General features: G+C 38.7%; 1 protein-coding gene across 4 annotated transcripts; it reads left to right on the top strand.

Annotated features, from left to right (window-relative positions):
- The first annotated feature begins 38495 nt into the window (after positions 1 to 38495).
- On the top strand, positions 38496 to 43897 carry LOC147279877 (uncharacterized). 4 transcript variants are annotated; one of them, XM_086249647.1, is made up of 13 exons: positions 38496 to 38866; positions 39670 to 39742; positions 39915 to 40130; positions 40231 to 40297; positions 40483 to 40511; positions 40608 to 40816; positions 40984 to 41102; positions 41550 to 41645; positions 41724 to 41799; positions 41974 to 42112; positions 42967 to 43140; positions 43313 to 43393; positions 43566 to 43897. In XM_086249647.1, the coding sequence occupies exons 3-11, from the start codon at positions 39951 to 39953 to the stop codon at positions 43138 to 43140; spliced, it is 1089 nt and encodes a 362-aa protein (XP_086105773.1). In that variant the 5' UTR covers positions 38496 to 38866; positions 39670 to 39742; positions 39915 to 39950; the 3' UTR covers positions 43313 to 43393; positions 43566 to 43897. The 4 variants fall into 4 exon arrangements, with proteins under 4 accessions (XP_086105773.1, XP_086105775.1, XP_086105772.1 ...); XM_086249649.1 differs by having other exon boundaries at positions 39904 to 40130; positions 43586 to 43897; XM_086249646.1 differs by having other exon boundaries at positions 39904 to 40130.
- The last annotated feature ends 28192 nt before the right edge of the window (positions 43898 to 72089 follow it).

Below are 72089 nucleotides of genomic sequence, written 5' to 3'. Positions count from 1 at the left end.
ATGGCGGCGGAGAGCCGAGCCGAGCCGATACGAGCACATGTTCTTATGCGTAGACATAAAGTCCATGTGTGATCGGATCGGGCATGGGATTCAAGACCGAGCCGATCCAGTAGACTGGGGTCCTTCCGAGCCCTAACTGGTCGACGCCAGAACTCGAAAAAGGACCGTGCCCTGTGCCGAGCCGAGCCGAACCGGAATGACCGTGGTGAGATGGACACTCGATCCATTGAAAGATCATCGGTTCGGCTCGGACCGAACATGGTGGGCCCGGCGTGGAAATTCGGTCTGAGCTGGCAGAGGAAATGCTGACCAGTGATGATGTGGAGGTCAAAGTTTGACCATAGAAAGTCAACTCCGAGGTGGGTGTTGACCAGCCACGTGTCGAGCTGTGATTGGCTATTCGGATCGATGTGGATTTTCCCACAAACAGGAGTCCCCCAGCTTCCGAGCCGAACGGACAGTGGTGGATTGGAAGCTGAAGTGTAAGGACAATCCCAAAGGTAGCATGTTGCTTGATCCGAGCCGAACCCTACGAGCCTGCGTCCCCGAAGATCCGAACAGGTGTGACTTGTAATTGACCAAAATATCTCAGGGGCAGGTGAAGGGACGTTTGATTTCTGCATGGGGGAACGTAAGGGTCACCTCATTATGGGTATTTTTGAACGCTTGACAGGTGTCAAGATCTGGCATGTGAAGCGCCAGAAATGAAGGGCTGAGATCAGATTTGCATGGGATATAAAAGGTCCCTTTCTCTCTCTGCCTCTTCACTTTCATCTTCAGTTTCTTCCTTTCTCTGCGAAACCTCCCTCTCTCGCCGCGAATTTCAATCTCTCACCGCCGTCCGAGAGGTTGTCCGATCCCGATTTTGACCAGACACGGTCGTGGGCGAGGTGGTTCCTAGTGTGTTAGGGGCGGAGACTTTGGGCGGAGGAAAACCAGTAAGTGATTCTCCTCCTTTTTGAGTTTTCTGCATTTTCGGGTTTTGGGTGTGTGTTCTTGAGAGTTCTTGAGAAAAACCACTTTTTGATTCAAAAAGCAAGAGAGAGAAAGGTGAGAAGGTGTTTGTAATGTCTGAGACTGACTCGAGTGGCCGGCTCGGCTCGGGAGAAGCCTTTGAAGGAGATAGTGAGGCTGAGATGAGCCGAAGCCCGTCTGCGGGTGAGGCCGAGCCGAGCCGAAGCCCACCTGCGGGTGAGGCGAGTTGGGACGGTTTGTCCGAAGAGTTGGACGAGGCCGGCTCGGCATTGAATCGTAACCCAGGTGGTGAGCGCCGAGCCCGAGGAGACCAAGAGAATCCCGAGATACTGAGTTCCGATCGGGAACAAGGGACGGCCGAAGGAGGCGACGAAGAGCCTCTTGACGTCGAGCCGATCGCTACCATCCCCAGCAGACTCACCTCAGGCTCGGATGAAAGAGACAGGGGTCATGAGGCGTCGACCTCGGCCCAGGGGGTGACGGGGAGTCCGATCGACCCGGACTTCTACGAGGAATTGGCGTGGAAGGCCGATCAGATCCCCAATGAGATGACCGAGTACCATCTCCGGGACTTGAGGGACAGGTACTCAGTTCCCGACTCCGTGTTGATGAGGTTGCCGGCCGAGGGGGAGAAGCCGAGCCGACCCCCGATAGGATGGGTGACCATGTACCCGGAGATGTTTGAGAATGGGGTTCGGCTTCCCCTTCACGCCTTCCTGCAGGATTGGCTCGCGACGATCGGCGCGGCGCCACACCAGCTGAACCCGAACGTATACAGGATCATCCTGTCTATGCATATCTTGTGGCACAAAGTGCACAAGTGTGTGCCACACAAGGACATCCTGTTCTGTAATTACGCGCTGAGGTCGAAGCAGAGCGAGCTCGGATTCTACAACCTTCAGGCGTACTCGGGGCCACTCTTCGGTGGGAATCCCTCTTCCCAGAAGACATGGAAGAAAAGATACTTCTTTGTCTCTGGGGATTGGGAGTTCGCCGATCCGAACAGAATGACTTCGGCTCGGGTTCCCAGAGCCTTTAGGATTCCAGGTGGGCATTGGGAGTTTGGGGCCGATCCGAGGACGATTTGCTTACGTCCTGTAATAATTGCATTTTTTTTTTTTTTTTGTCTAACTCTTTTTGGCTTCGTCTTTGCAGTCAGCTGGGGCAAGTATAAACTCCGAGGTGAGCTCAAGGATCAGATCGCCGCGATCAGGGACTCACCAGCAGAGTACTTGTCAACCAAGTTTCTGCTCGGGGAAACCCAGATCAGACAGAGCGGGATCTCCTGGTTTGTACCCAGGTGGAATCCTAGGGCAGAAAGGGGAATGGCGCCCACCGAACTGGAGGCTCGCCTGAGGAGGAAGGCTGCTCGGAGCGTCCAGAGGAGGGCCGCGGGGCGGGCCCCTTCCGAGCCGGTCCAGGCTCCTGCCCCAGCGGCAGCTCAGCCTAGATCTCCTGCGCCGAGACCGACTCGGCAGGCAGAGAAGAGGAAAGCTCCCCAGGCCGAGGCCCCGGTGGAGAAGAGAGCTCGGGCCGGGCCCAGCGGTTCTGGTGCCGAGGCGTCCGGATCGGGGCCCCTGAAGGCGGTGGAGGTAGACCCTTGCCTCGAGCCGTTCGTCACGGGCTTTAAGTGTGTGATGACGCCGAAGGCGCTGGAGGGGCTGTGGACCGGTCATGGCGAGCCGGGCTTCAGCCACCAGGCTTTGATCACATCCCGCCAGGCTATGATGGTAAGTCTTTTTTACTTCGGATTTTGTCTATCCGCTTGGTTCGGATTAGTAACAGATATGTTTTTCTTGCAGCTCGCCATGAGGCAGTTCGAAGCTGCTAAGGCCGCCGTCGATGCCGAGGCGAAACTGGAGAGGTTTCGGGCACGGGTCGTAGAGCTGAAAGAGAAGTTGGCCGAGGCCGAGCGGACGGTCAATGCCGAGCGCGAACGGTCGGAGGGTCTGCAGTCCAGGCTGGCCAGGAAGGAGGAGGAGGTCGCTCGGCTCGGCAAGGAGCTTGCGTCCTCGGAGCAAAATGTGGCTGACTTGAGGCACTATGTCGGCGATCTCCAGCGAGACGTCGAGGCGGCCGAACGGAGGGTCGAAAATGCCGAGCTCCGACGTCGAGCTGAAATGCCGAGCGCCCAGGCACTTGCCGATGCCCACTTCGAAGGGTATAAGGAGCTTCTGGACGAGATCAAGTCGAAGAGGCCGGACTGGGATGTCTCATTCCTTGGCGAGTCCGATGACGAGGGGGAGGATACCCAGGGGAGTCACCAGGACGAGCTTCCTCCTCCCGATCGCCAAGTCCCCGCTGAAGCCGAGCCGACTCCGGAAGATCCTCCACTGCCCGCGTACGAGCCGACCCCGATCCCCCCGGTCCCCGAATCCGATCCCAACGCTGAGATGCAGATCGGCGGGGTTGAGGTGGTGCAGCTCGGTGAGGAGACGCCCGAGGAGTCGATCGAGCCGATCCTGGAGGGCCCTGCCGAATGATCTGCATGAGCTGCATATTGTTTTTTATGTTATCTTGTTTTTGTTTTTTGTTCCCGAGCCGAAGAGTGGCTCGGGTTTAATTGTTTTTGGAACAATTTATATTTGGTTTTATGTTATTTATTTTATCAGTATTTTCTTTATGAGTTAAGTTATTATCAGTTCAGCTCGGAAATTAAGCTAAAGACATAACCAATAACACATGAAAGTGATAAAAGTGACAATAATAAAAACCAAGACATTCTGGGATCGGCCCGACATGCCGATCGCAATGAAAATGAATGGTAATGATAAATTAGAACTTGTCTTAGGGTTAGCCTGATAAGCATAACCAAGATAAGTAAAAAGTCACCTCGGACGGGCTCGGCATACCCATTGAGATATTTAGGAATGCAGTTTTTTGAGAAAAATATTCAAACCTACTTTCAGATCGGCTCGGCATGCACGATGAAAGTTTCGATTGGAGTGTATATTTTTCTTTTAGAAATATCCTGTTGAACGTTAGGACTGTAGGAAGTCACTTCGGCTCAGACAGGGATTTTTATAGACCTGATAAGTCTGTACCATGCCGAGCATTGGGCCGGAAATGGCGCGCCCGCTCGACACGGGAGTTTATAGACCTGATGAGTCTGTAATATGCCGAGCATCGGGCCGGAAATGGCGCGCCCGCTCGACACATGAGTTTATAGACCTGATGAGTCTGTAATATGCCGAGCATCGGGCCGGAAATGGCGCGCCCGCTCGACACATGAGTTTATAGACCTGATGAGTCTGTAATGTACCGAGCGTCGGGCCGAAAATGGCACTTCGGCTCGGCACATGGGTTTGTTATTTTTTCGGAGGGAACACTTAGATCTTTCCTCTTTGTTGAAAGTGTATAGGAGTAGAGTCCCCAGTGTTCGCTTCGAAAAATAAGAAGAAATGAGTCAAAATGTGTTCATCTCTTCATTGATTGGAATGGGTGTTAGGTCGGACAGCCCCCGATCCTAACTACATTTTACTGGTAATAAGTCTTCAAGTGTTCAGCGTTCCAGCTATGCTTGAGAGGCTTCCCAGCCAGAGTGGCTAAGTTGTAAGTGCCAGGCTTGACTATGCCTGTGATTCTGTATGGTCCGGTCCAGTTTGGATCGAACGAACTCTCCTTGATGGCAAGGGGATTCTTCTTCATGACGAGACTGCCCAATCTGAAGCTTCTGGGTCTGACCCTCTGATTGTAATATTTGGCTACCCTCTGCTGGTAAGCGGCTCGGCAGAGATTTGCGTCGGTTCGCCTCTCCTCGATCATGTCCAGGCCGAGCCGAAGTCCGGCGTCATTGGTCTCGGGATTGTATGTACCGGTTCGGAATGAGGGAGTCCCCATTTCGACTGGGACAACAGCATCAGTCCCGAATGCCAATGCGTAAGGTGTTTCCTTCGTAGAATTGCGATAGGAAGTTCGGTAAGACCAAAGCACCTCTGGCAAGAGTTCAGGCCAATTCCCCTTAGCATTATCAAGCTTAGTCTTGAGGGTCTTCTTGATGATCTTGTTGATGGCCTCGACCTGTCCGTTCGACTGCGGATGGTAAGGCGCGGTGAAGCGCAAGTTGATGTTCAGACGTGAACAAAAACTCCTGAATTTCTTGCAGTCGAACTGCTTGCCATTGTCCGCAATGATGGTGTGCGGCATGCCGAACCGGCATATGATGTTCTTCCAGACGAAGGTCTCCATCCGTTCGGCTATGGTTGTGGCTAGGGGCTCGGCCTCGGCCCATTTGGTGAAGTAGTCGACTGCTACTACGGCCATAGTGACTTGCCCTTTCGCCTTCGGCATAGGACCGATCAGATCGAGTCCCCATTGCGCGAACGGCCAAGGATTGGATATGGAGGTCAGAACCTGGGGAGGTTGATGGGGGACCGCGGCAAATTGCTGGCATCTGAGACAAGTGCGAGAGAGATGATCTGCGTCTTTGTTCAGCGTTGGCCAGAAGTAACCCTGTCTGATCGTCTTGTAGGCGAGGGCTCTTCCTCCAGAGTGGTTTCCGCATATCCCCTCGTGGATTTCTCTCAGCACATCCTGACCTTCTTGGGGAGTGACGCACCGCAAGTAGGGCAGGGAGAAACTCCTTTTGTAGAGCTGACCGTTGATCATGCTGAACCGAGCCGACCTCATCTTGATAAGACGTGCCTTGTCCCTCTCTGGGGGAAGGATCCCGGAGACCAAGTAGTTGATGATCGGCGTCATCCAGTTCGGCTCGGCTTCGGTCTGCATGACGGTGACTTCGTTTTCGGCGGTGCTAGGTCTGTCCAGGATTTCAACTGGAACGTGCCTAGCTGATCCGGTGTCCGTGGCCGAAGCCAGGCGTGCCAAGGCGTTGGCTCTGCAGTTCTCTGCCCTTGGGATTTGGGATATTTTGTACTCATGGAAGTTCCCAAGCAGCAGACGAGTCTTCTCGAGATAGGCAGTCATGCTAGGTTCTCGAGTCTCATACTCTCCCAATATCTGATTGACGATGAGTTGGGAGTCGCTGAAGATGTTCAGTTTGGTTGCGCCGAGCTCCTTTGCCAGTCTGAGTCCGGCGATGAGAGCCTCATATTCTGCTTCATTGTTGGATGCTTGAAATCTGAAGCGAAGAGCATACTCCATCACAACTTGTTCTGGGGAGATCAGAACAAGCCCGGCTCCGCTTCCCATGGCGTTGGAAGATCCGTCCACATAGAGGGTCCAGGTGAGGAGGTCAACCTGGCTGTGATCGTCGTTTGTGTTCGGATCAGACGCCGCTGGCATAGCGTCGGTGCGCGGTGGATCTTCCGTCGAGGTGGTCGACTCACAGATGAAGTCCGACATGGCCTGACCTTTTATGGCCGTCCTGGGACGGTAGATGATGTCAAACTCGCCGAGCTCGACTGACCATTTGATGAGCCGACCCGAGGTCTCGGGTTTTGCCAGGATTTGTCTGAGCGGTTGATCCGTTAAGACGACGATTGAATGAGCCTGGAAGTAGGGTCTCAATTTCCGAGCCGAGCTGACCAGGGCGAGAGCCATCTTCTCGAACTTAGGATATCTGGTCTCGGCATCGGCGAAGGCTCGGCTCGTATAGAAGACGGGGTGTTGTACACCGCCGACCTCTCTCACTAGAACTGAGCTAAGAGCTGAGTCAGAGACAGAAAGGTAGAGGAAAAGTTCTTCACCTTCCTCTGATTTGGATAAGATGGGCGGTTCCCCCATGTGCCTTTTCAGATCTTGAAAGGCCTGCTCGCATTGGGGGGTCCATTCTATGCTCTTCCCTGCTCCCCTTAAGGCCTTGAAGAAGGGGAGACACCGGTCAGTGGATTTTGAGATGAACCGGTTCAGGGCGGCAACTCTTCCAGTCAGACTCTGGATTTCCTTACGTGTCCTTGGGGACTTCATGTTGATCAAGGCCTGGATCTTCTCTAGATTGGCCTCGATCCCCCGTTGGCTGACCAGGTAGCCAAGGAACTTTCCTGACCGAACCCCAAAGACACATTTGGCTGGGTTCAGCCGCATCTGATACTCCTTCAGGACTCCGAACATGTCTGAGAGGTCCCTGACGTGATCGTCCGCCTTGATGCTTTTGACCAACATGTCATCCACGTAAACCTCTACGGATTTGCCGATGGAAGATCTGAACATGTGGTTGACCAGCCTTTGGTAGGTGGCTCCGGCGTTTTTGAGGCCGAAGGGCATGACCTTGTAACAGTACATGCCGCGATCCGTTATGAAAGATGTGCCTTCCTGATCGGACTTATGCATCAGGATCTGGTTGTATCCAGAGTAGGCGTCCATGAAGCTGAGGAGCTGATGTCCTGCCGTTGCATCGACGAGCTGATCTATTATGGGCAAGGGAAAACTATCCTTGGGACAAGCCCTGTTCAGATCGGTGAAGTCCACGCACATCCTCCACTTTCCGTTGTTCTTCTTCACCATGACCACGTTGGCAAGCCAGTCGGGATAAATGACCTCCCGGATGAACCCGTTGTTTTGCAACTTGGTTACCTCTTCAGCCATGGCGGCGTATCGGACCGGATCGTATGACCTCCTCTTCTGACGGACCGGTTTGCATCCCGGATCGGTGTTCAGCCTGTGGGTGATCACGTCAGACGATATGCCTGGCATGTCATCGTAAGACCAGGCGAACACTTCCGCATTGGCACGGAGGAAGTCAATGATGGCAGAACGTTGCTCGGGGCTGATCTGAGTCCCCACTCGGACGAGCCGATCCGGTGCCTCGGCCGAGATCGGCACTTCCTCCCAGGCCTCGGCGGGAAGGGGCCGAGATTCTGGGTTCGGCTCGGAAGTGAAATCGAATGTCTCCGCTCTCGGCCACCTGCCCGAATCAGCGATGGAGTCGAGTTCCTGTGAGTTCGGCAGCTGACCCTTCTGCTTGATCGAAGCGGCGTAGCAAGACCGAGCCGAGCACTGGTCTCCCTGAATGACGATGCAGTCGTCGCCCACCGGACATTTGATGAGGAGGTTGGCGTAATGGACGATGCAGTCAAGGTCGACCAGAGCCAGTCTGCCCAGAATGATGTTGTAGGCTGACGGCCGCTTGACGACAATGAAGTACGTCATGCAGGTCTTCTTGATCGGTCCCTTCCCGAGCGAAAGGGGAAGGTAGATGTGTCCGAGGGGCTGAACCACTTCTCCCCCGAACCCGACCAAGGCAGGTGTATCGGTCTCCAGCTTATCCTCGCCGATGCCCATCTGCGCGAACGCAGAGTGGTAGAGGATGTTGACTGAACTCCCTCCATCGACGAAGGAGCGCGCGATGGTTGTTCCGGCCACCTCAGCCACTATGACGACCGGATCATAGTGGGGGAAGATGATCTCATTTGCTTCGTTCGGCTCAAAGGTGACCGGTGCCCAGTCCTTCCGCTGTCTTTTGGAAGTGCTGGGCTGACCTGCCTGGATCGACAGGGACTCGTGAGCTTGAGCCGCCTGTCTGACATACTTCTTCTGGGATCGGTTCGAGCTCCCCACGAAGGTTGGTCCCCCGCCGATTGATCCGATGGCAGCATCCTGGACCTCGATGGTGTTGGTGGGCTTCTTCAGCGCGGCCTTGGGTACCCTAGGCCCGCCGGCCAGGAATTGGTTGATCTTACCCGCCCGGGCAAGAGTCTCAATTCCGTCGCGGAGGGCGTAGCAATCACCCGTGACGTGGCCGTGATTGGAGTGGTACTTGCAGAAGACGCCCTCCTTGATTTTGTCTGGGGGTGGTCCCTTGATCTCCCTGGCAGCCGGGAGTTGGTCTTTAATCTTGGAATAGATTGTCTCCAGACCGGCATTGAGGGGAGTGTACTCCGTGTACTGGACAAACTTGGGTCCCTTACCCAGAAGTTGGCGTGGCTCCTCGGTCTTGGTCTTCTTGGATTGGACCTGGGGTTTGGGACTTGCAACCTCTCCCTCCTTTCTCTTGGTCGAGGTCGGCCTGGGATTCAGGGCCTCCACCTGAGCATCCCATTCCTCAGCCCGCGCCCACTTAGTGGCTTCGGCAGAAAGCTCATCGTAAGTGGAGGGAGGATTCCTCATTAGGTGGGAGCGGAGTCCCCCGGCATGCAGACCTTGCATTAGGGCATTCTTTGCTGACCTATCGTCGCAATCGTCGCACTTCGTATACTCGATGTTGAAGCGGATCAGATAGGCCTTGAGGCTCTCCCCTTCCTGCTGCTTAACGAGCGACATATCGTTCAAGTTGTAGAGTCGTTCGGATACAACCCGATATCTCGCCAGGAAGGCCCTTCGGAGGTCGGAGAAGGAGTCGATGGAGTTCGGTTGGAGAGTTCGGAACCAACCCCGAGCCGAGCCCTTCAAGGTCGAAGGGAAGATTCTGCACTTCGTGGCTTCAGATGCCTGGCGGGCCTCCATGGCGTATCTGAAGCTGTCAAGATGGTCGTAGGGATCCTTGGTCCCATCGTACTGATCCATCTTGGGGGGTTTGGTGTCGCGGGAGACCTCAGCATCCAGGATTCTGCTGGTGTACGGGAGGGGGAGTTCCTCTCCGTGGTCGGCCCTACCGGTGTATCCCCTGGAGACCTCGACGTGGCCGAGCCGATCGTGGACGCTCCGGATTTGGTCCTGGACCAGAGTCCGGACAAGATTTTCCACGTCGGGCGGGGTCGGCTCGGCCGCATTTTCCCCCGAGCATTCGGCCTGGTTACCGAGTCTCTCACTCACCGGCTGGCGAGTGATCCTCTCGCTCACCGGTCGTCGATCCGACATGATCATAGTCGATCCCAGTCGGTCGCTCACCGATCGCCTCCCTGAGTGAGCTCCTGATGGGGAAGGATCCTGGCTGATGATGGGGCCGAGCCTATCCCCAATCGGGACCCTGGTTTCGGCCGAACCGGCTGGACTGTTGGCCCCCAACCTTGATTGGGCCGGGGGTCGTCGGTTTGTATTCGGGTCGGCACGGTCTCCGCTCGAATTCCTGGGGACACGTTTCCCGAAAGCCGCCTGTTTTCGTTGAAGAAGACGGTGGGCGTTCAGGCACTCGGCCTGTTCGGCCGGGGGCATGTCCTCGAAGCCCGGGAAGACGTGATCCGAGTCCTGCCAATCGGTCTGGTCGTTCGGCTCGGCAGAAGTGCTTTGCCGAGAAGGAGATGGTGAAAGGACCTCCTGCTCGGTTCGGGTTCGGCGCGATTGGAAACCCGATCCCCCACTATTCTCGAGCCGAGCACGATGGCGTGCAAGTTCGCCGGCCAGCTCGGCCTGCTTCGCAAGCAGCTCATTATTCTGCTTGAGAAGTGCATTCTCAGCGGCCAGGTGCCGCTGGCTCTCCTTGAGGAGTTTGTGAGCAGCTCGGATTTTGGAGGGACCTTTGGACTTGGATGTCCTGGGGAGTTGTGCTCCTCTCCGTGGTCGGCCCTACCGGTGTATCCCCTGGAGACCTCGACGTGGCCGAGCCGATCGTGGACGCTCCGGATTTGGTCCTGGACCAGAGTCCGGACAAGATTTTCCACGTCGGGCGGGGTCGGCTCGGCCGCATTTTCCCCCGAGCATTCGGCCTGGTTACCGAGTCTCTCACTCACCGGCTGGCGAGTGATCCTCTCGCTCACCGGTTGTCGATCCGACATGATCATAGTCGATCCCAGTCGGTCGCTCACCGATCGCCTCCCTGAGTGAGCTCCTGATGGGGAAGGATCCTGGCTGATGATGGGGCCGAGCCTATCCCCAATCGGGACCCTGGTTTCGGCCGAACCGGCTGGACTGTTGGCCCCCAACCTTGATTGGGCCGGGGGTCGTCAGTTTGTATTCGGGTCGGCACGGTCTCCGCTCGAATTCCTGGGGACACGTTTCCCGAAAACTGCCTGTTTTCGTTGAAGAAGACGGTGGGCGTTCAGGCACTCGGCCTGTTCGGCCGGGGGCATGTCCTCGAAGCCCGGGAAGACGTGATCCGAGTCCTGCCGATCGGTCTGGTCGTTCGGCTCGGCAGGAGTGCTTTGCCGAGAAGGAGATGGTGAAAGGACCTCCTGCTCGGTTCGGGTTCGGCGCGATTGGAAACCCGATCCCCCACTATTCTCGAGCCGAGCACGATGGCGTGCAAGTTCGCCGGCCAGCTCGGCCTGCTTCGCAAGCAGCTCATTATTCTGCTTGAGAAGTGCATTCTCAGCGGCCAGGTGCCGCTGGCTCTCCTTGAGGAGTTTGTGAGCAGCTCGGATTTTGGAGGGACCTTTGGACTTGGATGTCCTGGGGAGTTGTGCTCCCCTTGTTTTTTCAGGTGTCTCAGGCTGATGTTGTTCATCATTCTGAGATGCTCCTGAGGAAGAGCTGGTGTCCCGAAAGATGGTAGCCATGATGACTTATGTGAAGGAAGGGCTTAGCACTTGCAGTGATGAACACAACGGCTGAAGTCGTTTCCCACAGACGGCGCCAATCTGTTGATGCAAATTCTCGTAAGGTAGATGCAACAACTTAGATAAGCTGATCTGGCTGATCAGGTGCTTCGCTGGATGGTGAAGTGGATGCTGGTTGGGATCTTCCTGCAAGAGAAACAAGATCAAGGGAGATGGACCGGTGTGGTACCAGCCAAACACGCTCCGATGATGAAGTCAGTGATGGTGTTTGATGGTGGATGAGGAAGAACAGAAGATGAACTTGGGAGAATAGGAAGAACAAGGCAAATGTTCTGGGTTATTCTCAGCAAGTTGGGTAAGCTCTTTGGTGAGTGGAAATTTTGTGTAAGTGTTTTGCGTGTAGATGCGTAGCCTTAGTTTTTGCACATATGACTTGATATATATAAGCAAAGGAAACCTTAATGAGTAAGATACCTGCATGTGAATGAATGGTTGCCAGAGACCCACGCACCTGGTCAGACCTAGTTGCATGTTCAGCTGCCTGCTTCTTCAGCATTCAATGCTGCATTGAATGCTCCATTAAATGCAAGGCTGGAAGGTTCAGGCAGACTGCTCCAGTAGTCATGAATGCAAGCCTGATATCCCCTCTGTCAGAAGATTTGTGTCAGGTGCATTTAAGTGTGGCGGTTCGTCCCAGCGTGATCTTCCCGGGAATGGCGGCGGAGAGCCGAGCCGAGCCGATACGAGCACATGTTCTTATGCGTAGACATAAAGTCTATGTGTGATCGGATCGGGCATGGGATTCAAGACCGAGCCGATCCAGTAGACTGGGGTCCTTCCGAGCCCTAACTGGTCGACGCCAGAACTCGAAAAAGGACCGTGCCCTGTGCCGAGCCGAGCCGAACCGGAATGACCGTGGTGAGATGGACACTCGATCCATTGAAAGATCATCGGTTCGGCTCGGACCGAACATGGTGGGCCCGGCGTGGAAATTCGGTCTGAGCTGGCAGAGGAAATGCTGACCAGTGATGATGTGGAGGTCAAAGTTTGACCATAGAAAGTCAACTCCGAGGTGGGTGTTGACCAGCCACGTGTCGAGCTGTGATTGGCTATTCGGATCGATGTGGATTTTCCCACAAACATAGATGGAGTGGAGGCGGCTGTCAAATGCATACACAAATATATATATATATATGTATATATATAAAATAATGCATGTGCAAAGTTGGACAAAAATGAGGGAATATATTTGGGATCCAAGTTGTACGTTATGTCAGGAACTTAAAAGAATTATAATTGGAACTTTTTATCACCAATAGTCCCTCTATTTTTACTCAAATATCAAATTAGTCTCTAAAGTGTATTTTCAATCAATTTCATCCATTATCATTGTCATCGAACATCAATTTGGTCCCTAGACACACTTTGAAATTCGCTAAAAATAGCTTGGGATACGAAAAAATTCTCCAAAAATTCCTACGGACTCATCATAACGTACTACTACAATTTTTATATGAGGTCAAATTATCAAATTGATTTTCCAGAAAATTTAGAATTCTCAAACTAATTACCCAAATTTTGTGGAAAATACTAAATGTCAATTTGATAATTTGACCCTATATAAAAATAGTAGTAGTCAAGACGAGTCCGTTAAAATTTTCGGAGAATTTTTTATATTCCGAGCTATTTTTGGCGAATTTTTAAAGTTTGTCTAGGGACCAAATTGATGTTTGATGGCAAAAATGAGGGATGACATTAAGTAAAAATACACTTTAGGGACCAAATTGATGTTTTGGTAAAAGTTAAGGGACTATTTGTGATAAAAACCCTTATAATTGGATCACAACTCAACTTTCAAAATTCTCACATCCCAACACTGTAAATGATACTTTCATTTTTTGATCTTTGGATGGATTTATGAGTACATTATTTTTTAGACTTTTTTGCACTAATGCCACCTAGACTTTAGGGAGTGTGCACAAATACCACAAAAAAAAAAAAAAAAAAAATTTTACTAATTGCCACCCAAACTTATCTAAATGTGACAATGTACCACCTACATCCATTTTTCTGTTAAATAATTCACAAACTTCCTATTTTGCCCTTCAATACATTATTTTTAAAAAAAATAAGTGAAAAATAATTTTTTTAAATAATATTACACCTCAATTAATTCAAACTAAAACTTAAAAACTTAAAAAAAAAAAAAAAAAAGTCAACCAAACCCCATCCCCAACCATCCCTATCCTCTTTTCGGCGGCGGCAGGTCCGATTCCACCACCACGACAAGTGCCCTCTTTCCCCATCTTCGTCCATCTACTCTCAATAATTGTCTGAAACCCCAACCCAGCTTTATACTCTCAATGTTCTCCTCTTTCCCCTTTGTACAGATACCATTTATATAGCAAACATATCCAAATTAATCCAAGCTAGGGTCCATTACATTTTAGCATAGTACGTAGTAGTAGTCATACATTGCCATATATATATGCTCTCCCTCCCTCAAAAGTACCAAAATGAATAAACATGGATGAGTGAATCTCTGGTCTCATCCTCTCGCTCCGACTCATTCAATATTATTTTATCATTAAGTTGCTCTCTTGTTGTTAACTTCCAAATCAAAAAGTTGATGTCGTTATTTCACTTTTGATGTCGTTATTTTACTTTTGAATATTGATATATACCTCTTTTTTGGTCTGTTCTTATTGTCTTCACTCTTCACTGAATCTCACTATATATGTAGTGCAAAAATTCAAAGTTTAGTTTGGGACACTTACTTTAATTTATAATTAAATTTTATTAGGACTTTTGGAAAAGTTTAGCAAACCTGAAGAAAATATGTTTGGGATCTTAGTCAAATCTTGTAATTATTTATTTAGATAATTTTAATTAGATTTTAATTTATTTTTGGTGCTCAAGTTTTCTAAGCCCTATAAATTACTTTTCATAAAATATAAAATAATTTTTCTTACCATTTTCACAAAAAAAAAAATATTGTAAAATATTTTTTCATATAATATTAAATAAGGATATTCAATGTTTTTTTTTTGGCCAACACTACACCATTATCCTCTTAAATCCACTAATGGTTTATGTTATCTATTGATGCATTTGCAACTAAAGATTGGTTTGAATGATCAATAGCCACCCTGCAGTCACTCTTAGGCTGTTTGGTGCAGAGAAAGGGGTGGCAATATGGCTACCCAAACTAAATTTTTGGAATGGTGGAGTTTGGAGACAAGAATTCTCCAACATTGCTGACAGTTTTTGCCTCCACCAATGTTGCAGGTAGTTGCAAATAGAGACTCACCATTGTTGCAATAGCTGCTTTATTGGTGAAGAGCAACTTGAATTAAAAGAATGCCTCCATGGACTTTGGTTAGGGGTGGGCGCGGTGCGGTTCGATCCTGTTCTCCCCTGGAACCGGGCGCTACGCCGGACATTCATACGCGGTGCGGTGCGGTTCGGTGCTTAAAACCGTGAAGGGAGTAAAAAAATCAAACCAAACCAGACTATTCAAGGTGCGGTGCGGTTCTGGTCTTTTTATTACATTTACATATGTTTTAAATTTTTTTATGTTTTATAATTTATATAAAACATATGTATTGGGGTTTGGCCATGTTGGGGTTTCGTCTTTTTATTACATTTACATATGTTTTAATGTTTTATAATTTATATAAAACATATGTTTTGGGGTTTGAGCAATTGAGTTTGGTTTAGGATTTGGGGTTTGGTTGGGCAAACTAGTTTATGTAACTAGACTATATAGAGTATATAGAATATATAAAATTTTAAACCTTAGGGTTTAGGGTTTAGAAAATGAGAGATGAGTTGCAACCAAACCCTATACCATAAGTTTTAAATCCTTATACTATAAACCCTAATATCCTATAGAACCTATACCATATCCTAAACCTTATACCATAAATTTTAAATCCTATACCTTATATGGCATATACCCTACACACTTATATAGTATATAACTATATATTATACCCTAGAACTATCAACAATTAAAAAATTTAGTATATAGAGTATAAACTATAAATAATATAGTAATTTTTTTTATATAGAATATAAAGAATATACTAATTTTATTATATATGGTAATGGGTATAACTAAAATTACATACTAAAACATTATTAATTTATTATTATATTATATATCTAGAAAATAGGTCATAGGGTTATATAAAATATAGCTAGGTTAATATTACTTTTAATATTTTATTAGGGTTTAGGGTTTAGGGTCTAAAGTGTATTAAAATGTGTACAAAAAGTGTATAAAAATTATATAAAAATGATATAAAAATGTATAAAAAATATATAAAATGGTATATATATATGTATAAAAATATAAAAATATATATTTTTTGCAATTATGTGATGTGGTTCAGTGCGGTGTGGTTAAATGAGGTGTAGAAGCGAAACCGGAACTGCAGAGAATTGGTGCAGTTTGGTTTTTTTGGCGGTGTTGACTTTTTTTAGTCAACGCGATTTTTTACAATTTTTTGGCGGTGTGGTTCTGCCGGTTTTGGCGGTGCACGGTTAAAATGCCTAACTTTGGTGACTAATTAATTAGGATTCAAAATGCATTTTCCCACCAAAATAAAATTGCAGCTATTTGAATTGCATTTTTTCAGTTCTGGGCTATTTGCAGATCGACCCTTTTCCAATCCTATTATTTTCAAATGGTGCTTGCTGAAACTTGCATTGCAACAAGAATTATGCAAAAAATCAGACCACAGAACAATATGTCAATTGAATCTTACATTACAACTCATTCCATGCAGGAATTCATAAGTTTTCTTTACATCAATTACAAAGGAATACAACCAAAAGAGTAAAACTACCACCATGTGACCCTCATAAATAGAGCACCCCCATATTGCCAAAATTATAAAGATCTAATGTATACAGAGAAAAAAAAATAATCTAATGTACACTAGAACTATCACCAACTCACTGACATTTGCATTTGTTGTTATTTAGAGCACTAGATCTGGCTGCCTTCATAACAGCCTTCCAAAATTTAATCCTACAATTCATAGAGAAAAAAAAGAGAGAAAAAGATCATAGAGTGAAGGAAATTGTAACAACTTCATTCACCCAATAAGTTATATAAAATGTCTTCATCCTTACCAATAACAGTAAGTAAATGGTTATTATCAGTCTTATAGAATAATATTGCAAGATATGATAAGAACTTCAATAGGCATGACATTCACTACTACAAAATTAGTCATAGATGACACAATTTACACGTCATCTTTGACACAATTATCAAACTAAGCATTGACAATAGAGAACACAGAGGAACCGTACAAATCATATTATAAACGCTTTGCTAGCTCAAAAGGTTAATTGATGGCAGGGCAATAAAGATGTCCCCTCATGCAATGATGCACCTTTGTAGCAAATTTGCAACTACTCTCAGTTACACCAACAAACTGCCTTTGCATGTATGTAGGATTACAGTCTTCCAAGAAAAAATAAGATAATAAAGAAACCTTAGTTCCAAATGATTAACCTGAGTTAGACTATAACAAATGGTTAACTTCTAACATGTTACGAATGGGAACTCTATCATTGGCAAGCATTAGAAATGAGCAATCAATAAGCAAAGTGGTAGAGAAAAAGATAAGGGGTTAGTCCCAACTTGATGACTAAAAATTATCAAATTAGTGTCATATCAAGATATAGTCTCATTGCATTATATTGATAACATTATAAATAAAGAATAGTCAAAAATGAAAATACAGTTATCGATCAATAAACTTATCCAACTATATCTCAAAGAACCTCTTCTTTGCTGCCTCAGTATTGAAGCCCTTTACTCGGCCCCTTAACAGAAGCAACACCTCTTAAGAAATTTGCTTCACCTAGTACATTGATGAAAACTGGGCAACATTAGAAAAATTAAAAAGAATATTGTTCATAACAAACTTTACACCAAGTAGATCAGAATATTGGTCCATCACATATACTATTCTCACATTATAGTTTTCATAAATTGTGTATCAATTTCACCAGGCAGAGTCATTGATAGAAGAAAACTGAAATCACAGACAAACTAGCCACTGAGTACTAGCTATTTAAAAGTCAAAACATAGAGATTGTTACATTGGAGCAACATGATATCCAATATATATGACCTAAGAGATTAGCAGTCGCTACCTATAATTTAAATGTTCTATTGCACACATAGCTGCTTCCTAAATTTCTTTTTCTAGTTCGCAAGTTTTAATAATGAAGAACCAGCCTAATAACTTTTAATAATTTTCATAAAAAATGAAGAACCAGCCTAAGGACTTTTAATAATGGTGGTTGAGCTGAGAACATACCTGAAAGAATGAGGCAAAGTCGGTTAGAATAACAACCCCAAAATCTAAGACACAAAATTAGAGCAAATTAACATCAAAATCACTAAATCGGATACAACTCAAGAAATAAATAACACATTAACGAATTATGGATTTATAAGAGATAAAATAAATGGAAAGAAAATAGAATGGAGATAAAACCCAATCTGAAATCGCCGCCATCCTTCGCCGGACTCGCCGAAAATCGGCACTGAAAAGTCACGATTTCTAGAGTTTCGATCGGCCGGCTACGGTGATTGGGTGAATGATCGGAGGTCATCAGGTTAATCACCATGACGAGGAGAAGAAGATGGTGGTGGTATGACATCACACCGTCGTCGAAATCGGCAGATCGTCACGATCGGATCTGTTGAAATTCAACCATCTTCTTTTGTTGTATTTTTTGAAAATCAAACACCACCAAGTCGAAGAAGAGAAGGAGACGATCAGTTTGAGGGTGGTGTCGCTGGCAAAGTCGCCAGACGACATTCTGCTCGGACCAGTTCGATCGAGAGAGAGAGAGAGAGAGAGAGATAAAATAAGAAAAATATCTGAAGTCTTGAAGTTGAAAGTAACCCTAGGATGAAAGTTACTAAATTACCCTTAAAACCTTGGTACAGTTGAGCTGGAAAATGTCTCTCAAGGTAGCTGGTGGCGTTTTCCAATCACCATTCTAAAATTAGTTTTAAACCTTAAGTGGCAAAGGATAATTAAGTCTCTTACAAAAAAAAAAAAGGATAATTAAGACAACTTTTTAATCCCACATTTGCCTCTTTCAGTTGAAATTGTTGTGGGAAAGGAATAAATCTCCCACCAATTTTCCAGTTTGGTTACTATTCTTGTGTAGTTACTTATTAGTCAACTATTGTACATATTAGTGGATCATAAAGCAACTATTAACTCCACTAAAATTTTTAAAAACAACTAAAATATTAATTGGTGACTCAAAAAAATGTCATTTATCACTAATTTCAATCTAGTTTCAATTTAAGGTGGCTTTAACTTTAAGCCATATTTGTTGTAGTGCAGGAAGGATATTCAATGTTAAACACAAATAATTTAGCGTTTTCACTAATAAGTTATATGATTGGTTTTATGGCCGACTTTGTTGACAAAACTCCGTTTGGGCCATCAGGCTAGGGTTGCCAGGTTGGGGTTGAAAGGAGATGCCAATGACGCGACTAGGACCTGGGAAGACCAATATTCCCTAAATTTGTTTTCCCGGAGATGCCAATGACACGACTAGGACCTGGGAAGACCAATATTCCCTAAATTTGTTTTCCCTTTATGTATATATATGTGATTTGTTGTTGAGTGTTATCTGTGGTAGGGTTTGTTGAAAAGTCCAACGAAACTATTGAGTGTGAGATTTGATCTCCAAACACTTGAATGTTAATTAGTATTGCATCACCTAATCTTATGAGTATAGATAGTCGTCAAAGCTAGGGCCGGGCTGGGACCTACAGAATCTTGACCAATGTACCAATTAAATGATTAATACCTTTTGAACACAATCATCATTATCAATCGAAAAGGAAAGATTCATGATTCATGAGGAGGATAATCGATCGTACGTTAGAATGATAAAGTAGATCTAATGAGGCGGCTGTCAAAACGAAGAGTGGGACAAAACAATGACTATGAGTGAATATATTATATATATGATTGGGATGGGAGAGTAGTCACTAGTCGATCTTAGTCATGCTCCGATCCACCATTTGGTGCGAATAGACTGAACGGCCTAAAAAATTATATTTTATAGATCGAAACGAATGAACTCGTAACAATTATATTAATTCATATGTACCATATATACAAACGTCCACATTATAGAAAAATCCCACAGCTCTAAAAAGCCATCACTACTCGATCTCTTGCCTCATCCTCTACTATTTGCGAACATTCTTTTTCAACTCAGTCATTATTTTATCAGGAAGTAGTTGTATTGTCGTTTACTTCCAAATGAAAAGAAAACAAAGAAAAAAGTTGATGTTGTTCTTTCATATTGTACGTACAATTTGTGCTCTTCGATCTCTTATTGTTTTGAGTGTCTTTTGACTGAATGTTCTTTATTTTCTCACTCATGTCAGAACTAACATGAATCTATAAAATCAGGAGGTAGGTAGCTACAAACCTACAAAAAGATGTCTACCACATTTTCTTCTAATATATTCTAACAGTATAGTATTTTTTGTCACATCATTATTACTTAAGTAATTAAGGAATTTTCTGAAGTGCCATTGCCAATTTAGCAATTGAATTCAATAGTAAAGCTTTTCTAATATATAGTTCTATCATGAGCCATAAGGCTTGAATCTTTGTCCTAAAAGTTCTAATCAGAAAGGTACAACACAATTAGTGGTGGTGGGTTCACCAAGTAGAATTTTCAAGACAATGACTGGTCATACCCTCTCTTTTTCTTTCGGTAGATCATCTCACATTTTTTAATTATTTTGAAACTCTACTTTTGCATGTGCAACCAGTACGTCCTTATTCAGCCCAGAAAGCCAATGCTAGTATTCATGATCATTCTCAAATGATATATTAAATCCACGTAAGAATAATATATATTATAAATAAATTAAATAATAAATAATTAAGTTCATTCTCCACCCTTTAATATTAGATCACTCACCTTATTTACGTTTTAGAATGTTAAAACGGCTTGTCCATTGATAAATAAGTCCATATATATTTTTAAAATATGTGTTGGAAATGACAAAAAAAAGAAAGAAAGAAAGAGGCGCTTAGTAAGGAGGAGGCACTATGGGCCGATAGTTATTGTTTGACAGTAACCGTGACAAACACAAACTACGATTGTTACTGTTAAATTTAGGGTGGATTTGACTAAATAAGCTAGAATTTTTGTATTTATGTTGGTTTATGATTTTTTGATATGTTTATAAAAGAAAAAATACAAAGTACATCTATAAGTATAATTTTTATCCATTTTTATGCATTGAGTATAATGCAAAACATGGAAAAAAAAAAAAAAAACTTTGAGTACGTTGAGCTGAGCTGTCACTTAAAAGTGGACAAGGCCTATCAGCGTGTTTTTGAAGGTGAGACGTTCTATCAGCCTAATATTGATTTTGGGCTAAAAAAAAAAAAATCTTATATTATATATATATAATGGCCAAAAAAGAAAGATATCATTACAAGAAAAAAGGGTTTGGGAGAGGAACGAAATTCGTCGCCCAAAGTAGAATTTCGTCGCCCAAACGTTTGGGCGACGAAATGGGTTCGTCGAGCGTTTGGACGTCCAAAATGTGACGCCCAAGAGTTTGGGCGACGAACTAATAAATTTCGTCGCCCAAAGACACCTGGGGCAACGGATTTATTTCGTCTCCTAACACATAAAATTCGTCGCCCAAAGAGGATTTGGGCGACTAACACCATTATTCATGCTTTGGGCGACGAAATTATCCGTCGCCTAAACAAGATTTGGGAGAGGAATACCTAATTTCCTCGCTGGAACGTGCTTTGGGCGACGAACACCCTTATTCCTCGCCCAAAGAAGATTTAAGTGACGAACAATTTCGTCGCCCAAACAGTCTTTGGGCGAGGAATAATGGTGTTCGTCGCCCAAACCCTCTTTGGGCGACGGTTAGTTTCGTCGCTCAACCATATTTTGGGCGAGGAACAAGGTGATTCGTCGCCCAAACCTTCTTTGGGCGACGAACTTGAATATATTTTATTTAAAATTTTTTTTTATTTAAATTATATATATGAATTTAATATTTAAAGAAAAATCTTTATTAAAAAAAAAAACTTTATTCAAAAACTGTATAAAACAAAATTAATAAATTTATATATCCAAAATATCCATACAAAGTAGAAACAATTTAATTAATACAGACATACAAATAACTAATGGCCCCTAGGTCAGTAGCATCATCGTCACCGGTGGAGGAGTCTGGCATGCACTGGTCAATGTTGGGCGGCAGCACAAACCCAGGTACAATCCTGGCCAACTGGCCAAACATCTGCTGCATTTGCTGCACCTTACTCGTCTGCTCCGCATATGCCGCTCTCGATTCTTCTAGCTGACCCTTCAACAACTGCACTTCAGTGGTCATGTTTACTAATTCTGCAGATGGCTGAGATGAAGACCCGGCGCTGAGATCACGAACCCGACCCGCTCCCATTCCGCGTATCTCCCTAACACGCCTAACACCCAGTGTCTCCGTCATAATACGAAGACCGGCATCGCGATCGGGGACTGAGATCAACTCTAACGGAGTGTCCGGAGGGTACTGGCTGGCCACCTCCTCCAAATAACTCGCCTTCTTGACGAGCATCTCAGCCTTCAAAATATTATACACAAGTTAGGAATTACGAAATCAAATACAAATATTTAAAATTGTGAAATAAAACTAAAATATAAAAAACTAACGTGCTTCGCCTTGCCCTTGTCGTTGCCGGGTCGGGCATAAACATCCCCATAGTTGTCGACCTCCGGAAATTGCGAACCAGCCTGAAAAAGAATGTAATGTTGACAAAAATTCAAACAATACTAAGGAATATATATATATATATATATTAAATTAAATAATCCCGCACCTGACGATACGACTCCACCCGGTATGAGAAGGGCATGGAACCACCATGATGATCAATCGTTGCGGGCGCTTTCCGGTTCTGAAGATTGACATTCGACTTCCTCTGTTAAATATTAAACAAATTGTAAATGCACATATTAGTGCATACACAATAAAGGAATAACATAAGAAAAAATAATTTTGAAGTCCTAAAATGATATAACATACCAAAAATTTCGGACTCTGAAAATGAGTGCACAACCACTGCCACTGATCAAGCCGAGCTGCCATCTCCGGAGGAGGGCTGGCCAATGCCTCAGCTGCCGATCCAAACATGTTATATTCTCTGTGCAGCTCGTGCTTCCATTGTGTGTAAACTTTTCTCAATAACTTCTCCATATACCTAGCTACATCCGGATCCTCCATCCGAATGTCATAGTTTACATGAAAAAAATGCAATTATCAAATTGTTAGGAATGATCAAATTAATCATTTTATATTAATCGAAATATACTCACAGAAATGGAGCCCATAATGCTCCTCTTGATGGCGTCATCAACATTTTCCCAACTGGGGAAAAGCATGGGGCATTCACCACGGATAATCGATCCGACAAAGGAAGCGAAAGTACTATGGACTTCCTTACTCGGTCGTAGGTGATCTTGCTCAAGAACGATTCGAATCCTCTCGTTCGTCGTGCGAGTGATTCGGGACGCCTTCAACCCTCTACTTATCCCCCTCGTGGTTTTGGTACCTAGAAAAGCAAATATAACATATTAATTTCACAGTAATCTTATAACATCTAAATAAAATTAAACATAAACACAAGTGATGTGAAAACATTTTTCTTACTCTCTGATGATGAGGCAGTACGAGTGGATGATGCAACATTATCATATGCACCATAACGGTGACCACGCCGGGCCCTCCGTGCCGACTGAATCGCAGACCCAATACTAGATGAGAGATCTGGGGGTATCGCCGGGGTCGATTCGCCCTGGGCTATGAGGTCGGGCTGTACTGCAGGGGCGGGCTGGGCTGCAGGGGCGGACATGGATGCTGAATTGGACCTCCGAGATCCACCCCTGTTCGAGATCAAACTCATCTGCACAATTCAATAAATATTTATGTTAGTAAAAAAGAAAACTAAAGTAATAACTTACTAATCTGAATCATCATTATCACTTACTAATATGAATCATCATTATCAATTACTAATCTGAATCACCACTAGAAATACTCATTTCATCATCATCATCATCATCGATACCATCAACATCATCATCTTTATATTCATCTTCATCTTCATGTTCATGTTCATGTTCATGTTCATCATCATCATCATCATCATCATCATCATCATCATCATCATCGATGAAATCATTAACATCAATTCGGGAAAGTGGCCCAAGATCAATTGATAAGGCATCGATCTCAATTGGAGGAACGTCATGTATCTCGACTTGTTGTATGATAACATCATTGTTGTATGGATTGGGTATGGTCGAAGATGAATCCTCTTGAACGATGGTGGTGGTGGTGAATATACCTCCAAGGTCTTTAACGATTTCTTGGCTCATCATGGCATTGTTCATCACATTTCATGCCCTTATAGCCCTGAACAGAATGGCCTAGCTGAGAGGAAGCATAGGCACATTGTTGAAACTGCTCTCACCTTAATGACCGCTGCATCTTTACCTTCGTATTTTTGGTATTATGCTTGCTCGACATCCACTTATCTCATTAACCGTATGCCTTGCAAAGCTTTACAGTTTAACTCTCCCTATGAAAAGCTTTATGGTCATCTTTCTCCTATTTCTCACCTTAAAATGTTTGGGTGTGCTTGTTTCCCTCTATTAAAACCCTATAATACCAATAAATTATAGCCAAAATCAAAATTATGTATTTTTATTGGTTATGCTTCAGGTTATAAGGGCTATCTTTGCTATGAGCTAGAATCTAAGAAGGTCTTTATTTCTAGACATGTTCTATTTTCTGAACATGTCTTTCCTTTTGCTACTAAGACTACTGTTGTGTCTCCTTCTCTTCCCTTTTCTTCTCCTACTGTGGTCTCTATTTCTTCATCACCGCCTATTCTTTTTTATATTCCTTCTCCTTCTTCTACTGTCTCTTCTTTTAATTCCTTACAGGCCAATGCTACTCCGGCACCATTATCACCTCCTTCTATGCTTGTCCCTGAGCATGAGGCATCTACTTCTTCCTCCCCACATTCTCAGTCCTTGCAGCAGCCTTTCTCACCCGTTCAATCTTCACCATCTGCTTCATCTTCAACAGAGCCACATGCTGCTCTCTCGGCTGCTAACAACGCCTTCTCTGCTCCTATTGGCACACTTTCCATTGATTTGCCAATAGCACCTCTCAATGCTCATCCTATGTAAACAAGATCAAAGTCAGGGATCTTTAAGCACAAAGCCTATGTGGTCAAGCCTACTATTGATCTCACCCAAACTGAGCCTCATACCTTTGCTTCGGCCTCTAGGGTTTCTGTTTGGCAGCAAGCTATGCAAGAGGAGTATGATGCATTGCAAAAGCATGGTACATGGACTATCGTTCCTCCTCCCTCTAATCGGAATATTGTTGGCTGCAAATGGGTTTATAGAATCAAACGAAACCCAAATGGATCTATTTCCAGACACAAGGCTCGGCTCGTAGCTAAAGGAGTTAATCAAGAGCCAGGTCTTGATTTTGAAGAAACGTTCAGTCCTGTTGTGAAACATGGCACATTTAGACTTATTTTGGCATTGGCTGCTCAATGCAAATGGAAGCTTAAACAATTGGATGTCAAGAATGTTTTTCTTTATGGCATTCTTCAAGAGGAGGTCTTTATGTCACAACCTCAAGGCTTCATTGATCCTCGGCATCCTTCTCATGTCTGTAAACTTCGAAAGTCTCTCTATATTTTGAAACAAGCACCAAGAGCATGGAACGAGCGTTTCTACCAGGTCTTGGTTTCCATGTGCCTTATGCTGATTCCTCTCTCTTTGTCCGCTGCAAAGGTAACTCAATTGTCATTCTACTTCTCTATGTATCTAGACATTATTCTTACTGGCAATGATAATGATGCTATTCAAGATGTCATCGACCAACTATCCCATGAATTTGACATGAAGGACTTGGGGGATTTGAGCTATTTCTTAGGCTTACATATTCAGCCTACTTCTCAAGGACTTTTTGTTAACCAGTTCAAGTATGCTAAGGAATTGCTTCACAAAGCTGGCATGTCTAAATGTAATCCTTATGCTTCTCTTTGCCTTCCTCATTTTAAACTTCTCAAACATGATGGTGAGCTTTTCTCTAATCCCAGTCATTATCGAAGTATTGTTGGTGGCCTCCAATATCTGACTTTTACAAGGCCAGATATTGCATATTCTGTTAATCAAGCTTGTCAGTTTATGCAAGCCCCTACTGACTTGCATCTCAAGGTTGTGCATCACATACTCAGATATCTTCAAGGCACGCTCGATTTTGGCATTCATTTCAAATCTGGTCCTTTCACTTTTACAGCCTATAGTGATGTAGACTAGGCTAGTGATCCTGATGAGCGACGATCCACCACTGGTTTTGTCATTTTTCTTGGTTCTAATCCCATATCATGGTCCTCTAAGCGCCAACATACAGTGTCCAGGTCTTCCACTGAAGCAGAGTACTGTGCCATGGCCATGACAGCTGCTGAGCTTGCTTGGATTCGTCAGTTGCTTTGTGATCTTCGGGTTTTTCTCCCTTCTGCCCCGCTCATGCTCTGTGATAATATCTCTGCTATTTCTTTATCTTCCAATCCCGTCTGTCACTCGAAGGCTAAGCACATTGAAGTTGATTGTCATTTTGTGCGTGATCGAGTTACACGAGGTGACATACGGCTGAAGTATCTCTCTACTACTGAACAATTAGCAGACATTTTCACCAAAGGCCTAGCCTCTCCTCAGCTTTGTTTTCTTCGTTCCAATCTCATGCTTGGCTCTCCTCCCACATGAGCTTGAGGGGGGGTAATAGAGGTTATGCTAAGCTTAGTGAGTGATTACAATATTAATCATGTCAGTTAAGGCAGCTAATCATTAGTTTGCTAAGCAGTTACTTTGTTATGTAGTTAGTTAGATAGTTAAGACAAGGAAGGGTATTCTTGTCTTTGTTTGTACTGTATATAAAGCTGATCTACAGCTGATTGTATTCATTAAGTAAGAAATATCAGAAACATCAATTCCTTTCTTTCTTTTCTCTCTTGTTTTCTCTGAATAGTCAACATCATCTTCTTCAATTTCTCATATGGCTATCAGTTATTAGTATTGCATCTCCTAATCTTATAGGTTGTAGATTGTTGTGTTTTTCTTTCTACAAGACTAAGCTCATTTTCATTCATAATTTGAACGGAGTAACATCCTCCAACACATTCAACAATATATTTACTTAGGGTTTTTTAGATGTAACACCATTTTAAATATCTCATTTTAGAGTAGGCCCAGTAGGTAAATTAATATACGTGAGGTTTTTTTTGTTTTTTGTTTTCCACATGGCTTAGGCATGAATTTGTGGATATTTACAAAAGATATCATTGCTTCAATTTGAGTAATATTTAAAGATCCATGATTTGAGGCATTTATTACTCCTAATTTTGAATGTTTTCATTGATGAAATTACATGATTCATGCATCCAATTCAAAAAAAAATTGTTACCAATTATAAACATCAACATATAAACACTCAAATACAAAAAAATAAATAAATACCAAATATACATATAATATACCTATAATATAGATAAAAAAATAGAAAATTAGGATTAAATACCAAATCCTAATAATTTTTTAGAACATGAAGTCCATATAATATTTCAATTGGACTACCAAATTTAAATATAGTTTTTTAGATTAGGTCACAAACATGTTGTCCCCTTTGTTTTGGGCCTTTCCATTTGACATTTTTGTCCTTGAGGCTTTTATACTGTTTTAAAAGTTGGCTAATGTAGTCTAATTGTACTTGTGAGCATAAAATTACAACGTTGCCCTTAATTTAGTTTAGGGTATAGAAATATGATATAGAGAATAGAAATGTGATATAGGGTATGGAAAAGTGGTGCATGATATATAAATGAGATTTAGAGTTTAGAATTAGTGTTTCGGAGATCATGGATTAGGGTTTTGAATTTGGGTTCCGGAGCTTATGGCTTTGTGGTTTGATATTTAGAGTTTAGGGTTTAGAATTAGAGTTCCGGAGCTTATGGCTTTGTGTTTTGAAATTTTTATCAGTATTGCTTTTATTTGGACTCAATTTTTTTATCAGTAATCCTAACACACTTTTTACACCAACTAAAAATTATAAATTATAAAAATTTATTAGTATACCCAATAAGTTTTCCCAAATTACCCTTACTAAAACCCAACATTACATCCTACTTATTATACTCTCTATACCTAACAAAAACACCCAACACCATCACCACCACCACCCAACACCATAACTTCCACTACCACTACCTAACATTAAGGTATTTCTTTTTCCATCTTTCTTTTTTTTCTTTTTTACTACAAATGCATATAAAAGAGTTTGAACAAAACTAAGAAACCCAGCCCCTCCTTCTCCCTCGCCAGACCACCATGGGTGACCGGTGACCCAATCGACCTCCAGATTGGGGGTCACCAACCTCTGATCTGGAGGTTGATGAGGTTGTTGGCCACCCATGGTGGTTTGGTGAGGGAGAGAAAGAGAGAGAAAGTGAAGGGGAGGGAGAGAGATGGAGGGGGAGAGACACCGGCGGCGGGTGGGGCCGCTGGTGTTGGTGGTGGGGGTGGGTTTTTTGAAAGTCATTGAATTGTTTTATTTAATTTGAGGGTACATATGAAATTTTCAAAAAAGGTGGTCAAGAAAGTAAGAAAGGGTGATCAAGATAGCTCCTCACAAATACTAAAGGTTTAGAAGTGATCGGCTTGCTTGATAGAGGGAGGAGGTCTAGAGAGCTTTGATTTCTTTAGCTCAGCAAAAAGCATAAAAAGAAAAAAAAAAAAAAAGAGAAAAACATTTTCACAACTTCAATATTTTATGTTGATCACAACCACGTCAACATGATAACATCCACACGTGAAAGTGTGAAACAAATTATTATGCTGAATTTGATTTCAAATGATTTTATTTTTTGTGTGATTTAATTTATTCATTTTTCACATGTATATATAATAAAAAAATATAAGACATTTGTATAAATGTTATTTTCATATGATTTTAGTGTTCAAACCATTGAACAATTTCAGCTGGGTTGTATTGAGACTATTCAAAAGTTTCAAAAAAAAAAAAGGCGGGGAGTGGATCAAGCTGACCGCGGATCATTAAAGTAGGTTTCACGTGTGTGTATATATAGATATAGAAAATTTTTTTAGGTAAGGATGTCTGTATTTTTTCAAAATGTGTGAACGCCGACACAGTGCTGACATGAAATAGATAATGTGTCGACACATATGATGTGCTGCAGCAAGTTTTGGAATTTCGTGTCGACACACTGTCCATGTCGGGCACTATGTCAGTGTTCGCACATTTTGAAAAAATGCGACGTCCTTACTAGAGATGGATTGTATATATATATACAGGGAGCTTCAAGTGTGGGATCCCATATTTATGGGATCCCAATGTGGGGTCCACTCCACATTATATTTTAATGATCCGAATCGTCTTTTTTTTTAAGTCTATATTCAAATATCATCCTTGCAAAACATTAAGCAAATCGGAAACTATTAAGGTATCAAACTTTGATTAAATAAATAGACAAATAAAATATTTTCGATAAACACTTGAAATAATGATTATTTAATCAATAGTCAAATGATTTCTGATTAACTTAAATTTTTGCAAGCAATCCTTCAACGGAGAAGTAGACGATTTCGATTATCGAAATACAATGTAGAGTGGGCTCTATGAAGAATCCCACAAATAAGCCTAAATGTGGGATCTTACACCTGAAGGGGCATATATCACTCGCTCACCATAGAGCGGGAAATTCCCCGCTGACCTAACCACTCAGCAACGAATTTCAATAATCGGAACCGTCTATATTTTAGAGCATCATTCAAAGATCACCCTTACAAAAAATCAGCCAAATCGGAAACTGTTTAGCCAGTGTATTAATGTCAACATCATTTCAACCTTATCTGACGAATTGTATTTGTCTGCAAAGTTTGGAGGACCAAACAATTATCGATTTGACTGATTTTTTACAGGGACGACCCTTAAGGATATATGGACCTAAAAAATAGACAATCCCGATCAATGAATTCCCCGCTCTATGGTGAGCGGGGAATTCCCCGCCCTAAAAGATATTATATATCAGTTGAAAAAAATCATGTGATTTCTAATAGAGTTTAGAAATTAGTTAAAAAAATTTTACAATATGAGTTGATTTCAAACTTAATATAAAATTGGTGATATCTATTGACAATATTGTTGTAGTGGACCTCCAGTTGGGGGTCACCGATCTCAAATCTGGAGGTTGATGAGGTTGCTGGCCGCTCATGGTAGTTCGGTAAGGGTGGTAGAGAGAAAAGACAGAGAAAGGGAGAGAGAGAGATAGAAAGTGAGAGAGATTTTCGCAACTTCAATTTTGTTTTCTGATCACAACCACGTCAACATGATAACATCCGCATGTGAAAGTTTGAAAATTGAGCCAGAATTTTGTCTTGTTTTCAAAAGATTATATAAGAAAGTGAACGGTTTTAATTTAATTTTATATATATCTGATCAAGGGTTTTAAGTTGATCATATAGTACACTGGTACTTATTATGTCCCCACACTCCCGGATTTTACTTATTTTCCTAAGGACTATATAACCAGCGTCCGTATACATAACCAACAGTACGTTAATGGGATTGTTGATAAAGACAAGTATAAATCACTAAATTATAGAATTTATAGGAATAATAAAAAGGAATGAGAAACTAGCTAGATACATTGATGCATATATAAATCTAGAATTTGGGTTGACTTGAAAGCCGCATTCGTCTTTTCTTCTTTAATTAATAATATTATAATTATGCGAAGCTTTGACAAGGGCCAAAAGAAGGTTGGACCATCAGAAGTAAGCTTTTGTGGTGATCAGTTATCAGTTTTATACAACTTGTACTTAACAGACGTACATGACATGTCTAACAACTCCAATTCAACACTTCGGACCTGGACTTATATGACTTTTTTTGTTTTTTTTTGGTACAAGACTTAATTTACAAGTCCTCTATAGTCAAAGGTCAAAGAAATAGATTTAATTTCCATGACCTCTTTCTCCATAGCCACTAGACTCATACATAAGCTGTGTGAACATGCAGTGTGAACATGCAGTTTTAACATCATTATTAATTCAAATGGTAAGCATCACGTACTCAAATGGTTAGCTACACTACAAGATATATTACAAATATCAAACTTACAAAACAATTACACCAGATAGAATCAAACTATTTCCCCATATAAAAACAAATCAATCTATTTCTATAACTTCTCAATTGACTTATACAACAACATGAAACCAGTGCAAAGTTTGAGTTAATTACACTTACACCCTCTGAGATTTATCGTCTTTTTACATACACCCCCTGGGGTTTCAATAATTACACATACACCCCATGAGGTTTTAAAACTGTTGCATATAACCCCCTATAGTGAGACGAAAATGATGAAAAATTATGCAAAAAAGTATGCTAAGGGATTAAATAGCCTAATAAGATTATTCAAGGTGTAAGGTTCAACCTGAATACAAATATTTTCTTTTTTATTTATTTATTTATTTTTCTTGTAAGGGGTTATATGCAACAGTTTTAAAACCTCAGGGAGTGTATGTGTAATTATTGAAACCCAAGGGGGTGTATGTGAAAAGACGATAAACCTCAGGGGGTGTAAGTGTAATTAACTCTGCAAAGTTTTTATCTTAGCGCCACTAAAGCCGCGTGAATTTATACTCATTTATCTCTTACCAATTAGTATTTGGATTCAAATAGTTAATAGACGATCTAACACTAATAACTATAAAAAATAGATGATCTACAATGTTTTTTTTTTTTTTTTTCTAGACAGCACATTAATTATTGATTAATTTTTGGTGGGATTCTATATTTTGTGGTTGAAGATCAACTTATCATAAGACAGAGCAGCCTTGCTTCTGATTACGTGCAACAGTAGCAAGTTAAAAGTCAAAGATTCTAGATCGTTGTTCAACTTGAATGCATGAGGATAAAAAGCTATTAAGAAGAAGAGACTTAATTGGATCCTCATGATGCAAAGAGACATTATACCACGTTTCTTTAAGGACCCACCAAGTCCTATATATGAGTAGGAGTAACCAGCTATTTCACTAAAAAATGGTACAATCTTTCGAAAAATACCTTACTCTTTCAGATATATCCACAAGATTGGCAGTTCCGGTTCATTGGCTTGGGATGCTACCTCCATTTGAAGAAGGAGGCCATGAGGTCCACTTTCAGGTTATAGATGGAATTGGATTCTATTGGGAATTCTGCTGCTCTATTAGGACGAAAGGGCCCTACCCAAAGCCTGTTCTTCAAGCAGAGGGTTGGCTCAGATTTGTCAATCACAAAAAGCTCAAAGTTGATGACAAGCTCATTCTTGATTTGAAGGTCCACGATTTCAGAGGAGTCCAATTGAGACTTAGAGCACAGAAGTTGAACACCGAAGGCCATTGGGTTGATGTTTAGCTATATATTCTAGTGTCACTACTACGTTGCCTTGCATAGTATTATATCATAGTATTATATCTTTCTATCTATTCTGTTACTTATATCATAGTATTATTAGTATCATATATCATGGAGAATCATTAATGTTAATTAATGGCAATTAGCCTAATGAATATGATAATCACATTAATGCTTTTTCTTTGACATGTAGTACGTATACTTGTTTTCCCTTTCTTTCTTGATGTCATCTTGTTGTAGTCAGCGTGGCGTAGGGTTGCCCACATGCTGTTAAAGTGTGCTAAATTCTCCCACAAGAGACCAAGCACGTGGGTGACAAGCATTTTCTTTGAAATATTTCTTAATAATGTTTGTCCTATGCATATATAATTATATATTGGAAAATGACACGATGGATTTTTAAATGTTGAATCAAGTGGTATACCAGTTCATCAAAAACAGTTTGAAGAGAAATGCATTTGGTGGAAGGAATGTCAAATTTTTTTTTTTCTAATTTTAAAATACATAATTCTTATCATGCTTAGATTCTAGCTAGGTTTTTTTTTTTTTTTTTTTTTTTTTTTTTTTTTTTCAGCCCAAAACAACATTCCTAAAGATAAAATGACTTAGAAGGAATTCGAATTCGACCCATTTTTAATAAGTCAAGCACTCATTTAAATGGCCTAAACAAACATGCACTATCATACATATTCTAAAACAAATACTATTATGCAAATTAACAGATATGATAGAGGTTTAGATTTGCACTTAGTGCTTGCCTAAAGGGGCCGAAATGGACACTACCTGCAAGTTCTAATATAATGCAAATTCCAAAACAGACTCAACTCACACTACCAAAACATGGAGCAGAACAGTAAAATGAAGTACTTGTTTTTAACGTGGGTTTTTTTAACATTTTAAAAATAAATAGGTGGACCTTTTTAACATTCAACATTTTAGGTGGGTTATTTTACTATGGGGCCCCAAAGTTATATAACATTTGCTAATTTTACAATTTTCCCTTGGTAAGTTATTATTAAAACTTTTATTATTATTATTATTTTTTATGTAAGAAGAGCTAACAACTTTTAAAAGTACTCAAAATGATGAATTTTTTAGTTGAAACCTTCAAAGATAGGATAATTAGATTTCATAATTTAAGGACAGATTCTTCGTTTGTTAGGTATTGTCTTTAGACCGCCGACAAAAACTATAATTGTAGTTCAATTTTTTTTCTCCCTATTTTCTACTTCTATCTTAATATTTTTGGGAGTTGTTTTATGGTTTATTTAAGTATGTTTAAGAATGATTTAGTATGTTTTATGAATTTAAAATTTAAAATTATTATTGATTTATTTGCAATTAACCCAAACTGTAGTTGCAGTTGCTTACTTGCTTTGCCGATTGATTGGTGTGATGCACTGATCAATTGATGTTTTTTTTGTCTTGATCGAAAGCCACTAAATGGACATGCTAGAGTTATGAGAATATTGGAAAGTTTTTAAGACCATAATCATTAAGGGACTACAAAATTTTCTACTTGTAGTATTTACAAAAGTTTATTTGCATTGCTGAGACCCCTAGCTTCTAGGGGTGGGCATTAATTCACCCAACCTGAGACCCCTAGCTTCTAGGGTGGGCATTAACTTGGGTCGGCTCGGGTCAATTTTACATCAAAATTCAGGTCGGCTCAGGTCGATTTTACATCAAAATTCAGCCTGCCGATTAAAATTGGTTGAAACCGATTATAAACAAGTCCGTTACGAGTTGGGTTCTAGCCCGCTCGTATGTAACCAACTAACCTGATTATAATTAAATATTTTTTTATTTTTTTTTTGAATTTTTTTTTTAATCCCAAAACCCATTAACATAATACTAACCATTCAATTAAAAAAAGGAAAAATTTTAGCTAAAGGACTCCAACTATACCCCATGTCTCTATTCAGGACATGAATTTTACTTTGTGTCAACTGAGAACTGAAACTTTCATTTTGTGTCAATTAAGGATCTTGTTTTTTTTTTTTTTTTCAGTTGTTATCTCAACTTTGGCCCGACATTAGACCTATTAAACCTTCACCAAATTTAGCAAACTTATATTGGATTTAAAGCTATGCATCTACTCTTTACAACCATATAAAGATCACCCAAATCGGATCTCTACAACTTCATATAATTGGCCCCAAAGTAGGGTATTCGAAATTGTCTAATTTTTCAAATATTTTCTCAGAGGTCCGATTAGACAGTTTTAGGTACCTTACTTTAGAACCGATTATCTGGAGTTGTAAATGTCCGATTTGAGTGATCTTTATATGGTTGTAAAAATGAGATGCATAGCTTTCAACCAAGTATAAGTTTGCTGAATTTGGTAGCGGTTGAATGATGAGGAAACCGAACCCTTCGGGGCGGTTGGCGCCGATGCCCACCCCTAGTATCTTCAATGATTCCCTTTTGTGAAATTTTTTGCAATGATTCCCTTGTAATATAGTCTGATTTCCACTATGTCCCTTACACAAATAATTTGATTTAATTTTAATAAATAGGTTCTTTAATTTCTTTGTCCACATTGCATCATTAATTCATGTGGCTTATATTTTGGGCTAAATCAACACCTCAGTATGTGCCATATAAGAGCCACATCACGGTTAACAACTATTGTGACAGAGTGGATTACAATGGTATGAAGTTGTTAAAACATTAAAATTGAGGTATCCACTTTTTGAAATTGAGGTACAAAGTTAAAATACGACCTAAACTTGAGGTACTATAAATTTAATGTATGGAGGTAAGAAGGCTTAATTTGCAAGCCCTTGAGTTGTAGCTGATTGTAGTTTGTATAGCTGGACTATAGTTTGAACTTTATATAATTTCACATTGGTTTTATTTGTAATTTGACTATGGTTTTATTTATAATTCAACTATGGTTATACATGGTTATATTTTCAAATAGTAAAAATAATGCAACAAGTTCAAATATATAATAAACGTTCAAAACATAATTAATCACTATCAAGAGACATGAGTTCTTGTGTGAATGGATTACAATCAGCTGAGTAATCCCTAGCATACAAACCTCACTCATGTGTCTGTGGGACCTCCAGGAAAAGGTTCAGCTAACTTGTTGGGATTGTCCTCATCACTAACATTCTATGAACCTGGGTGCACTATACCCTCAATATCAATTTCTTCAACAACAGCCTTCAACAACTGTCTCACGATTAGTTTGTGATGTTTCTGCCAGTCTTCTCATAGAAGTTGTGGGTCGTGTTCTTCCAACAACGGGGAGTTCCCCTCCGGATGAAGATGAAACACGTTTCCCTTTTTCTTCTATTCATATCTATATTTTCCAACAAGAAATTGATAATTGTATCAGTATATATAAGATTTTTCAAAAACTTAACCAAAAAAAAAAACGGCATAGGTGGTTCGACAGAAAGCCACTGAACAATCACTGATAGTTCGGCAAGTATCCGTCTAACAAATTGGTTTCGTTCGGTAGCTTACTACCGAACGAAACTGAAAGGTTCGATAGCTTACTACCGAACAAAACCGATATGTTCAGCAGAGTAGTGTCAAATGACCTACGAATCCAAAAATGAATAACCCGAAAATGCACTCTTGCACTCTAAAAAACCTCACTCCAAATCATCTTAAACAGACGAAAAAAGTATTAAGATAGATTAACTAATTGAAATTAGATAAGAAACCATTAGATTTACATTTAAATCCAAAAATTTTAGGTTAAGGCATACCTCCAACTTCTAATGGCTATGGTGGAGAGAGGATGCGTGGCGGCGATGAAGGCAGTTGGTGGGTGTCGACAGATTTAGGATGGAGGTGGGGTGTGTTTTGGTTATGGTTGGAGGTGAGGTTGTGGGTAGGGTATGTAGTTGTGGTTTAGAAGTGTGGGGTTTGGAGTATGTAATGAGAGTTTTTTTTTTTTTTTCGAATGATGTGGGTTGTCCGTTAAAATAATTTCCCTTTGTGTCAATTAAGTAATTTTACAAAATAAGTTGGTGAGGATGTGCAAAAAGAAAAAAAATAGTGTACAAATAGCAGCACTTAAATAAAATGGTAATTTTTTATTTACTCTCCCATAATTATCAAACAAAAAGAAATTTCACATACCCTTTATTCGGAAATGCAAAGGAATGTTCATTAGTGTTAACCAAGGATTTAAATTTCGAAATTTTTGCCGAAATTTTTGAATTTTTGAGATATATAAATTTTAACACTAAATCAACAAAATTTCGTTTGGATTTCGATGATTTCGCCGAAATTTTCGAAATTTCGGCAAAGTTTTCGGCTGGGTGGAATTTCTGGATTTTGGGGAGGCTGGGTTTTGGTGGGTTTCAACGGCAGGGGCGACAGCAAGGGGCGAGAGGAGGGAGAAAGAGATGAGGGTGGGCTGGTGGTCGGCGCAGTGAGAAGAGAGAGAGAGAGAGGGCTGGTGGTTGGCGCAGGAGAGAGGATGGACTTATTGATGGAGGAATGAGAGAAAAGGAGAAGAAGAAAAAAAAAAAAAAAAAAAAAGAAAGGAGAAGGAAAAAGAAAGAAAGAAGAGATAAAATGAAAGTGGATTAGGTGGGTGGGCTGCGTGAATGTAACATGAGGAGAGAGAAATTAAAATTAAAAAATTGATTTTGAGTGTTTAAAAATTAAAATTTATATTTATAAATTTACAAAAATGTTCATCATTTTAAATGCTCGTATCTTTTAAACCATAGCTCCGATCGATGCACAGTTTGCGCTCACGTGTTCGTGTGTTTGAGACCTTTCCAACAAGTCACAAATCGAAGTCAAAAGCCCAGTAGTTCAAAAAGTCAAAGAACGGGTCAAACTAATTTAAAAAAATTAAAAAATTAACCCAAAATATTTTATTTCTCAAATAAATTTTTAAAATATTTTTTAAAATAAAACTTGAAAAAATACGGGGTCTCACAATCTATCCCTCTTAAAAGAATTTCATCTTTGAAATTCCCAAGAAAGTAATAATGGAATAATTTCAAACAACAACAATCCAAAACTCTAAAAAATTCTTTTCATTTATGAAAAACTGAAAAATAAATTATACAAGCTCTGAGGTGCTTGTTCAATCAAATTTATGTAATTATTAATTAATGAACTATTTTTTTAACAGTATTTGTCTCCAGCGTGCATTATATTCATCTTATATCACATGAAACCTATTATATAATTTAGTTTCTTTAATATTTTTTTATCAATGTAGTAGATAATATGTTAAATAAACAAATAGTAAAGTTTCATTCAAAATTTCCGTATTTTGATAGCAATTTTTGTCGTTTCTATCTAATTTTTGTCGAAATTTAGAATTCTTCAAAATTTCTGTCGAAATTTCCATTGAAATTTCTTCAAAATCTGAAATTTTACTCCATAGTGTTAACTATTAAGTAAGGAATTAAATTTCAAAATTTTCGGCGAAAATTTCATTTTTTTAGGGTGTCGAAATCGAAACACATATTTAATAATTTTTCGGAAAAATTTCACCGAAATTTATCGAAATTTATCAAAATTTACCGAAATTTATCGAAATTTTCATATTTTCTATTTTCTCCAACTTCAGAAATTCACCAAAAATAGCTCGAGACTTCAAATAATTCACCGAAAAATTCTACAAACTCGTATTGATGAGTACTAATTTCCTATAACCTCAAAATAGTCAAATTGATTTCAAAAAAATTATGAAAAATCCTACTCTTATAATTTAATTCTGAAAAAAATAATAATAGTCAAATTCTTGAATTTTTATTTTCTAAAATTTATTTCTACACAACTAAGCTCTAGAACCACAACCAAAGATCTAAGTTAGTTAAAATAAATTTAAAGAAATTTCTAATTCCTTTAAACAAACCTTAAAACAAATTTGAAAAATTTAAGTAACAAAATTACCATAAGCCAAAATTTGGATTGTTACACTTAGTGAAGACAAAACTTGGCTAAGTAAGAGACACGGGAAAAAAGGAAGGAAAGATAAAAAATAAAAAAAAGACTGAAGAGAGAGGCACGAGGAAAAAAAGTAAGGAAAGAAAAAAAAAAAGGAAAAAAAAATGAGGGGGGGTTTGGGGCCTTTGGGCAATTGAAAAGAAGAAAAAAAGTTTGAGATTTCTTTTAGTTATTTTAAATCTTAAACTTTAATACATTTTTATATAAAAAAATAATTAAAAGTATCCTAAAGGGCTTAAAATCTAATACCCTAAAAAATATAGATTATAGAGTATAAAGAGTATTAGGGTATATAGAATATATAGAGTATTAGAGTTTAGATTTTAATGTATAATTAAATTATACAATATAAAGAATATACTAATTTTTTTTATTCATTATACTAATTTTGTTTAAAAGTATTTGTTCCAGCGCGCATTATATTCACCTTATATCACATGAAATCTACTATATAATTTAATTTCTTCAATATTTTTTATCAATTTAGTAGATAATATGTTAAATAAAAATATGATAAAGTTTCATTCAAAATTTCTGTATTTTGATAGTAATTTCTGTCATTTTCATCTAATTTTTGTCAAAATTTAAAAATCTTCAAAATTTTTATCAAAATTTTCATCAAAATTTGCATCGAAAATTTTATTCCATGCTGTTAAGTTAACAACCGTTTGGCTAGTATTCAATTTGTTTCCTATATCCATCAGACAGAGAAAACAAAACTCATCATCTTCCCCCTAATTCTTACTCGTTGGCAGCCATATTCTCAAAAGAAATCTTCAATCTCTAAAAACCCAAATATGCATTCTTCACTTATAATCCGAGCCTGGAAGCTTTGATAATATATACTCCTCTGTTTGGACTTACATTTCGAAGAAGAAATCCATCGTAGTTGTGGATTTCAAAGTCCGCAAAGGCCTTGATTTTTACTGACTTCTTCTGGGTTTAAGTTATTATAGCTTTTCAACTCAAAGCCAAAGTTTTCACCAACCGCCGAAGCAAGAGCAGAGACGTTTCCTTTTCGCACCAATTTTAATTTTATTTTCCCTTCGATTTTCCGGGAAAATCCCAAGCACAGGTTCATACCGTAGCCCTAATTTCAGTTTCCTCTGCATAATTTTTTTTTTTTTTTGAAGAATTATCAATTATGTCTTATTTCTGGTCCATATTCAATTCTCTCGCATTTGTTAATCTTTTTCTCTGTGATGGATGTTTTAGGGGTTTTCACCATGATTTTAGTGAGGAATGTGTTTTATTATTGTTGTTTGTAACCTTTGCTTCTTTGGAAGTCAGAGGTTTATTAGTGGAGAAAATTATGCTAAATTTGTAACATAAGCAAGTTTTTTTTTTTTTTTTACTTCGATGTTTAATTTCATAGTCAATGAAAGGTTAGTAGGATGTGTTGCACTAGATGTGAAGCACACTGTTCCGTACGAATGCTCTTTACCTCACATTCTAGATAGAACATGTGTCATATGGAGACTCGATGAATGATTTTTTAGATTTTCATAATTAATTATAGTTGCTGGGTTTTCTTTTAATATTCGTCAATGAATCGGCCGGTGGAGTTTCTTTAGTGTAAAAGTAGAAATTCTTTTGATTTAGGGAATACTAGAACTAAATGGCATCTGATCATCAGCACCTTAGCAACTTTTTCTACTGTTTCTTTTTAGAGCCCAACTCCCTGAACCCATCTTTCACACAAAAAGCTGGATTGAAGTGAAGAAAAATATGCCCCGAAAGCTCTTCATTGTCACTGACATTAAGTGCATGTATTTGTATTATGTGATACTGATAAGCATACGAATCACTGTGTTTGTATTGGTTCTATGTGCACTACAAGTCTAGTATTGTGTATTAATGACTTATGTATACTTCCAGGTTGTCGAATATCGGGTATAGGGTTTCGGGTCTCAGGTATCGAGTATCAAAAGCCAAGACTGCGGTCCCACGTGTAAGTCTAGATCTTGGTATAAACAAGTAATTGAATAAAAAAAAAAAGTTTTCAAGAATATCAACCAAACAAATTTTCAAAATTTTTAAAATTTTAAAATATTTTTCAACTTTTAAACTTAAAATTCAAATTCTAAAAAAGAATCCTAATTTTTAAAATAGTTTTTGAATAGGATACCAAAACAAGGCCTTAGAAGAAGAAGAAGAAGATGAAGGAGGCATTAGAATTTGTAATGTCCGTGGAATTCTGGAGAATGGCTATTCTCTGGACATTCTGTCTCCTCATCTCCTACTGGAAGCAGCTCATTGCTCCCAATTATCGTCTTTCCAAATCATCATCACCTGCTGCTGCATCATTTGGATCTAGGCCCCTCTGCATTATCACTGGTGTAAGTTAACCTGCCTATTCTTCATTTTCTTGCTGTTATTGTTGTTGCTGCTCAATTTCATAGTTTTATATATAATAAAAAAGAAAAATAATAAATGCAGGCTACGTCTGGATTGGGTGCGGCTGCGGCCCATGCTCTCTCCACCCATGGTTTCTTTGTGGTTCTTGGTAATCATATTTATGCTATGTACATTCATGAATTGAATCATGATCATATAAATTTATCATTTCTTAATTTGTGGTTGTTACTTTTTGTGTACACCAATATAATGATTATAATAGTATGTGCAAATTAAGAACTTGTTTCTTACCTTATAAGATGCATATACCTTATAATCCAATCCTGTCTGCAGTTGGACGCTCATCCCACTTGTTAGCAAAGGTAGGTATAACTCCTCCACTTTATATAATTTTCCTTTTTTTGGCTAGGTAAAACTTGCTTAAAGCCATTTACTGATGTTAATTATTTGCGTCACAGACAATGAGGGACATTAAAGCTCAGAATAAGAATGCTCATCTCAAAGCTTTTCAGGTTGATCTCTCATCCTTCCACTCAATTCTCCAGGTTAAAGCCTCCCTACAGCAGTGGCTTTCCAACTCACAGATGCACTCTTCCATCCAACTCCTAATAAACAATGCTGGGATACTCGCAACATCATCTAGACTCACTTCTCAAGGCTACGATCAGTAATAACTTCATTATCTTTTATCTGTGTTCTGCTTTAAGGAATCTAGCTTATGTAGAGAATTTGTATATATAATTTCATTATGCTACTTGGCAGCTGGCACCAAATTCCCTTACTATCTTTAACCGTGTATTTCTTTCTGAGAAGCTCACCTTTTTTCTTGTCCAGGATGATGGCTACAAATTACTTAAGTGCATTCTCTCTGACCAAACTATTATTACCACTTCTCAGAAACAGCCCAGTTCCTTCCCGTGTAGTGAATGTCACATCCTTCACACATCAAAATGGTAAGAATATTTCTAATATGTGTACTTAGATCATTTTCATTCGTTTTTATTTTATTTGTCTATACATCCACAAAACCTTCATCATAGCAATAGCATGTGTCAGCATGCCTTTGTGCATAACTTGTTTCATGTCATCCCAATATATGTCAAGGACACTAAAATTACTGACCATGTCTGGTACAAGCAATTTTCCCAATTTTGATTAACTTTATAAAAGAAAATGCAAGGAAAAGTGTCAATTGCTTGCAAGACAGTAGTTTGTGCCTCAATGCAGCCAACAGGTCAGGATATGCTTTAATGAGTCCTATAATTTCTGGATTTGGCTCAATTTGACTAGACTTTGGATGAAATATGACTTTTCCTACTTTTGTTGAATTGCTTTAACTATTTAGGATGCTTAATCTTCTACTTGCATTACTGGTTCTTTCTCCCCTCCCCCCTCTTCAGTATTCAATGTACAGGTTGACAAGGACACTGTAGCTGGGAAGTGCTTTGGCAGATCAAAACAATACCCATATGCTCATGTCTATGAGTATTCCAAATGTAATCTCTTGTCATATAGGATATCATAAACAATCTCCAATTTCTATTCTAATTTGAACATGCTCCTTTCATTGATAGTATTTCTACTGCTTTTCACCTATGAACTTCACCGTAAACTTGGCTTGATGGATATACCTCGTCAGGTCTCTGTCATGTATGTGTTCACAAGCTTTCTTTCCAGTTTCCTTTCTAATGCATTACTACCTCTGATTATGGCATTACTACCTCTGATTATGATTTACATTGTATCTGACCTATTATGAGCTTCATGCATTAGATACTAGGTTTTAAAGCTTCATTTTAATGATGGTTTTGTTTAATTTTGAAGTGCTGTGGAAACCAACATCATGCGAGAAGTTCCTTCATGCCTATCCAGTTTGGCAATCATAGTTTTGAAACTTCTGGGACTTTTGCAGTCACCTGAAATTGGAGTTAACTCCATTCTTGATGCAGCACTCGCCCCGGCTGTAAGTTTCCCTTCTAACTATCTGCAGCTTGCTCATGTAAATGTCGTCAATTGTTTGCCCTGCGTGTGTCGCAAACTCAATCACAGCTTTTGTTTCAAACCATCTCATGAGCTAGCCCAATACATTGGCACATGTCAACACTATTGTTCTAACAGTGATGCCAATTGTTATGTCTTGTGCAATGAATATTAAAATATGTGGCATATTATGTTGAGAAGTTCAGCGCCAAGAGCATTTTAGGCATGTATGGTCATTATGTACATTAATATTTTCTGCAAAGTTCTCAGGTTTTGTGTCTGCTTTAGTTATACACAGCAATTGAGCTGTCATAAAGCTGGGATGAGCCATGTTCTAATGCATGTTGTTGATGGGACAATTTGGCTCAAATTATCGAAATATTGTCAACTTTTTAGTGTTATTTCTAATGTTTCATATCCAAAAAAATCTTACAATGGTAAAATGAGTGTGTGACCCTTCTTTTTTTTTTTTTTTTGTTGATGCGAACCATCTTAGTCTATTCTTTTTGTGTTTCTTATATATTGATAATAATAATAATAATAATAATAATAATAATAATAAGTGCAAAAGATTTCATATTTTCTTAAATTGGTTTAGTCAACGCTCAATGCATATAACTTGAGAGCTGTTGGTTTGAGTGGTGATGTCCTTGATTTGAGGTTGACTACTCTATTGGTAATAATTCTTCTTGCGTGTGATAGGAGCATAATGTTTCAATTTGTCTTGAATTAAATGCTAATACTTATTTGCTCACTCTTGAAATGGAGGAATTCAGTGAGATCTTACAATTCAAAACATCAGAAGATTTCTCATCTGAGCAATTCTGTTAACTTCAGGAATCATCTGGAGTATACTATTTTGGTGGAAAGGGTAGGACTATCAAGTCTTCTGTGCTTTCCTACGACTCTAAACTTGCAGAGGAACTTTGGAATACCTCGTGTGATCTACTTTTAGAGTCTCAGCTTGCTTCCAAGGAAACCTTCACTTCTGTATCAAATTATATATCATAGGTAAGAAAAAGTGTAGAGTGTACATAGAAACGGATGTGCCAATTGTAAGTTGGTTGGGTTGGTTTATGATCTTTTCTCTACTGGATCTTAATATGGATTTCAATACTGATTTAAAGATTAATAGTTAATAATATATCTTACATGTGTTCCTTGTTCTTTTTTTATTTTGAAGGATAATTGATTTTGAAACAAGAATTGGCATATATGCAACTCGCGACATAAAAAGGGGCGAGCACCTGACCTATGATCATCAGTATGAACACCTGCATAACGCTTTAATTTGATACTTTTATTAACTAATACATCTTTGCTTAACCTAGTATATTTTTATCGAATCATCATTTTGATGGACTTTGTGTGCACTATACACTATCATTACTGGATGTGAAATGTGTTTCTATAGTCTAATCTAATAAATTTAGCAGGTTTGTCCAATTTGGTGCAGATCAAGATTGCCATTGTGGTGCTGTTGGTTGTCGGCAAAAACTTGGGGGACGGGCCTACCAAGCCAAAGATGCCGTCAGTTGCTGCTTTGAAACTAGTAGCATGCCCGGTGGCTGTGTCCTCTCCCAAATTGAAAGCAATTCTCTCTGCAAAAGATGTATGTATAGGTGCCTATGTGCTTCAAACATTTTCCAAAATATTTTGCGTTGATAATTTCAAGTTGTGTATAATTTCTTGTAATTAAAGGTTGTTTCCTATCCCCAGAAAAAAAATGGGATGTCATCCTAAATGCTAAATTTGTGTTTAACTACCATGTTTGGAATATATGGATGGTTTCATAAGAACCCAATTGAGCATTTATCTCCCAGTAAAGGTAGCAATCAGGTTGGAAGATATAGCTTACTTTATTGATGAGTTCTTAGGCACATAGTTCGGATCATTGCAAAAGGGAAATACTTAACGAGATCACATAGCATGACCAGGTGGTGTTACAGAAATTTGACATTTCACAAAACAGTAATAACATGATATTGAAAGAATAGGAAGTAAGCAACAACAATGTTACAAAAAGGCGTTTGTTGATTTTCAAATTATTAGTACTTTGAAGTTCTCTAAATATTTAATAATGAGTATTCTTTAAATCTTTAGATATTGATTGGAGTGCCAATATATAAAATCTTAGGAATCATATGATGATACTGGAGTTTGAGACGTGACAGTAGTATCCCTTATTATCAGCCGCTCTGAAAACTTCATTGTAGTTTTTGTAAGGAACTGATGTGTGGATGTGAACCAGAATTAAAAATCTTGAAATTGCTCCCCTTACATCTTCAGGATAGAAAAATTTAGATTCTCTAGTGGAAGAGATGATAGAAAATAAGATTAGAATGTTCTCATATTTGTGGGCTACTAAGTTAGCTTAGGATTTATTCTGAAATTGGATTACATTCTACTGACATTGTTGGAGGCCCTGTAGTATATTTTAAGAATTTGTATTTTTTTTTATGAAAAAGGAAAAAAATTAGTGGAGAATATGAAGGTCTGCATACTCTTTAAGAGTAGGAGTGAAGCTTATTATACCCATGTGTTTGGATCCAGTGAAATTGGCATGCTTCAATGAAATTATCAACAACCTTCTAGAAAAAAATGACCAACCAATATGCAAACTGATCACCAAGTCCTCAATGCAGTTTTGGCTTTGTAGAGTTTTATCTGCACAAATGGCTGCTTATCTTTTTTTGTGTGTGTATTGTATGATATTATCTGAAGTTCTGCAAAACTTGGACTAATTGTGGGACTCTTTTCTGGAAAAGGTTTATCAGAATGTTTGCATATAGGTGAGCTTTTTTCTATTCTATGTTTGCATATCTGGACTGCTACCGATCTTCGGACAATCTTCTGATGGCTTTTTGCGATTGTAGTTTCTCGGTCCTTCCGACCCAGCCATACTCGTAACCCTCTTCCCAAATAGAATAAAAAAGTATTGTTGGTGTTTGTTGATAAATCCACTGAGACGAATCAACCAATTGCAAATTGACATATGGCTTGACTAAACATTCTAAGTGGCACTTTGACTTTTCAACGGTTTGACTTGGTTCGGTGAGACAACCATCATGGTTAACTTGGTCAAGCCAACGAATGAACAATCAACAATAGTCGAGCCCCAGTCGAGTAATTGACCCTCAATCCAACCCAATCTGAACCAGACCTTGGGACTCCTATCCTATTTCTAGCGGACTCCCATCAAGCAAATACCTCATGTCGGTATTCTACAACCATTTGTTAATCTAAATCTCTTGTCCTCCAACTCCTAAGTTTGATCATCATCACCTATATTAAACAACTCGATCTAGTACTCAAAGATATTTTGTTGGCGACTCATTCAAAGCCTAGACTTTGTGTCATTTCGGATGGGATAGCCCCATCGGCCCATCTCAATACACCCAAGTTTTCCCCACTTGGGGGTTGCTTTAGGTAGTGGCTTGACCTAAAACATCCTTCAAGCATGCTTGCATTTAAATGCAAATCCTTTTGTTGGTTGTGCATGTTATTGTTCATAACTGAGGACGTGGCATCATCTTTACCTTTGATCTTCATACATGTAAATATCTTGCACCACCAATTTTGTCTATAAGTTCAAGCTCAAGACCTATTACAAGAGGACATAGTATGATTTGCACAATATTTCTGCCAAATTCTCTCTAGAACTACTTGATTTTGTAATCGAAGAGTATTAGGCCGGTACCACACTATGCCTCTTTCAATAACTATTTGCTCCAACCTTGACACCAAAATCAAGCTTGGCCACTCCAAGCCTAAGAAAGATCCACAACGAAGTTGATAAAGAAAACTAAATTCACTAATTAAAGTTGATTCATTGACTCACAATTTTTGGCATCATCAGTTGGCAATAAAATGCCCACATCTCCAATGCACTCGGGGTAATGGATATTCAATGTAAAAACTCATATTATAGACATACGGGCCAAAGAGTTAAAGAACAAAGAATAAAGTACATCATGCTTTGACCAAAGAAAGAAACCCTACAAGATCTTCCTGAAAAAGAAGTCACTGGACCTAGTGACCAACTAATTTATTTCTAAAGTGGACACTTGTCCACTAATTTTCCTGAAAAAGTAAGTGCCTCGTTCAGTCAGCTTAGAGAAAAAAAAAAAAAAAACGTTTCTACTAGGGTCTAGGGTTAGGGCTGTCCTTCGATCGATTCGATTTGGTTTGATAATGGAGCTTACCAAAACAAAATAAAAAATTTTGATATTTTTTTATTTTGGTATTTTTTTCGGTTTCTGTATTTTTTGGTTTGGTAATTTTTGGTAAACTTCAATTTTCGGTTCGATTTCGATAATTTTGGTATCGGATATTTTTAGTTCATTTCGATTTATTTCGGTATATCTTCGGTTCATTTTCAGTTTATTTCGGTATATCTTCGATTCATTTTCGGTTTAATTATAATAATACTAGTTATTATTGTTTACCAATATAAATTAAAATTTAATCAAATATGATGCATAAAATATAATGTTTGATGAACATATATTTGCCTGAGTAATATTGGTAGTTTAGTATAGTACTAGTATTAATTGCAATAATATTAATATTAGTATAATTAGTTTAATAATATATATTAGTACATATCTTATTAATTTAGTATGTATATATACTGATAAATATGAGTATATAAATATATATATATATATACTTTATTAGAGAATGATTTTATATCTTAACTCACACTTTTAATAATATTAATATAATAACATTATACAATTATATTTTCTTATAGTTGTTTAAGATATTAGTAGTTTAATATTTATTATACCACTAACATAATAGTATTATATAAGTATATATAACTAAATTTCGATAATTGTTTCAGTTTTTTTGGGTATATATTTCGGTTTTTTCGGTAATAATCGATTCGGTTTCTTTCAGTAATAATTTTCAGTAATCGATCGATTTACCAACATTTTTTTGTTTTTACCAAAACCAAATCAACTTTTTTCAAATTTTTTCCTTTACGGATTTTCGATTTTTGAATTGTAAAAATCGGTATACCAAACTAAAAAAATTCAGTTGGTAGTCGGTCGATTCGGTATAAACCAAACCAAAGGGCAGCCCTGTCACGTGATCTGCATATGAGTTTTTTTATTTTTTGAATTCTTAACTTAAAAAACTGAGTAGAAGAGAGACCCAAAGAAGAAACCTAGACCCAAAAGACAAAAACGAAGCCTGAACCCTAAAGGCGACGACCTAAAATAAATATTTGTGAGCTGGTTAATTTGGACCTCATAACGATTGATTCCTAAATTCATCACTGTATAGAACAAATATTATATTTCAGAGATAATTAAATTGGGTGCCATTGTCTCACTGCTGATTTGAGATGAGACATGTAGGGCCCAAAAAAGTGGTTAGCGTCTTATTCTTTTAGTAATCGATTACTTTAAAGCACTCAATAATTTTATTAAAATTTTCGCAAATTCTAAAGTATAAGCTTTCAATTTCATCTGCTCTCAATTTCGCAAATTCTCAGCCCCGAGCCCTCCTCCTTCCTCCTCCCCCGCGTCGGCCACCCAACTCAATGACCCACCCACCTCCCTCCCTTCTCCTGCCACGAGCTCCTCTCTGTTCTGAGAAAGCAAGTTCAGTCATACTAACCACACATAATATTTCATTCATTGTTTTGGTTCAAAAAAATTGAATTTTTTCAATTTATGATTCTTTGTAAATTGTAGAACTACTAATGATTGTAATTCAAACAGATTCTGAAAGGCAGATAGCAAGGTAAGAGGAGGGCTCGGGGCTGGGGTCATTGAGTTGGGTGGCCGACGCGGGGGAGGAGGAAGGAGGAGGGCTCGGGGCTGGGGTTTCGGGGAGAGAGAGAGAGAGAGAGAGAGTTAGAGAGAGATGAGAGGGGTCGGGTGGGTCGTCTGGTGGGTCGCCGGCGTGGTGGCTGGGGTCGCCGGCAAGGTGGCTGGGGTCGGAGGGGTGGGTGGCTGGGGTTGGGTGGGTCTCGGGGGAGGGGTGGGAGGCGGAGGGCGGAGGGAGGGGTGCTGCAAGTGCTCCATTTTTATTGTTTTTATTTTTTATTTTTTTGAGTTTTTAATTTTTTTTTAAATAATTAGTTCATTTTTTAAAATTTTTTTTATTTTTATTTTTGTTATCCACGTGGCACGTTTCTAGTGTGCCACGTAGACAATTAACGGCAGACCTGATGGAAAAGTTGACGGAGGTACCTGGATGTGCAAAATCAGTAATTGAGGTACCTACGAGCAACTTTTTTTTATTGGGGGTACTCAAGTGATATAGGGTGGTTAGTTGAGGTACTTTTATGTAATTTGCCCTTAAATCTAAATCTATTAATATCAGTTTATTACGTAATATTTGTATAAATATATTTATTGGAAGAATAATTTTAGAAGGAGTTGATGGCCGGTCTAGTGGTTGAGGCGCTGGTTCCTACTTTTTATGGTCTCGTTTTCGATTCTTGTGGTGCTAGTTTGTACCAATTCTTTTTTATTGGGTATATGCTTTTTTTTTTTTAAATTTTATTTTGAGGCCCTTCCAAATTGGAGTCCCTGTGGGATCGCATAAGCCCACCCCCCCTAATAGCTAGCACTGCACCAAACAACCGTCATCAGAGCTCCGTTGTTGCCGGAAATCGGGACCCTTAAGCAATTTCTTTTAGTCAACATTCTTTCCAGTGCGATGCACCTTTTTTTTCTTTCTTTTTTTCTTCTCAATTTCTTATGGGTAATTTTTTTTTTCTTGTTTCTTTTAATTTAGTTCAGGAAATAATGGAAGATTTTGGAAAACAACTTATTGTGATTTGTGGAAGGGTATGATGAGCATTTTGTGCAGTAAATATAAAAGTCTTCTAATAAATTACAAGTTAAAAGGAATGATGCATGTAATTATTTTTGGGTTGGTGCATTTTAACCGCAATTTTTCGAGTATTTCATTCACCCATTGAATCGTAACGTCAAATCTCCTCTCTACATCTGTCCTAGTTAAAACTTTCGGACTGGCTGCCATGGTTGATTTATACTTAATTCCATGATAATTTTTGGTGGGTCCATTAATCATCATAATCAAAGTACTACGGATGGGCTTTTTGATTTATGTTTGAATGATCATCCAAATTATAAGGCACAAAAAAGAACTCTTCACTGACAATTCAGTTTGCAAGGTTGCATATATGCATACAGGGCCGGCCCTGAAATATGTGGGGCCCTGTGCGAAAATGAAAGTAGAGCCCTTTTTGAAAATCTACATTAAAAATATTTTTTTAAAAAAATTATATTAAAATGTAGGGGCAGACTCTAAGGTAGATGGACAATAAATAAACATGAATGCGGGCGCCGACATGGTGCGGATACGGTGTTGAAACATCATCAACTGGATGCAACACATTTCAATTTCGACTGCAGTATATCTCGATTTCGTGTGTCGACACCGTGTCCCGCACCATCTCAATGCTCGTATTCATGCTTATTTACTGTTCATCAAGATTATAGCCTGCCCTTTAAAATGTAATGCATATTAGTAAGGCAAAAGTATATTTTTGATCCCTGTACTCAAGGAATAAAATTTCGGGTTTCGAGGAAATTTCGATGGAAATTTCGATGGAAATTTCGACGGAAATTTCGAAAATTTTTAAATTTCGACAAAAGTTCGACGAAAACGACGGAAATTGCTATCAACATACGGACATTTTGAATAAAACTTTACCATATATGCATTTAACATATTATCTATTACATTGATAAAAAAACATTGAAGAAACCAAATTATATAGTAGGTTTCATGTGATATAAGATAAATATAATACGCGCTGGAGGCAAATATTTTTAAAAAATTGTTCACTAATTAATAATTACATAAATAATACCTTAATTTTATTTATACAATTATACTACAAGTCTACAATAGTACAATATTACAATTAAAAGATAAAAATATTGATTAATTAATTGAAAGAGCTTAATAATTGCAATTAAAAGAGTGATTAAACATATTGATTAACTTAGTTAAAAAAATGATATAAGATAAACATATGAATTAATTAATTGAAGGAGCTTAATAATTGCAATTAAAAGAGTGATTAAATTGTGTAATTAAAACAATAAAAAGCATTGATTATTTTGGTAATATACTAATGTGTACAACTGTACAAGAAAAAGATAAATGAAGAGGATAAGAATTAACTAAATATGGAAAATAGTCCAAAGCCACTGCCACCTGGACTAATCTGGGTGACCCACTTTGCCTACCTCAGTACCATATCTTCTCCAAAGTCCAAACATACTTTTTCATTTATCTTTCAAACCCACTCACCCACACCCACCCAACCCAACTCTACTACTCTCTCTCGCAAACTTTTCAATTTATTTGTATAGAAAGTTAGAAATCTCCAGAAGCTAAAAATTCTCAAACCCCCAAATTCAAAAACCCACTTGAAATCTCCAAACCCCTTTCTTTCTTTCCTTTTGACTCTCCCAAACACATACAAACAAAACAAAGATTTCTCAAAGATTTCTCAGCACCAGCACCAGCGGCAGCGCCGCCTCCTGAGGCGGTCACTTTGGACTCAGACTTCGTCGTCATACTCGCGGCGCTGCTCTACGCCGTCATATGCGTGGTGGGTCTTCTAGCCGTGGTGCGCTGCGGGTTTGCAGTGAGCGAAATTTCGTCGAATTTCGATTATTTTCGATAATTTCGGCGAAATTTCGAATATTTCGGCGAAATTCTCCCAAAAAATTGATGGAGGTGTGATAAAATTTTGGTATCCCTAAAAATCGAAATTTAACTCCTTGCCTGTACTTTAATGAAGTTTTTACTTTGGTCCCTGTTATTTCAATTTTAGCAATTTTAATTCCGTATTTTCATTATGTTTGCAATTAGGTTCAAATTGTTAACTCAATTAATTTTTTAAATGAAAATATGATGTGACAATACATATGAATGAATCTTTTAGACATTTCATAATTAATACAGTCTAAATAAACAATTTAAAAAATTAAATAAAATATAATTAAGAAAGAAAGAAAACAAAAAATTAAATAATTAAGAAAAAAATACATGTGTCCAAATGTGATTGGACAACGTCACTTGGTTAAATGAGTTCCACTTATAGGTTATTTAAAATGACCAAAATATTCCTGTTATGTTATATTTCCGCTAATAATTTAAACCTAATTAATGATTTGGACCCAATTGCAAACATAATGAAAGTACGAAATTAAAATTTCCAAAATTGAAAGAACTGGACCAAAGTGAAAATTTCATTAAAGTATAGGGACTAAAAATACACTTTCTCCTATTAATAATACTTTTTAATATGAATATGATAGAAATATATATATATTTATTTAAGTTGAGATATACCTGGCCTCTATATATATAATAAAGAAGAGAATGTCTATGTATCTTATTATTGATGGTATACTGAAAATTTGAAGACAAAGCAAGAAAAAAAAAAAAAAAAAATATTAATACAAGAGCCAAATACAAGAAGTAAACACACGTGAGCAACCCACCAATAAAAGCCCAATTTGATAAAACCCAACTAGCTACGGTCTAAGACTTTAAGTTAAAGTGGTGTTGATGTTATATGAATAGCAGATAGCTTTGAAACTAAATACATAACTATGATTGGGGGCCCTGTTCAATTGCATGATCAGAATAAAGTAAAGCTAGCCTTGATAAGTTGATATGTACGTATTCAAGTACGCACACACCTATGTACATATATATATAGGTACTTAATTCATTCATGTATAAAATTCACCGATATATTGTACTTAATTATTTCATGTTGAAGAAGAGTCACAATAATAAGCACAAGTACTTGATACTTTTTTTTTTTTTTCTCAAACAAGTGTACTTGATACTTGGTAGCGCCAGTTGGCCCAGTTCTAAGATTTATATCAAATTGTGTGTATTCTTTGATTTAATATTAAGTTGATAAAAGAAGCAACACTGAACGGACCATACACCCAAAACGGGTCATTACTGATCTTGAACCAGAACTTATATTTTTTTTTTCAAATTAACCACTTAAACCCAAGTAAGGTTTGTTGAAAAGTCCAACGAAACTTGTAACAAAAAAAAAAGTCCAACGAAACTATTGAGTGTGAGATTTTATCACAGTGTCAGATTTGCAACAAACGAGGTCATACTGCTGAGTATTGTTATCACAAGTATCCTCCTCAAGATCCATCAGCTTCATCAGATGCCATTCCTCAGTGTCAGATTTGTTGTAAAAAGGGCCATACTGCTTTAGATTGTTATCATAGAGGCAACTACTCTTTTCAAGGCAAAGGTCCAACTACCACTCTCCAAGCTATGACTGCTCAATACAATCCACCTTCACGTGAGCCAGATTTTTGGATCACTGATTCTGGTGCCTCAAATCATATGACTGCCAATCTTTCCAACTTATCATTGGTTACTCCTTTTACAAGCAATGATGCTGTTATTGTTGATAGTGGTGAAGGTTAGATATCAAACACATTGGCTATTCTTCTGTTTGTTCTAATTCTTCTCATCCACTACATCTTACAAATGTGTTTCATGTGCCCAAGTTATCTGCTAACTTTCTTTCAGTCAATCAATTATGTCATGATAATGACTGTGTGTTGATATTTGATGCCTTTCTTTTTCTATACAGGACAAGCGCACAGGGAGGGTCCTCTATCAAGGCTTGAGTAGCAAAGGCTTATATCCACTTCCACTGTCCATTCCTATCAAGTCTCCATTTCGTCCATCCTCCACTTCTTCCACAGCTTATCTTGGTCAATGTGTTACTTCCTCCCTATGGCACAACAGATTAGGTCACCCCTCTTCTGAAGTTGTTGCCAAAACATTGTCAAAGCATCATCTGCCATCTTCTACTTCTAGTTCATCTTTGTGTCATTCTTGCATAAAAGGCAAAATGTCTAAGCAACCATTTTCTTTGTCTTCTACAAAGTCTACTGTTCCTTTCCATGTATTACACACTGATGTTTGGGGACCATCCCCTTGTATTTCTTTTGAAGGATATCGATACTATGTTTCCTTCATAGACGAATGTACAAGGTTTACATGGATTTTTCCAATGGTTTATAAATCTGATTTCTTCTCTATTTTTGTCAAATTCCATGCTTTTGTGTCTACTCAATTCTCCACATCTATCAAGACTATTCAATCTGATGGTGGTGGTGAATATACCTCCAAGGTCTTTTGTGAGACCCCGTATTTTTCAAAGATTTATTTTAAATATTTTGAGAGTTTATTTTGATTATTTTGAGAATTTTTTTTGAGAAATAAAGGTTTTGGATTTAATTTTTAATTTTATTTTTAAATTGGGTTTGACCCAGAGTTGACTTTTAAAATTAGTGGGCTTTCGTCTTTGACTTTGGGCACGTTGGATAGGTCTCGAGTTCACAAGTTCGTAGACACGAAGCACGCGTAAATCGGAGTTACGGTTTAAGAGTTACGAGCATTTGAAGAAAAGGCTAATTTTGTAATTTGTACAAAAGAAGTTTTAAAACCCAAAATCAGACTCTCTCTCTCTCTCTCTCTCTCTCTCTCTCTCTCTCTCGCTGCCCCTGCCACCGGCGCGTGAGGGCGCGTCCGGCGGCGGCTGGGGTCGGGCTTTGGTTCCCCTCCATCGCTGCCCTCCCCTCTTCCTCCCCCTGGCCACCCATCACTCACTTGAGCCACCATCGCGTCGAATCGATGCGAAGAACGAGAGAGGCTCTCGTCGGCGATCTCGCTTTTTCGGCCACGCCACGACCAGCGACGGGCACCGGCAGACTCATCGCCGCCGCCGTCCTCCCCAGCCCGGTCTCGTACCTCGCCGTCACCCCTCGAAGTCGCAACAACGCAAAACAGAAATGGAGCCACCGCCGACGATCTGATATTTCTGGCCAAGATGCGACACCAGACCTACTGGGCTTTGTTCCCCTCGTCACGGTGAGTTCAACCATGGTCTCCGTTTGCCCATACGATGCCCCACGGCGGAGCACTGAGCTCGAGAAGCCAAGCCAGCCGCCGGCTTCCATTGCCGATTTCGGCCATTTCTGGCGACTTTTGACCGTCGATCCAGTTGTCAAAAATGATCCTCGAGGTTCGTGCCGCCGCTGCCACCATCGGAACCACCACTTTTGGAGGCGGGTTAATGGTTGTTTGACCCGTTTCCACTCAATTGAGGTCTCAGGAACCCTTCTAATCCCATTTGGTGCACGGGCTCGGGAAATCTCATTCCTGATGCCGTTATGCTGCCAGATTTGTGATCTGAGCAATAGCGCCATGAAGGGCATTTCGGTCATTTCACGTGGTTGCATTGTGAGTGATACTTATCGGATTTTAATGTAGAGTACTGTTAATGAATTGTCTGTTTTGTGTGTTTGTTGTTATATGTTAGGAAGACTAAGTGTAGAATTTGGATCATGAGAATGAATTGACGATGATTTGAGGCTAAGGAATTAATTGGGAATTATAGAGTTGCCCTGAGATTAATTACTAATTAGATGAGAAATGTCTATTTTCGAGGATCAATGAATGATGATTAGGCAATTATTTTTACAGAATAATCAAATTACTTATTGAGGAAGTGTTGGTATGATTTGAGTGGCAAACAAGTGAAGGGTCATGAGTAGGAATCAATTTCGGAAAGGATTCATCATAGTTCGGAGTAAACAGTGAGTGAACCTTGTTTTATAAATGTTTTAAGAATAAATTTTCTCACAGCAAGTGTCGATGATGATGCATATGTAGAGGTGAATCTGAAAAGAAATGCAAGGGGTATTAATATATTATTAAACAATGAAAGTTTCGAGAATGCTGTGATTGAGGTTGTGCGAGAATACCTGCCTGCCCGTGCATCGATTCGCTCTGTACGGGAAGTGGCGAGCCTAGTTACCTGCCTGCTTGTGCATTGATTCGCTCTGCACGAGAAGTGGTGAGCATTCCTGCCTGCTCGTGTATAGATTCGCTCTGCACGAGAAGTGCCGAGCATTCCTGCCTGCTCGTGCATCGATTCGCTCTGCATGAGAAATGCCGAGCATACCTGCCTGCCCGTGCATCGATTCGCTCTGCACGGGAAGTGGCCAGCTTATCTGCCTGCTCGTGCCTATGCACGGGATATGGCGAGCTTAATTACCTCAGTGTATGACCAGCAGTTCCTCGGGTACTATTGTGGCGTGAGGTTTCAGTTGTAGAGTATTATTTGTTCTTCAGAGATCGATTTACAGTTTTGGAGATGATTTAAAAATGGATTTGAGAAATGGATTTAAAATTTGGAGATTTCAATGAGCGATGTGAGTGAAATTAGATAGATGATTGTTTGTATTGTGTGGTTATATTGCATTGTTGGCTAGGATTTGGTAAAGTCTAGGCTTGAATCTTGAGGATGAAATTGATGGTGATTATGCATTGAGGTTGTTAATTTGGATGTGAATGATTTGAGGTTGAGGTTAATAGTTGACGATTAGGCAATTAATTTGCAGAATGATTATTATTATTATTTTTGGTGGGATTAAGATGTGAATTTGATGAATTATGTTTATCCTGATGCTTGGATAATTGTTGATGAAATTGTGATGTGATTCAGTAATTATGGATGTTATTATGGATTATTTATTGAGTATGGAAATTGAAGAAATTATTGAGGTTAGTTAATTAAGTCATTTCACTTATATGAGCTTTCGAGCTTATCGGGTTTGTTGTATAACCCGGTACACCATGGATGTGGTGTAGGGTTTGTGTTTTGCAGGTTAAGCAGGCTGAGGAGGCAGTGAGGAGAAGTTGAGGCAGTGAGATCACTTTGTTTTGTTTAAATATTTTTATACAGAAGTTTTACATAAATGTTTTATTTGAAAGAAATTTATTTATTTATATTTATGTGCATGACTCATTTTTTGAAAAATGGTTGAAAGGCAGTGTTTCAGTATTTTTATGGGCCCGAGGTTCGAGGCGTTACATCTTTCACGATTTCTTGGCTCATCATGGCATTGTTCATCACATTTAAATGCCCTTGTACCCCTGAACAGAATGGCCTAGCTAAGAGGAAGCATAGGCACATTGTTGAAACTGCTCTCACCTTAATGATCGCTGCATCTTTACCTTTGTATTTTTGGTATTATGCTTGCTCGACATCCACTTATCGCATTAACCGTATGCCTTGTAAAGCTTTACAGTTTAACTCTCCCTATGAAAAGCTTTATGGTCATCTTTCTCCTATTTCTCACCTTAAAACGCTTGGGTGTGCTTGTTTCCCTCTATTAAAACCCTATAATACCAATAAATTACTGCCAAAATCAAAATTATGTATTTTTATTGGTTATGCTTCAGGTTATAAGGGCTATCTTTGCTATGAGCCAGAATCTAAGAAGGTCTTTATTTCTAGACATGTTCTATTTGATGAACATGTCTTTCCTTTTGCTACTAAGACTACTGTTGTGTCTCATTCTCTTCCCTTTTCTTCTCCTACTGTGGTCTCTATTTCTTCATCACCGCCTATTCCTTTGTATATTCCTTCTCCTTCTTCTACTGTCTCTTCTTTTAATTCCTTACATGTCAATGCTACTCCAGCACCATTATCACCTCCTTCTGTGCTTGTCCCTGAGCATGAGGCATTTACTTCTTCCTCCCCACATTCTCAGTCCTTGCAGTAGCCTTTCTCACCTGTTCAGTCTTCACCATCGGCTTCATCTTCAACAGAGCCACAAGCTTCTCAATCATCACATGCTTCTCTCTCGGCTACTAACAACACCTTCTCTGCTCCTATTGGCACACTTTCCATTGATTTGCCAATAGCACCTCTCAATGCTCATCCTATGTAAACAAGATCAAAGTTAGGGATCTTTAAGCACAAAGCCTATGTGGTCAAGCCTACTGTTGATCTCACCCAAAATGAGCCTCATACCTTTGCTTCGGCCTCTAGGGTTTCTGTTTGGCAGCAAGTTATGCAAGAGGAGTATGATGCATTGCAAAAGCAAGGTATATGGACTATCGTTCCTCCTCCCTCTAATCGGAATATTGTTGGCTACAAATGGGTTTATAGAATCAAACGAAACCCAGATGGATCTATTTCCAGACACAAGGCTCGGCTCGGCTCGTAGCTAAAGGATTCAGTCAAGAACCAGGTCTTGATTTTGAAGAAACGTTCAGTCCTGTTGTGAAACATGCCACATTTAGACTTATTTTGGCATTGGCTGCTCAATGCAAATGGAAGCTTAAACAATTGGATGTCAAGAATGTTTTTCTTCATGGCATTCTTCAAGAGGAGGTCTTTATGCCACAACCTCAAGGATTCATTGATCCTCGGCATCTTTCTCATGTCTGTAAACTTCGAAAGTCTCTCTATGGTTTGAAACAAGCACTGAGAGCATGGAACGAGCGTTTCACAAGTCATCTACCAGGTCTTGGTTTCCATGTCTTTTATGCAGATTCCTCTCTCTTTGTCCGCTGCAAAGGTAACTCAATTGTCATTCTACTTCTCTATTTAGATGACATTATTCTTACTGGCAATGATAATGATTCTATTCAAGATGTCATCGACCAACTATCTCATGAATTTGACATGAAGGACTTGGGGGATCTGAGCTATTTCTTAGGCTTATATATTCAGCCTACTTCTCAAGGACTTTTTGTTAACTAGTTTAAGTATGCTAAGGAATTGCTTCACAAAGCTGGCATGTATGAATGTAATCCTTATGCTTCTCCTTGCCTTCCTCATTTTAAACTTCTCAAACATGATGATGAGCTTTCTCTAATCCTAGTCATTATCGAAGTATTGTTGTTGGCCTCCAATATCTGACTTTTACAAGGCCAGATATTGCATATTCTGTTAATCAAGCTTGTCAATTTATGCAAGCCCCTACTGAATTGCATCTTAAGGCTGTGCATCGCAAACACAGATATCTTCAAGGCACGCTCGATTTTGGCATTCATTTCAAATCTGGTCCCTTCACTCATACAGCCTATAGTGATGCAGACTAGGCTGGTGATCCTGATGAGCGACGATCTACCACTGGTTTTGTCATTTTTCTTGGTTCTAATCCCATATCCTGGTCCTCTAAGCGCCAACATACAGTGTCCAGGTCTTCCACTGAAGCAGAGTACCATGCCATGGCCATGACAGCTACTGAGCTTGCTTGGATTCGTGAGTTGCTTTGTGATCTTCCATCTCTGTGATAATATCTCTGCTATCTCTTTATCTTCCAATCCCATTTGTCACTCGAAGGCTAAGCACATTGAAGTTGATTGTCATTTTGTGCGTGATCGAGTTACACGAGGTGACATACGGCTGGAGTATCTCTCTACTACTGAACAATTAGCAGACATTTTCACCAAAGGCCTAGCCTCTCCTCAAATTCGTTTTCTTCGTTCCAATCTCATGCTTGGCTCTCCTCCCACATGAGCTTGAGGGGGGGGGGGGGGTGATAGAGGTTATGCTAAGCTTAGTGAGTGATTACAATATTAATCATGTCAGTTAAGGCAGCTAATCATTAGTTTGCTAAGCAGTTACTCTGTTATGTTGTTAGTTAGATTGTTAAGACAAGGAAGGGTATTCTTGTCTTTGTTTGTACTGTATATAAAGCTGATCTACAGCTGATCGTATTCATTAAATAAGAAATATCAGAAACATCAATTCATTTCTTTCTTTTCTCTCTTCTTTTCTCTGAATAGTCAACATCATCTTCTTCAATTTCTCATATGGCTATCAGTTATTAGTATTGCATCTCCTAATCTTATAGGTTGTAGATTGTTATGTTTTTCTTTTTACAAGACTAAGCTCATTTTCATTCATAATTTGAACGGAGTAACGTACTCCAACACATTCAACAATATATTTACTTAGGGTTTTTTAGATGTAACACCATTTTAAATATCTCATTTTAGAGTAGGCCCAGTAGGTAAATTAATATACGTGAGGTTTTTTTTTTTTTTTTCCACGTCAGATAATGGCTTAGGTATGAATTTGTGGATATTTACAAAAGATATCATTGCTCCAATTTGAGCAATATTTAAAGATCCATGATTTGAGGCATTTATTATTCCTAATTTTGAATGTTTTCATTGATGAAATGACATGATTCATGCATCCAATTAAAAAAAAAAATTGTTACCAATTATGAACATCAATATATAAACACTCAAATACAAAAAAAAAAAAAAAAAAAAACCAAATATACATATAATATAACTATAATATAGATAAAAAATTAGAAAATTAGGATTAAATACCAAATCCTAATAATTTTTTAGAATAGCATGAAGACCATATAATATTTCAATTGGACTACCAAATTTAAATGTACTTTTTTAGATTAGGTCACATATATGTTGTCCCCTTTGTTTTGGGTCTTTCTATTTGACATTTTTGTCCTTGAGGCTTTTATATTGTCTTAGAAGTTGGCTAATGTAGTCTAATTGTACTTGTGAGCATAAAATTACAGCGTTGCCTTTAATTTAATTTAGGGTATAGAAATATGATATAGAGAATAGAAATGTGACATAGGGTATAGAAAAGGGTGCATGATATATAAATGAGGTTTAGAGTTTAGAATTAGGGTTCCGGAGATCATGGCTTAGGGTTTTGAATTAGGGTTCCGGAGCTTATGGCTTAAAGTTTAGAATTAGAGTTTCGGAGCTTATGGCTTTGTGTTTTGAAATTTTTATCAGTATTGCCGCTATTTGGACTTAATTTTTTTTATCAATAACCTTAACACACTTTTTACACCCAACTAAAAATTATAAATTATAAAAATTTATTAGTATACCCAATAAGTTTTCCCAAATTACCCTTACTAAAACCCAACACTACATCCCACTTATTATACTCTCTATACCCAACAAAAACACCCAACACCATCACCACCACCACCACCCAACACCATAACTTCCGCTACCACCACCTAACATTAAGGTATTTCTTTCTTCGTCTTCCTTTTTTTTTTTTCTTTTTTTTTAACTACAAATGCATATAAAAGAGTTTGAACAAAACTAAGAAACACAGCCCCTCCTCCTCCCTTACCAGACCACCATGGGTGACCAGCGACCCAATCGACCTCCAGATTAGGGGTCACCAACCTCTGATCTGGAGGTTGATGAGGTTGTTGGCCACCCATGGTGGTTTGGTGAGGGAGAGAAAGAGAGAGAAAGTGAAGGGGAGGGAGAAAGATGGAGGGGGAGAGACACCGGCGGTGGGTGGGGCCGCTGGTGTTGGCGGTGGAGGTGGGCTTTGGTCGGGGTGGGTTTTTTGAAAGTCATTGAATTGTTTTATTTAATTTGAGGGTACATATGAAATTTTCAAAAAAGGTGGTCAAGAAAGTAAGAAAGGGTGATTAAGATAGCTCCACACAAATACTAAAGGTTTAGAAGTGATCGGCCTGCTTGATGGAGGGAGGAGGTCTAGAGAGCTTTGATTTCTTTAGCTCAGCCAAAAGCACAAAAAGAAAAAAAAAAAAAAAAAAAGAACGAGAGAAAAACATTTTCGCAACTTCAATATTTTATGTTGATCACAACCACATCAACATGATAACATCCACACGTGAAAGTGTGAAACAAATTATTATGCTGAATTTGATTTCAAATGATTGTATTTTTTGTGTGATTTAATTTATTCATTTTTCTTATGTATATATAATAAAAAAATATAAGACATTTGTATAAATGTTATTTTCATATGATTTTAGTGTTCAAACCATTGAACAATTTCAACTGGGTTGTATTGAGACTATTCAAAAGTTTCAAAAAAAAAAAAAGGCGGGGAGTGGATCAAGCTGACCGCGGATCATTAAAGTAGGCTTCACGTGTGTGTATATATATATAGAAAATTTTTTTAGGTAAGGATGTCCGTATTTTTTAAAATGTGTGAACGCCGACACAGTGCTGACATGAGATAGATAGTGTGTTGACACATATGATGTGCTGCAGCAAGTTTTGGAATTTCATGTCGACACACTATCCATGTCGGCCACTATGTCGGCGTTCGCATATTTTGAAAAAATGCGGACGTCCTTACTAGAGATGGACTGTATATATATACAGGGAGCTTCAAGTGTGGGATCCCAATGTGGGGTCCACTCCACATTATATTTCAATGATCCGAATCGTTTATTTTTTAAGTTTATATTCAAATATCATCTTTGCAAAACATTAAGCAAATCAGAAACTATTAAGCTATCAAACTTTGATTAAATAACTAGACGAACAAAATATTTTCGATAAACAATTGAAATGATGATTATTTAATCAATGGTCAAATGATTTCTGATTAACTTAAATTTTTGCAAGCAATCCTTCAACGAAGACCAAAAAAGTAGATAGTTCCGATTATCGAAATACAATGTAGAGTTAGCTCTATGAGGAATCCCACAAATAAGCCTAAATGTGGGATCTTACACCTGAAGGGGCATATATATATATATATCAGTAATGATCACTCGCTCACCATAGAGCGAAGAATTCCCCGCTGACCTAACCACCCAGCAACGAATTTCAATGATCGGAACCGTCCATATTTTAGAGCATCATTCAAAGATCACCCTTGCAAAAAAATTCAGCCAAATCGGAAACTGTTTAGCCAGTGTATTATTGTCAACATCATTTCAACCTTATCTGACAAATTTTTTTTGTCTGCAAAGTTTGGAAGACCAAACAATTATCGATTTGACTGATTTTTTACAGGGACGACTCTTAGGACCTAAAACATGGACGGTCCCGATCATTGAATTCCCTGCTCTGTGGTGAGTGGGGAATTCCCTACTCTATGGTGAGCGAGTGATCATTTTTGTATATATATATATTTTTATTTTTTATTTTTTTTTTTATGCATGTAGGCCGTTTTCTTCTTATGGCCATGATTTGGGCTAAAAAAAAACACAAATTTTAATCAAGCTACTAAGCTAGAATGGAAAGCGTGAGGAACCAAATCAAATTAAAATATTTATACATTTTTTTATGTTATTCATGTACGCAGTTAATGGGGTAGCCTATTTGGAAGGGTTTTAGAGCTTATGGCGTGTTTTGAATTTTTTATTAGTATTGTCGTTATTCGGACTCAATTTTTTTATCAGTAACCCCAACACACTTTTTACACGCAACTAAAAATTATAAATTATAAAAATTTATTAGTATACCCAACAAATTTTTCCAAATTATCCTTACTAAAACCCAACACCACATTCCACCTATTATACTCTCTATACCCAACACCATCACCACCACCACCACCCAACACCATAACTTCCACTACCACCACCTAATATTTAAGTATTTTTTCTCCTTCTTCCCTTTTTTTTTTAATTTTTTTTTATTACTACAAATGCATATAAAAGAGTTTGAACAAAACTAAGAAACCCAGCCCCCCCTCCTTGTTCTTCTTTTAATTTTTTTCTTCTTTTTTCCTACAGTTAATTCCAAACTGAGAAACTAGCAATCCTCCTCCTCCCTTCCTACCCACCCCCACCCAACAACCTCTCACCCCTGGTTGATCGAGACGCCGGCGACGTTGCCAAGAATGCATCATCTCTCGCTCTTTCTTGTTTCTATCTCTTTCTTCCTCTCTCTCTCTCTCTCCCTTAATCTCTCTCCAATCTGCTACAATGAAAGCCAAATCATTTCAAGTTGAATTTTTTTTTTCTACAAGAAGAAGAATGAGGTTGGACCACCACCCAACATGGAGGTTTGATTACAGGGCCAATGGTTCTACAAATTGGGAAAGGAATAGAGTGAGGGAGAGAAGGAGAGATATAGAGAGAGAGAGGGAGAGAGAGAGAGAGGTGGAGGGATGCCGGCCAGGTGACGGGATGAAGGCGGTGATCGTGGGGGGCTGGGTTGTGGTGATGGGATGATGATAAATTTTTGTTTTTAATTTTTAATTAGAAAAAATGGTACTGCATGGTTGGGTATAGAAATGATCTTGAGTGAATTTTTTGTTTTTGGTAATAACTTGTATGTCTTTGTTAGTCAATTTACATTAGGGTAAAATAAGGAATTATGTGTTAAGAGAAACTTCTCTGTAACAGAGATATGACTGATTTGGTATCTTAATCCAATAACATGATGACACATATGCTTTTATACTTTATCACATAACACTTTCTCTATTTCAAGACATAATCTATCTCTTAGAATGCCAAGTCAACTCTTATTCCTGTTATAGGTAAGTTTTTTTTATTTTTTAATTTTTTTTATATGTTCATGAGATTGTTGGGGCTTTTAACGAATTGGTTGGGGCTAAATAGTGGCACCCAATCAAAATCTGACCCACCCACCCTACCACCCCCCCCCCCCCCGTGCCATTACCGATGGTCTCTCTGTTTCTTTCTCCTTCTCCCTCCTTTCTCTTTCGATCCCTCTATTTCTCTCTCTTCTTCCCCTTCTCTTTCTCTTCCTTTTTCTCTCTACCTCCTCACTGGTGACCGGACCACCATGAATGGCCAGCGACTCAATTGACCTCCAGTCGGGGGTCATTGACCTCAAATCTGGAGGTTGATGAGGTTGCTGGCCGCCCATGGTAGTTCGGTGAGGGTGGTAGAGAGAAAAGAGAGAGAAAGGGAGAGAGAGAGAGAGAGAGAGAGAGAGAGAGAGAGAGAGAGATTGAGTTTCGCAACTTCAATTTTGTTTTATGATCACAACCACGTCAACATCATAACATCCGCATGTGAAAGTGTGAAAATTGAGACAGAATTTTGTCTTGTTTTCAAAAGATTATATAAGAAAGTGAAGGGTTTTAATTTAATTTTATATATATCTGATCATGGGTTTTAAGTTGGTCATATAGTACACTGGTACTTATTATGTCCCCACACTCCCGGATTTTATCTTATTTTCCTAAGGACTATATAACCAGCGTCCGTATTAACCGGCAGTTAATGGGATTGTTGATAAAGACAAGTATAAATCCCTAAATTATAGAATTTATAGGAATAATAAAAAGGAATGAGAAACTAGCACATTATTTTTATTTTTATTTTTCTAGACAGCACATTATTGATTAATTTTTGGTGGGATTCTATATTTTGTGGTTGAAGATTTATCATAAGACAAAGCAGCCTTGCTTCTGATTACGTGCAACAGTAGCAAGTTAAAAGTCAAAGATTCTAGATCGTTGTTCAACTTGAATGCATGAGGATAAAAAGCTATTAAGAAGAAGAGACTTAATTGGATCCTCATGATGCAAAGAGACATTATACCACGTTTCTTTAAGGACCCACCAAGTCCTATATATGAGTAGGAGTAACCAGCTATTTCACTAAAAAATGGTACAATCTTTCGAAAAATACCTTACTCTTTCAGATATATCCACAAGATTGGCAGTTCCGGTTCATTGGCTTGGGATGCTACCTCCATTTGAAGAAGGAGGCCATGAGGTCCAGTTTCAGGTTATAGATGGAATTGGATTCTATTGGGAATTCTGCTGCTCTATTAGGAGGACAGGGCCCTACCCAAAGCCTGTTCTTCAAGCAGAGGGTTGGCTCAGATTTGTCAATCACAAAAAGCTCAAAGTTGACGACAAGCTCATTCTTGATTTGAAGGTGCACGATTTCAGAGGAGTCCAATTGAGACTTAGAGCACAGAAGTTGAACACCGAGGGTCATTGGGTTGATGTTTAGCTATATATATTATAGTGTCACTAGCTACTACGTACGTTGCCTAGCTTGCAAAGGTGTTTGAATAATGCATGCAAGGTAGGCCTATATACCTATATATATATACAGGCTCCTTCTATTGAGGTATATCTCAACTTAGTTATGTTGAGGTATACCCTATTAGGGCCCACACGAGTCGTTTTGTGTCTATCCGAACCATTCAATTTTTACATCTTCATTGATAGATCATCCTTGCAAAAAATTAGCTAAATCGGAAATCATTTACCTATCTAACTTTGATCAAATAAATGGACGAACCAAATATTTTCGATGAAACCGTTCATTTGTTTGATCAAAGTTAGATAGGTAAATGATTTCCGATTTGGCTAATTTTTTGCAAGGATGATCTATCAATGAAGATGTAAAAATTGAATGGTTCGGATCGACACAAAACGACTCGTGTGGGCCCTAATAGGGTATACCTCAACATAACTAAGTTGAGGTATATCTCAATAGAAGGAGCCTGATGCTATCTCATGTCAATATAGTGTCACTTATGTATTAATAATATTTATTTATATTATAATACATAAGTTGATTATATTACATAATAATATATTAATTATACAAAATAATTTTTTAAAATATAAAATGCATATGCTGATATGTCTAACGTGAGCTGTCCATCCAAAATAGATATAGAATAAAAAATTGAACACCATTTGTCATTTTATCTGCAGTTTCTTTCGTTCTTTTTTTTTTTCTCTCTTTTTTCTTTTAATTTTTCTAATAATTGTGTTTGCAATAATCAAAATGAGGTTGAAAACAAGGTCATGAGTATTGATTTTTCTACTTTGGTGGGCCAACGGGCAATTAATATGGACGTACCTTCACTCACATCCCGAAATAGTTGTTACATAACATCTCTTATTAGAGATGGCCTAAAAAGACAAGAGGTCCAAAAGTGCTTGATCAAGAATCTTTCTAGAGACAATTCAGATGTCCTAATTAAGTATATCCTAATCTGTATCCTAAAATGTTCAATCCTATAAAATAAAAACACTTAAAAATAATAAAATATCATAGAAATACCTATATCTATTCTTTAATTAAAAAATCGAAGTCCAAAGAAAATTTGTGTTATATATATTATAGGAGTACAAATTTGCTCACCACCTCTAAAAGTGGTGAGCATCACTATTTTATTTATAGGGTGACATGTGTTCTCTAACTTAACTCTAGTTAACAATTTTGAATTAATAAATTTTGATATAATAATAATGTGAGAGAAAATCTCTTTCTTCCAAAACTTACTTGCCTTTTTTCAATTCTCTCACTCTCTCTTCCCTTTATTTTTATTTTTTTGAGTAAATCTTTTCTATTATTTCTTATTTGACACCCTATGTCTTTTCAACTTTCATCTTCTTCAGGAAAAACAAATTTGGTCGTCTACCTTGTTTCCTACTAGTTTATTTCAAATATTAATTAATTTGATTTTTTTGTGGCTAAAATTAATTAATTTGATTAACTGATCAATAAATATGTGATCATAAATTTTATAGGTAAGTACAAGCACTCAACCAACAACTCAAGGATCATCTCGTCAGTTAAATTTTTCAGGCTTAATTTGGTTCAGTGTTTGAAGATAAGAGTTGTAAATGTCCTTTACATATGATTTCTGATATGTTAACTTTAGCATAGTTGTGTTGCATTGTAACAACAATGTTTTTGGGTCGGTAGTATTATGTGTTTTGTAAAATTATTATATATTGGGCTTCATGTAAGAAGCCTATGGATACCTCATGTAGTTTTTTCATTCAAAATTAAGAATTTAAAGCAGACTAAAACAATTTATTGTGTTATAATTTTGAATGAACAATTAGCTTAAAATAAATTATGGAATAATAAGTATAAAAATGAGGTCTTCGATTGTTTTAGATTAAAAATGAGGTCTCCAATTGTTACATGCTCAAAAGAGGTCTTCAATAGGAATAATGAGTATAAAAAGTTCTGGAAATTTCTTTCAAATGTGTGATGAAAGATAGTGCAGGGTGAATAAATAAAAAAAGGGTGTAAGAGGGTAATGTGATGAAAGAGTGCAGTATAAAGAAAAAAGTGCATATAGGAATAAAAGAGAAGAACAAAAAAATAAAAAGCAAAATCAGGAAAATAAAATAAAGGGGAGAGAGAGCCTGAGAATTGAAAAAGGCAAGTAAGTTTTGGAAGAAAGTGATTTTCTCTCACCTCATTATTATATCAGAATTTATTAATTTAAAATTGTTAATTAAAGTTAGTTTAGAGGACACGTGTCACCCTATAGATAAAGTGGTGATGCTCACCACTTTTAGAGGTGGTGACCAAATTTGCACTCTATATTATAGGCTTAAATACTTTTTCTTTCTAAATGTAGCCTCTCTAGACACTACAACAAAACTTGTCTTTAATAACACAAATTTTATGGCGTTTATAAATAAATGCCATCAAATATTACTATAGATGACATTTTTAAAATTTGCGTCATTAAATCTAGGTTGAATTGCATAAATGTCATCCAGACTATAAGGCTTATGCTCAAATGCCGTCCAGAAAAAAAAAATTTCTAATTTATCATCCAATCTTTCAAAATATAGCAAATGTGCCACTTTCGTTCAGTTCCGTCCATAAGCCCATTAAATATCATCACATGACTCTTATGTGCAGGGGCTATTTAGTAATTTCATCTCAAAAGCTTACTCACCCCCTATGCCCCATCCATCCCAATGTACGATTTCCGATCAACACGATTGCTCTAAAACTGATTAGGGCAAAGAAAGAATGGCTAGGTGAGAACGACATATTGGGAATCGATTCGCTTGTGAAGGTTGTTGGATAATCGATTCTCTCAACATGGTAGTTGACAAGATGGACCATCGATATAGGTTTTCTGGAGACCCCCAGTCTATGGTAAGTGTTCCATTTTTTCGACAATGATATGGGTTTTGGCTGTTGTATGGTTGTGGACAATGATATGGGCGTTGAAGGGATTTTGGGTGAAAATGGGTTTTGAATAATGATATGTGGTTATGTGGGCAATAAAAATCACTTTCTCTTAGTCTTGAATTTTTATTAGATGTGTGGGTCAGTAGTTGTTATGACGCTCCGAAACTGGAAATACCACAGCGGCACCCGTCTTAAAGATCCTAAGACTATAATACCCCTTACCCCGAATATTATATTCACAAGTTCTCTAAAAAGAGTTAAGCTCTTTTTATTGAAGAACCCGTGTTGGATCAGAGTAGTAAAAATACAACGGAAGAAATTACTGAATATACCTTAAATTATAAATAATAATAAAGAGTACCAACCCATGAGAGTTATGTGTTTCAAATACACTAACCCTAGTGCTACATAATAAAATAGTAGATAAACAGATATGTTAGGATAGTCCAACCCAAGCCAGAGTGATTCAGTCTTCAACAAAGTGGTGCAACAAATTGGACTCATGGGTAGCCAATGGGAGATGCCACCTACGAGGATGAAAGAGAAACACCATCACGGATCCAAAGAAAGGATCTAAACCAGATAGCAAGGTTGAAACTGACAAGCTGCAAGTGCCACACCCACGACCTGAGTCTTGGTCTCCAACAATTGGATTATCTGCAGTCACAAGAATACAGTAGGGGGTAAGCGTCACATACGTTCATCGCTTCCCCTCGGGGGAAAATCCTGGTTAGATTTGAAACAATACTCAAAAATATAGGATTTCAAGGGAAATAGTTAAAAGCAATGTACACCTAAAAACAGGGTATCAATACCAATAATATTGTAACCAAAGCCAGTAATGATAAAGATAATTATGCCAATAATCAGTGAGTAAAGCCTTTGCATGCTCATACATCTTTTTCTGTGAAAATCCTTCCTGTCACGTGACATAGTTCAGAAACATACCTGCGACCGATCACATACAGGCCAACTGCCAGTATCGGAAATTCAACCACCACCTCGATACTGTGATGAGAGTATCCATTTACCTAGTAATACCACATTGGTTAGCCTCCCCAGAAGGACATTCGACTAACCAGTTCATACTTACCCCTCCAAAGGTTTAGGGGATCGAAACCCAAGGTCACAACACGTGCCCCTTACTCTCAGGTCGTCCAAGGTATCACACAAATATGCCATACAAAAGCCATGCACATTCTCTGTGAAAGACATTTCCATATATATATATAGTATGAAAATAGGCAGGAAATCCAATAACCGGGATATGGTACATTCCCCTTACCTGTTTTACAAAAATGTGTCCCTTACCTGATCTCTTTCCTGTGTCTGGGTCCCACTTGTATCTGTTGGGAAACTGGAGATCCGAATCTGACAACAGCTATTAAGAACGTACTAGACGTACTCTCGACCTTAAATTTAGAGGTTTGGCACTAGCGAAACTGCTAGGCTTCTCTAAATTCTTGATCCAGCATGACCCTGCTCCCCGAGGCAGACAGTCATGTCAGACCGTGTGGTTTCTAAGTTTATTTTAATTTATTGTCGAGGAGGTTGATCAGATATGAACCTTACAACGTGACCAGGTCAGTGCATGGGGAAACTGAGGGAGCTCTAGCTCAGTACCCAATGCCTGTATGCTCATGGACTGACCTTAGTCTTCACGTTATTTGGTTACCACTGATATGGCCTCAATATTTATTAAGTTCATTTGCTAACAACAGTTAAACGACGTTCCGTCTATAACCACAACTTAAATAACAGCAGATTAAATAAATTGGGTTAAGGGTATACCTGTTGAAGACTTCCCACGAGCAGAGTCTCGGTACTACTAGACTTGCTAAGTAACAAGATTAAAAAGCCTAATTAATAAGAGATTAATTTAACAAAATTTCAGCAGAAGCTCGATTGAGATCAAGAAATTACCTATGGAGCTCATAAATGATTTTTTAAAAACTTCACCAAAACCTAACCTTCACACTACTAGAATCGAAGAGCTCATCGCCACGATCGCATAGTCGAAATCGGATCGTCGATCGGAACTCTAGAACTCAAGATATTTTAAAAACAAAATTTGAAGAAGAGAGAGAAAGGAGGAGAGATAAGCTCTCTCTCGATTTGCGTGCGACTGAATTGTGAAGATCAGCTTAGGGAAAAATTATAGGGTATAACCGATATACCGCCACGTGGTATAACCAATCCAACGTATAAGGGTATTACTGGGCGATGTGTTTATATTAATAGAATATAGTATTAATAACATCCACTCATATTATAACAAATAGACTGGTTATACCACGTGTCAATATAGCGGTTATACAGAATAATTTCTCCAGCTTAGGGGTGCGGTACTATTTATAGGGGAAAGAGAAGTTGACTCAGCTGAGTTGACCAGGTTGACTCAAGTCAACCGTCATAACTTGGATCAATGAGGAAGTGACACGTGGCGCGTGTCCTAACACTTGGCTGCACATGCATCCATCAGATCTAGCTGTCATGTAGCGATGGACGCTCCAGATCGTGCCACGTGGCGCGATCTGGTGATTTCCTATTTTATTTTATTTTTCCTATTTTTCTCAACTTAAAAAATTAATTAAAAATAGCTCGGGGCTCAGAAAAATACCCCGAAAAATACTACAGACTTGTATGGACTAGTACTAATTAACTATGAGGTCAAATTACCAATTTGCTCTTAGAAAAATTTCAGAAATTTCAAGCTCCACAAACTAAGATAAAATGCTTTAAAGAAAAAGAAAATTTGGGAAATTCATAAAATAATGTCCCGAACTCGGAATAATACGAGACTTGCACCGTTGGGTTCGTGGGTAAAAGTAATACCTTTTAAAGGTCTAACTTGGGTCAAAACTCTAGTCAAGGTTGGTCAAACAATTAAAGCTCAAGGTGAAAAATACGATTTTCCACCAAACAATTTCTAGAAAAATTCTAGAAATTAAGGAAAAATCCCAAAATAAATTTGGAAAATTTTGGGTCTCACAGTTGTGGTCCTAAGTGTTCCCTTTTTTTCGACAATGATATGGGTTTTGGGTGTTGTCTGGTTGTGGACAATGATATGGGTGTTGAAGGGATTTTGGGTGAAAATGGGTTTTGAATAATGATATGTGGTTGTATGGGCAATAAAAGTCACTTTCTCTTAGTCTTGAATTTTTATTAGATGTGTGGGTCAGTGGTCCTAGAAAGTTCTTGGACTTAGTATTAGATTTTTTTGTATTGCTCAACTTTAAGACAAAGTCTAATTTTTGTATAAGCCCATGTGCAATTCTATCGGGTATGCTTGCAATCTAAATTTGATATTTATTGTACTTTATCAATATTTATAATAGTTTGATGATATTTCTAGTACTTTATCAATATTTATAATAGTGTGTATTATCTTGTGCAATTAGTATTGTATTTTATGAAATAAGTACTTTATCAATAGTCTAATTAGGGATAATTTGTGATTATGTGCAGAGGGTCCATTTTCAGATTTTGTTTACTTTGGAAATGCATTATGAGGGTCAATTGTTAGATTTAGGGGATGATTATTTGTTCTATTCTAGTGGTAAGGTGACTTGAAATGATAGGTTAAATGGAGATCTTATGTCCCCTTGGACTTAGATGATGCAGCAACAAAACTTGGATATACTGAAATTGTGGGTTATTATTATAGAGTATCTGGCTCAACGGTTAAAAATGGGAAGGAGACTTACTTGGTTAGGATAAGTAGTGATAAGGATTTCATGAGCATGATTACCATATTGCCCCCAAGTATGGTTGCTGTGGTATATTTTTCAATTGCTATTGTGAGGGCTTCTATAGAGAGTCACCTTTTTTCTGAAGGAAACCAAGTCCCATAGACTGAAACACATACTGTAAACCTTGAAGAAGGCTTGGTGGATGTAGATGTAAGAGAAGAAGAGTCAAAAAGTGACTTTGTGGATTTAGATTATGAGCAAACTGCTGAAGAAACTGTTGTAGAGCTGAATGAAGATGACTTGGTTTATGATAATAATGTTGAAGAGGCAATAAGGGAAGACATCCAAGGAGAAATTCCCCCAGATGACCCATTGTCAAGTGATGCTGACACAGATGATCTTAGAAGCCTAGATTGCTTCTCAGATGATGATGATTTTCAATATGTTAGGAGAAAGAAGAAGAAGAAATTGCCAAAGTTTAAGTAGTTTAAAAGAGAAACATATCTTGGGACTGTCAACTTAAATTAGAGCAGGAATTAATATATATGCTTCAGCTGCTGACTTCAAGGCAGCTGTGAAGGAGGATTTCATAAACAAGGGTAGGCTTTACAAATTCACCATTTGTGACTAGTTTAAGGTGCATGAGGTATGTGTGCAAGGCTAAAGGGTGCCCATGGGTTATTTATGCATCAGTTATTGACAAAAGTTCTAGGAACAACCATTTGGTTGT

Source organism: Dryas octopetala, chromosome 7 (assembly GCF_963921425.1).
Source record: "Dryas octopetala chromosome 7, drDryOcto1.1, whole genome shotgun sequence".
NCBI classification, from domain to species: Eukaryota; Viridiplantae; Streptophyta; class Magnoliopsida; order Rosales; family Rosaceae; genus Dryas; species Dryas octopetala.
Note: the sequence above shows the minus strand (reverse complement) of the source record. Positions and strands in the feature narration are given on the sequence as shown.

Bases quoted from the DNA above. Each gene is read 5' to 3' on its own strand.
- LOC147279877 (XM_086249647.1), top strand. From the start codon at position 39,951: ATGAAGGAGGCATTAGAATTTGTAATGTCCGTGGAATTCTGGAGAATG. The intron at 41,646-41,723 runs GTAATCTCTTGT...TTTCATTGATAG, and splicing joins TGTCTATGAGTATTCCAAAT to TATTTCTACTGCTTTTCACC. The intron at 41,800-41,973 runs GTATGTGTTCAC...TTAATTTTGAAG, and splicing joins CCTCGTCAGGTCTCTGTCAT to TGCTGTGGAAACCAACATCA.